The 72089-nt window shown below is 39.4% G+C and overlaps 1 protein-coding gene across 1 annotated transcript; it reads right to left on the bottom strand.

Moving 5' to 3' along the window:
* Positions 1-34999: 34999 nt before the first annotated feature.
* her6 (hairy-related 6) lies at positions 35000-36599 on the bottom strand. Its single transcript, XM_051706801.1, has 4 exons — positions 36250-36599; positions 36046-36141; positions 35859-35946; positions 35000-35615 (listed from the first exon to the last, which is right to left on the bottom strand). The coding sequence occupies exons 1-4, from the start codon at positions 36355-36357 to the stop codon at positions 35095-35097; spliced, it is 813 nt and encodes a 270-aa protein (XP_051562761.1). The 5' UTR covers positions 36358-36599; the 3' UTR covers positions 35000-35094.
* Between the last annotated feature and the right edge of the window lie 35490 nt (positions 36600-72089).

The following is a 72089-nucleotide window of genomic DNA, read 5'->3' as shown; positions in this document are numbered from 1 at the left end:
CCAGAAACAAAAAGCAACCAGTGAGCAGCAGTTCTGCAGACGAAAACACCTTGTTGATGAGAGAGGTCAAAGGAAAATGGCCAAACTGGTTCGAGTCAACAGAAAGGCTACAGTAACCCAGATAACTCCTCTGAACAATTATAGTGAGCAGAATAGCATATTAGAATGCACAACTTGTCCAACCTTGAGTCAGATGGGCAGCAAAAGCAGAAGACCACATCGGGTTCCACTTCTGTCAGCCAAGAACAGAAAGCTGAGGCTGCAGTGAGCCTACCATCTGTATACCTCAGCAGAAATTGAGATTCATCAGACCAGGCTATGTTTTCCAGTCTTTTACTGTCCAGTTTTGGGTGAGCTTGTGCCCACTGTGACCTAAGAAGCCCACGTTTACATGAGATTTTAAATCATCGGATAATTCTCTGCTTTTAATGTCAAACTGTAAACAGGCATGCGAACAACACTTGGATAAGCAGGTAAGAACGGTGGAAAAGGTGTTTATATGCAGAGCCAATCAGGGTAATGGGCAAAAATCTATGTGTGCTGAATTATTTTCATTTTTATGACCTTAAAGCCGTTTAAGGCATTTACATGACCACAATTGATGTTGGTTTATTAATCATTATCAGTGTGAAAATGTGGATGGAAATGCACTCACTGTCAAAAACAAATTTCACTGGTAAAAAATATATATTATAATATAATGGATCTTTGTGCATTCTGCACACATAATGGTGTAGTTATGGCATCTACCAGTAGGAGCTAATTGCCAAACCTGTCCCCAAGTGGGAATGGCACAAATATATACTATATATATATACACTATATATAGATAGATAGCTAGATAGATAGATAGATAGATAGATAGATAGATAGATAGATAAGATAAAAAGTGCAACGCTGATGTAGAATACTAACAAACCTTTTGTCAAAATTGTCTTTTTCTTTTGTGAAACTGTGAACACATCTTTTTGCATAGACAATACTTAACCTCAATGGTCCTATCTCTGGAAAACTAAGCATTGGCATTCATAGCATTGCATTATACCATCTATAATAAATGCTCTCATCTGTGGTTTTTCTACAGATTGATTATGTATTGTCTGCACAACAGGGACTCAAAGGCACCCCACTAGGGGTTCTGAGAGCTGACCATCTGCTGGTCTGTCCCTTTACCCCCTGGTCTGGACCTAGAGATGACATTTTACATGGGTGAGACTGATGCTGAGTTGGGTGTCTATTACCTATGGTCTCTCTGTTGGGAGAACTTGCTTTTAGACACAGTAACCATAAGGCCACACAGATGGCCATTCTATGGCATGGCAAAAATGAACAGAGATGTCCAATACTGTCACTTCCTTTGCACCCAGATTAATAATTGCTGTTTTTATGAAAAGGAGGTCTATAGAAGAGTATTAACATGTGAACATTTTATAGGTCTTCCATCTCACAAGTAACCTGTGCTGTCCTACAAAGCCAAAACACAGTAACTATTTCTACAATGAATTGAGAAACATTGCCTAAAAGTTTTTTTTTCTTCTTCTTTCTTGACTTTCTGACCAAATGTGGATTATAAAATAGTCTCACTCCTTTTTCTATTAATATGGATATAGTCAAGCTAAACCGGTCTATCACATGACAAATTATATTAAAAGAGGGACTGTTCACACCTAATGCATTCTTGCGCTAAAAAAAAGCTAAGACGTAGCACAACAAATATAACAGAATGCAGGTGTCTTGAGGTGTGCTTTTAAAGGTTGCCATTCTTTTTTACCTGACATGGCAGCTAAAAAACTGGAGACGCTAAAGAAATGGTTAAAGATATCCAACTAACACATTTTTAGAAAAGCAATGAGAAAAGAGCGCAAACAGACTCAAAAACCTGTTTGGTGTGAACGCTCCTTATTTTGTTCAAAACTCAGTGTTGACAAATTGTGTAGTTACTTTGTTTTACCTTAGCAGGGCAGTGTGCAGGGTAACGCAATAATAAGGTTTATTATGCTTTATTGTCTAAGCTATTTGGAAGGCCAGTATTGGTACTGAGTGTCACCTACTATACATGTGCAATAATTTTCAAAGCATGAATCTTAGTATGAGAGTGCTCAAATAAGCCCTAATACTCTAACGAAAGGTGATATTCTACTCCAAACCTCATGTGCACTTTTCATTTTGGTTTTGGTTAATGGTCCATTTTATCACTGTTTCTGATACCTGCCACAACCAATAAGACACAAAAACGAGGGGCCGTGGCAGAACTAACTTAATTCTTGTCATCCGCCCCTTTGCAAGGTATGGGAAAAATAGCGTGGTCTGAAGTTTTGGGGATGAGAGAAGCCCTCTGAATGGGGAAAAGGAGAAAGGAGTTGAAAGGAAGAGGAACTTGGTCAATGAAAGGGGCCAGAATGGATGAATAAACCAATACCCCCATCCACAGTGTTGATATTTCCCTCAATGGCTCCTTCTAAAGTGAGCATTTTAAGCCACCCCGACACACTAAATTTGTCCATTGTGGCTGAAGAGGCCCCTGCATCTCGAAAGACTAGGTGAGGAGGCACTGGGGGCAGATGGAACCTGCCTATCACCTCAATGGTGCCTTTCTACCCCTGAGCCTGCCCCTTATGCTTTGCTGCCATTCACTGGGCCCAGTGGGAATGTCCCTGGACCTAGCTCTTTAGTAGCTGCCCCATACAATGAGTCTCTCTAGCGAGGTTGAATGTGGCCCCATTGTTACACCCAGGGCCATTAAACCACCTCCTGGGCAAACAAGAGCGTCCCTCTTCCTTTATGAAGTCCAAAGAAGCAACAAAGAGAGGAGTCATTGAGACAGAGAGGGGCTGGCCTTTGTTTGGTGTCTTTTCTGAAAGTCTTCAGTAGCTGAACTGGGAAGGGGAGGCTTCTGTTTGGTCTTTAGCCTGCCCATATTGCTGGACACTGTTGTTTGGTAAAGAGGAGATGTGAAGTTAATTGACTGAATGGCCCCTAAACGCCATGCCACAAATAATTTGAGAGGGCAGGGGAAAAAACGTATTGTGTACCAATAAGTTCCCACTCTTCTCACATAGGAGAAATTCTAGCTGGACTCCCTAAGGGTCAAGAAACATTAATGGCTGTTGAGTGTTGAGTAAGCTTTGCTCAGTAGAGTTCAGGGGAAAATAATACTACTGAGGCAAAGAAAAGATCACTATATTACTAGAACTCTATTGCCACACTCTTGTATGCCAGAAGTACTTTATTGTATACAAGGACATAATAATTTAATGTTTTCAACTTGATGCTCCCAATGTGATATGACCTCTCTGTTCCCTATGTTAACTTGAGCAAAATCAATGGAATCAAGATGCTTCTTCTTCAGTAATTTCTGTATCCTCATTGAAACGAGCAATTCATTTTACAGGGATAGTTCACCCAAATTGTTTACTCACCCTTATGTTGTTCGAAATATGTATGAACTGATTTTCTTCTGTGGAACACAAAAGGAGACATTAGGCAGAATATCAGCCTTAGGTCACTTTTTTTCACACGAAAGTGAAAGGTGACTGATGCCAACATTTTTCCTAACATCTCGTTTTGCACCAGTATTGAGGGTGCAGCTATTGATTAGTGGAGATGCTACTCTCCAGAGGAGTTGGAGTCTCCCGGGCTAGCTCTTTGCCACCATGCCCTCAAGCCTGAGGCCTAATCGAGTTATCATATCAACAAATCTCTCATCAGGGGCCCACGCCTGACACCAGTAGAAAGAGAGGCCAGTAGACAACTAATTTCCAGCAGCAGGATGCTGGAGCTCGCCTGCCAGGCGGGATGAAAAGTACCTGTAGACCCCAGTCGAGCTGCCCTCACCATCCCGCTGGGAGAGTACTCACACTGGGCACCATGCTGGGGCTGTTATTCGATTAGCTGCAGTGCTATGTGGGAAGCTTCATTCTACATTCCGAGAGAGCAGCTAGCCTCCCACAGGGCTGACACTCCTCACAACTATGAGGGCTAAAGCAGAGACAAGGAAAATCAAAGGAGTGTGCAACTATATTCTGAATAAAAAGGCCGTCTGTGATTCTGTAATGTGCAGGTTCTTTACTCAGCAGGCAGCTACAATATGATGCATTTTTTTTTTTTTTTTCAATTACAACAATACAGTAACATCCAACCAAGATCAAGCCTGTCATTCAGGACTAGACTACCAATGGTGCACCACATTTTATCAATTTGGACTTAGAAACTACAGTGCATGAATGCTTAGAAAAAAAAAAAATCTACAAGAATTCATAAGAATGACTGAATAAGTGCAAAAAAATCATATACTATTGAAATGTAGAATTTGTAAATAAATACAAATAAATAAAATGCTCAGTTCCGAATGACCTTTCAAGGAGGTCTCTCCATTTTGCTTTCTTACAGCAATTAAGTACAGGTTGGTTTCTCTAAGAATGCATGTGCAGATAGGGGTGGAAAATGATGGCCCTTAAGTTGACCTGACACTTTTCTGCTACCTACTGTTTCGCACAAAGGGAGCCAATCCCAGGACTCTTCAGAAGAAAGCCAAGCAGATAATGAGAGCCCTACGGCTCTCGTCTCCATTCGCCCAATTACCATTTTGTGTGCCATGAATAAGATTTATACTCCAGGAGCTATTATTTGCCAGACAATTTTTCTTAGGCTCTCTCTGTTTCAGAGTATGCCTATTTCTCTCTCAAACTTTTTTTTTTAATTTTTTTTACAAGTTGCATCATGGAGATGCCCGTCAAGCATTTCAAATTGATTATAGCCTTAAACATTTATTAGATTACCACGGCCAGAGCAAACGATCAAGAGGGTGAGAGCTGTCAAATGGTCTGGAATGCCACTATAAGCTTGTCATTGGGGTCCTCGCAAGTCTCGGCACTCCTTCCTGGCTATTGAATTGTAGAAACACAGTCTATAAGGAATCTCAGATACTATACGTTTTTGAGTCAAAACTCTTATTACACAAATGTGTGTTTACTTTAGCAGTAGTTTGGGATGTTGGTTTCAAACACCTAGTTCAAACCGTCTTAAATAAGAATTATTTTCTGTGAAATTTATCCTCCAAACTAAATTTTAGCATCATAATATTTTTGTAATATCTGTTGGGTAAACAAAATTGGTATACATTCAGGCAAGGGTCAACTATATAACGAAGGTAGATTTAAACCAAAAGTTTGAAATGTGTTCTTAGTACAAGGTCATTTTTCATAAATGTCAGGTCAGGGGGATGTTAACACATTATTATCAGCGCAGGTTGTCACATGTGTTTCAAATGTCATAAATGTATACAATTTAATAATAATAATAATAATATTTAAAAAAAAAAAAAAAAATTATATTTGTTACCTTGTCCATTTTTGCTGCTTCATGAATTGTTTTGGGTTTCATAATAGTAGCCGGAAAGCCTATAATGGGCTGTTAAGTGCAGGTGCAGATTTAGAGGGATAGTTCACCCAAAAATGAAAATTCTCTTATCATTTACTCACTTTGAGGCCATCCCAGATGTGTATGACTTTCTTCTGCTGAACATAAACAAAGTTTTTTTAGAATATGCTTTCAATGCAATTGAATCGTTGCCAGAACTTTAAAGCTCCAAAATTACATAAAGGCAGCATAAAAGTAATCCATATGACTCCAGTGGTTGAATATATGTCTTCTGAAGCAATATGATAGGTGTGGGTGAGAAGGAGAGTGATATTTCAACCCCCCCTTTTTTTTACTATAAATCTCTACTTTCAGAATGTGAAAGAAAGTGAAAGTGGAGATGTATAGTAAAAAAAAAAAAAAAGTACTTCAATATTTATCTGTTTCTCATCAACACCTATTATATCACTTCTGACGATATGGATTTATCCATATGGCTATACAGAAATTTACTTTTAAAATGAAACTTACCCTAGAAATATTCAGTGGTGTAACAAGTGTGACAACTAGCCCCAGTCTTCCCTATAGCAAAAAACAAATGAATAAATGTGACCTAAATGGCTCACTTGAAAGCACATGTACAATCATGCTCTTTTTCGCTCACACTTTCTATGGTATGCCAGTGCAGCTATAGCTCTCAGTGGCTTGCAGAGTGAAATAGATTTTTCTCCCTCTATTATCCACCATTTTAATCCCATTTTCATCTCTCCTGTCACACAAAGGGAGCTGGCATGGCAGGAGCCAACAGAGTTCTCCTCAGAGCAAGCATGCCATCAAGGTTATGATTAGAATGTCAGAGTGGCTGGGAGCCAACCTGCTGTTCAGGGATGGGCTCTCTAAAATTCTCACAAACCTGCCATAAGGCAAGTACTCTAAAAGAGGCAACCATGACAAATACCAAATAGGACCCCCACCTTTCACATTCAGCTAGATCCTAAGAAATTTGGGGGTGCTCAGATGTGCTCCTCTTTTCAAAAGTGACTCTCAATCACAGTCCAGGGATGCTGAGGCCTGCAAAACTACCACCTTGAAAAGGCCCAGGGAAATGGATGGAGGTCTGTTTGAAAAGACTGTTCAACAGAGCACATGGTGAACTGCTCCATCAAAAGGTGGCACTGCCAAGACCCAGGACAAGGCTCTTGGAGTTAATCCCTAATTAGCTGAATCAACAACAAAACAAAAGTGAGCCAACAATTATTAGTTTAGAGAGTTTGTGGGAATGAAAAGCAAAGTCCAAAAAGACTCATATTATACATTATACATTGACTCCGGGTCAAATCAGTCAGACATAGTTCAAAAGTTAAGAAATGGCAAGACCAATAATAATTAACCAAAACAAACTATTATTTTTGGAGTGAGACAAGTGGGCAGACACATGAATGAATGAATGAACCATGATCATGAATACTTTTGCAGCTGTTTGGCCAACAGAGAGAGTTTCCTTTCTTGGTAGATGCTTTCTCACCAATTACCTTATAATGTTGTGACAGTTATTCTTTAGCATGTCAAAAATACAAATAAAAATTACAGACAAAGCTTTTAATTTTGCATTTATTTCAAAATTACTATATTTCAAAGAGTCAAAGGATAAAAACATTTGAACTGTTTTGGAGGTCAAAGCTCTGTGTAAACAGGTAAGATGTAGGATCAAACCCTGCTGGCGATATACTTGAGAAAGACAACGCAACAGACAATGACGTCTGTCTATTATATGTTTACTTAGAAAATCAATTTAAAAACAGCGCAGACGCATGCACAAGCATGTTTGATGTTAACGGCCCCTAACTATGTGCTCAAGTTCTTCTAGCTGACTATTTACTATGATGAGAATAAATATTTGCAAAACAGAGTAAAGACTGGGTTCAATTAATGATGACATTAAATAACAATAAAGTCTTAACATGAAATGACTTGCTCAGCTTGCTTTACCTCTGTGAAGGCAGAGCAAATCTCCATTGTAACTGCTTGGCCTCCCAAAAAAAGGACATTTTACCCCTTATCTCTCTAATTTGCTGTTAACTTAAGGTTTTTCTTGCTTACTGCTTCATGAATATTGTGGATTTGGACAGACTACTCCACTGGCATACTGTTTTTGGCATACTATATATAGTAGAGAAGTGTGGCTATTCGGACGCAACATAAATGTTAAAATTAAGTGTTATATAATGTGTCTTTGTGCAAGATTAATGTAAAAAGGGAGACTTGTTAGTGTTTAATGTTTTGTTGTGTTATTAAGAAGAGTTTCTGTTATGTTGGAGGACAAGTACATGTTAAAAATGTTCTATATTGCTTTATTCATTGAGCAATTGCTATACTAATCAAAGCATAGTGTTACCATTCAGCATGCTAACATTCATTAGTGATGGGAAGATCGACAGGAAACAAAACTGATTAGTTCACAAGTATTCGGGCATGAGTCTTTCATTCATTTTTCACATGACATTCGCATAGGTAGGCTACCCATAGGATCTGAACAGGAAACCAAACTGATTAGTTCACCTCACGAATGGGTCTTTGGATCTGAGTCTTTTTTTTTTTTCCCCAATTTGGAATGCCCAATTCCCAATGCGCTCTAAGTCCTCGTGGTGGCGGAGTGACTCGCCTCAGTCCGGGTGGCAGAGGACGAATCTCAGTTGCCTCTGATCAATCCGCGCATCTTATCACGTGGCTTGTTGAGCACATTACCGTGGAGAATAGCATGAAACCTCCACATGCACTACGTCTCTGCGGTAACATGCTCAAAAAGCCACTAGATAAGATGAGTGGATTGATGGTCTCAGACGTGGGGGCATCCACGCACAACTCACCACGCACCCCACCGAGAGCGAGAACCACACATTATAGTGACCACGAAGAGGTTACCCCATGTGACTCTACCCTGTCAAGCAACCGGGCCAATTTGGTTGCTTAGGATACCTGGCTGGAGTCACTCAGCACGCCCTGGATTCAAACTCATGACTCCAAGGGTGGTAGTCAGCGTCTTTACTCACTGAGCTACCCAGAGTCTTTCGTTCATTTGTCAGGTGACCGCTACTAGGTTCCGCATATACAAACGATTCGTCCATGAGAGACAATTACTAGTCTTTCATTATTTATTTATTTTTCTCTTTACAGCTTACAGTTAATTTGCAGTTGTTTGTATCGGGATCAAAACATGTAGTGTGACAATAAGTTACATTTTGCAATAATAAGAATTGTCATGATGAATTATTTTCATGTATTTAATGCAGGAAGCATTTACAAGATATTGTCTGCCAAGTGTAAAATTAAGTAAAATGGTCTTAGATGACTATCAGTAAATTCAATTTAAGAAATTCTTTAAGGCATGCTTGATTTGGGTCTACAGTTCACAATAAGGACATAAGAAGGACATACAACAAGGGAATGCATTATGAAGGAAAAATATATTACAGTTTTAAAATTAAATAAATAGTCAAGTAAATAATATGGGGGTTTTGTAATAGCTTTTCTAGTTGTAAATCCATTATAAACAGTTTAGGACTGGGTTTAAATTTAAGGCATCTTGTTTATGAATGTGATTTGATATAGTTTAAATCTTTAACTAACACTTTATTACCAGATTCAGTGTTATGGAAAAGAACCATCATTACACAAATATTCACAAAGTTATAAATTGTGTGAAATAAAAATGCTAAAATTTGAGACCAGAAATGCTCTGTGTATCTGCAAGGACAAAAATAAAACCTAACTAACCGCTTGTATTAAAAGAAGGTTGGGAGTATGAAACAAATTCTTGTTAAATGAGCAAAAGACTCAGATCCGAAGACCCATTTGAGAAGTGAACAAATCAATTCTGTTTCCTGTACAGATCCTAGGGGTACTTATGAGACTGTCACATGGCAGATGGACAAAAGACTCATACCCGAAGACTTCGCAGTTGAACTAATAATTTCTGTTTACTGTACAGTGCCAATGCGACTGTCCTACGTCAAATGAACGAAACACGAACATGGATTTTGTGCCATGATAAAATTAAGGAATCACTCTCTGAGACTACTTGTTCGTCCGAATCATATAAAAGATTTGTTCAAAATGAACAAATCATTCATGAACGACCCATCACTAACATTCACTGTACTAGCTAATCCTAGCTAGATTTTCTATACTTTAAAAATGTACGTTGATATTACATATTAATTTTAATTTCAGTCAAAGAGCGAAATTTGAAGTTAAGTGCCATCAAAATGTATGAGTTATCTTACTCAATATTTCAAGTTAAGGGCAATTAACATGCATGTGTAGTACAAAATTAAAATCTGAAACTCCAACTTGGGAGTATATTAATTGACAAATTTGATCTAACTGATTGCCTATATATTTTTATTATATAAACTCTTATTAGGGTTTACAGTGAATAATAAATTATCCTAATGGTTGCTTTTATTTCTAACTAAATCATATTTACAATGAACACACAAAGAGTATACTATAAAGAGATGTCCAGAAAGACTAGCCTACTGCAGGGTCATATACAGTATAGTTAAAGCATATTTAATTGTTTAGCTGAAAGGATACAGCGCACAACTTCAATAGCACTGACTTGAAACCCTGTCAAATGAGACCACACTTGTCACTACAGAGCCTAGTGTTTAAAAAACCTGAGGGCCCTCAACTCAAATGGCTTGGAACACAAAGCCTTGGAATGTGCCCTTGCTGATCGAGAGTACATGGAAGGACTTCGCTCATCTCTGTCGCATTAGTGTATGGGGTAAACACACTTGTCTTCTGCTGGTGGGAAAGCTATGCCTAGCTTGGCGTGGGGAAGGAGGGGGTGTGTGGGGGCTCTTTGAGTGTTGTATGGGAATGTGCAGTTACTCAGTGAGACTACTTTGAATGTGAAAGAGCACCCACCTCAGAGAGACAGGCCAGGCGGCCGGCCCATGAAAGACGGGTTGGCAGCTGCACGGCACGAAACCAATGTGACTGTGAAGGGGCAGCATGGGGAGCATACGGTATGTGGCGGAACCCTCCTGGCACCTTACGCCAGCTCGACTTTCCACGGCACTCACTCTCCACCCCGGGACCTCCACCAACAAACCCCCAGACCCTGGCCCGCACCCTGAATAATCTCACAAGAAAAACAGGGCTATGCAGGTGGTCCCTTCTGACAGCCCTAACTCTAGCAGTGCTACGCGTCTTTACCTACCATCACTCTATCCATGTTCAACTAAAGGAAAGCAAAGGGATGTTTAGATGACAGATAAAACAGTTTTTCAGAAAAGTGGCTAGGGAAACATGATGCTCTACACCACAGGGATTTATCCTGCTCTTCAAGCTCCATTAGTACTTGATGCATAGCTCTTTCTAAATTTGATGGTTCTTTTGTCTCTCCCAGATCTTGTCTGAGCGGGCAAAAGGTTTAGATGTTGAGGTTAAATAGGCATTAATCTCTCTGTGCTCTCAAAGGCCTAATAAGGGTTCTGTCTTTCTGTGTAGGTCCCTGTGGTAGAAGTCTTGAGAGAATTTTAGAGCCATTGAGATCCTTTCAACAGCTACTATCAACAACTCACACATGATAACGGTTATGGTCATGTGTCTGGGGAATAATAATAAAAAAAAAAAAAAAAGAGACAATAGAAAGAAAAAAAATATCCCAGAAACCAAGCACATTTTATTTAGAAAATAATGTTGCTGATAAAGCAAAAAGGGTTTATTCTATTCCAAAATCATAACCAGCCTACACTGTTAAAAGTGGTTACCTGCAATTGTTACCTTAAGGAGCTTGTTCTATACTTGAATCTAACCTAATGTTTTCAGGTTGATTCAGTGATGTTAAATAATATTTTTTAGTTATAAAATCCAGTTAATTTAGAAGAAGCAAATTTTTTAGGTTTGTATTTTTAGTGTACACTCGTTTAGTGTAATTTAAAAATGTGCTTTGCATGGTAACGTCTAAATTAACTGGTTTTATTGAAGTCCAAAATATAGTTTAATATGACTAAATCAAACAAAATAAATTAATTACACCAATGTCAGTAACGTTTAAGGGTTAGATCATGTACAAATCACACCATAAGGTAGAAACTGCATGCAACCACTTATCACTTTAAAAAGTTATAACGTGCGATTTTTTTTTCATGGAAAGTTATGCATAAAATTATACTTCTCCTTAAAAGATATTAATGAAATAAGTGTTATGAGATATCTCACCTGTCTCTGTGACAGCACTAGACTGTGTAAACAGCAAACAAATATGTGTCTGTGGGCCACGGTCAATGACAATTTCTGACTGTCGATCATTTTGCGTGTTCTCATAGTATAGTAGTTGCAGCAAATTATTGAGGCTTGATGCCATTTTTATGCCATGTTGCTCAAAACAGTTGTCAACTGAGGGCGCTATTGTGCTGCTGTTGTTTTTGACAAACGTTTCTACTCAATGTCAGTCTCAATAAAGCTCATTTGGTATCTTTGAAGTGCAGGGTATTGGAAAGGGTGGCCTGGCAAATGCAACGGCTCAGCTTGTAGAAATTTCAGAATGGCTAAAATAGCTTACAGCGCCTTTAAGCAGCATATTAAAGCACTTGTTTTTAGGTTACCTCACAAAACATTTTTGTTTTCAGTGTAGTGACCTACCTATTTATTTATTTATTGGTTTTACAATTTTATAAAGGAAAAAAAATATAACCTCAATATTAATTTATATCAGGTCTATGAATATGTTCTCTTTTCTACAAAACAAATAAACAGAATTTCTTCTGCACAATTAACAAGACCTCAAAATCATGATGTAAAACAAGATAAAATGGAAAACATTAGGTGAAGTTACACAACCCTTATAGGCTCAAGAACCTGTTACAGGGGGAACATGCTGGGTGACCATTAGGGGTGTGCAGTGAAGCCATTATCTGTATCTGTATTTGGATATAACTAGATGTGGGTGGAGCTTAAACTGGAAGTGCTTCCAAACTAAATGAAAGGCCAATTTTTAAATGCACCTCTATTTACTGTTTCCATATATCAAATATGCCTTGAATAAATAAAAAAATTATTTCTTATTTTATTAGTCATTATTTATTTATTTATTTTTTGCACGCAGAACCACGCATTGTTCACCCTGAAGGGCACATATACTATGTAGGCTATTCATTTAATTTAATCACAGCCCTTTGCAGTTTAATAAATACATATGTCTATATCATGATTTTAATGTTATTTTAATTAATTGTGCAGCACTGAAGGATAGTGCAGTTAGTCTAATGATGTGCTCTTTAGCAAATCAAGCAGCCAAATAGTAAGCACATTGCAATTTTTATAATATTGCTTCCATATTGCCAACGAAATCTTTGCGATGATAGCCTTACACAGCCCTGATGTCCGTGCTTGTTCTTTGCGGCTTTGTTTTAGAAGGAAATCACTTTACCCCTCCCTCACCTCACACACTGCCTGCTCGCCTGCTTAAGGAGTGAGTGAGACACAGAGGTATGTTCTTTTATATTTTGTTGAAAGGTTTTTTTAAAAAAAAAATTGCATAGGCATTTCAAAAATGGGAAAATGTATATAATATAGTATCTAAAGTAATGTTAGTCTTGACAAGCTCAGATTTCTGAGACATGCACAATAAACTGCAATTTGCAATTTGATTTAAACTTGAGATCACACTGTGCACATTTTCATTCATAAATTTTACACTTTAGTGTCAGGAAGGATGAGGCAAAAGATCCAAGTGCAGAGACAATGATCAGATATTTAACAAAACAGCAATGCTGGTAAAGCTTTAAATGGGGGGAACCCTGGCACCGACTGCAATGTGGAGAAGGATGGTGTGTTCGTAGGCTTATGTGCGTAGTGGTTGTGTGCAGAGCAGTTCTGGTGCAGAGAGGTATCGCTGAGGAGAAACTCAGGAGAAGAGTCAAAGGAGGCAGGGCAACAGGCAGGATGGCTGTTAACCATAATCCCGGCGAACACAGCGCAGACTGGTAACCAATACACAGAACATGATACAGGGTATACTAGGGCAAAGGGAGAGATTGGTAAGCAACAGGACTCAAACAAATAATCGAGCAATGAACACAAAACAGAGTGAGGTAGATATAGCCAGGGAACTAATGGCGATCAGGTGCTGCTCGCCCGCAGCAAGCTGGAATGATCAGCGTTACCATGGAAAAAATCAAGGCTTCCATGGCAATGCTGATTACGTGAGCCAGAGACACCTGAACCCAAAAGAGAGAACTTGTAATCACAAACTAGAACAAAACCAGCAGATAGTAACCCTCCCACCCCCAACCCCCCACAGTTACTGAACCCCTCTGCCCCTGCATCTGTTGTTGATTAACCGTTTGACTGAATAAGCCGGGGCGCCCTCCACCAGTCGAGGAGGGAGCGGGACAGGAGCAGAAGGGTGAAGACTAGACCAGACGACGGGTTTGACATGAGAAACATGTAACACCAGGTGGACACGACTAAGGAAAGGGGGCAATTTGAGGTGGACTGCCATCGGGCTAATGACCTTAGTGATGGGAAAGGCCAGATGAATCTGGGCCCCATCTTATGAGAGGGGAGTCGGAGAGGAATGTCTTTAGTAGACAACCAGACCTTCTGCCCGCAGACGTAAGCTGGAGGTTTAGACTGGTGGCAATCTGCCGACTTCTTAATACGAGCGCCAGTCCAGAGGAGGGCTTCTCTGGCTATTCACCAGGTGCTATGGCATGTTGTATAAAGGCATGGTCAGACGGAACCTGAGTGTTGGGTTCTTGATCAGGAAACAGAGGGGGCTGGTAATCTAAGCAACAATGGAAAGGCGATAGCCCCATAGACAACGGAGAGGAATTGTGGGCATACACGACTCAGGCCAAATAAGAGCTCCAAGAAGATGGATTACGGGAAGTGACGCAACGCAGGGTCTTTTCAAGCTCTTGGTTCGCCCGCTCCAACTGCCCATTAGTCTGCGGATGGAACCCAGAAGACAGACTTACAGCAGCCCCCAGCTGTCGGCAGAATTCTGCCTAAAAGCATGACACAAACTGGGGTACCCTGTCAGAAACCACATCGACTGGGAGGCCATGAATGTGGAAGATGTGATTAGTGACTTCAACCATTGTCTCCCTCGCTGAAGGTAATTTGGGGAGGGGAATAAAATGAGCCACCTTTGAAAAACGGTCCACCACGGTCATGATGACTGTGTTGCCATGGGAAGGGGGGAGACTGGTAACAAAGTCCATGGTAATGTGAGACCTGGGTCTCGAAGGCACAGACAGCGGTTGGAGGAGCCCGGCCAGAGGCTGACAGGAAGTCTTGTCTTAGTGGCACAGACAGGGCAAGTGGAAACGTAATGGCGAATGTCCTGTGCTAACGATGGCCAACAGAATCGCTGTCTAATGAGTGCCTGAGTACGAGAAGCCCCTAGATGACAGGCGACATTGGATGAGTGGCCCCACTGGAGAACGTGCATCCGGATTGACCGAGGAATGAATAACAGACCCATTGGGCATTTGGCGGGCGAGGTGGTGTTACGCAGCGAGGAAAAGACCTTAAGACCTTAAGACCTTAAGAACCATGAATAAGAACCCCGCCCCTGCAGGGGAAGAGGAAGGGTGGATGAAACCGTCTGCCAGAGAATCAGTCATATATATATATATATATATATAAAAGGGCCTCCCTCACAGAAGCAGAGCGAGGCCCTTTATATATATATATATATATAAAGGGCCTCCCTCACAGAAGCAGAGCGTGAATACAAATGACCTCAATCACAATCCTGGCGCACACAGTGCAGACTGGTAACCAATACACAGAACATGATACAGGGTATACTAGGGCAAAGGGAGAGAGTGGTAAGCAACAGGACTCAAACAAACAATCGAGCAACGAACACAAAACAGAGTGAGGTAGATATAGCCAGGGAACTAATGGTGATCAGGTGCCGCTCGCCTGCAACTAGCTAGAATGATCAGCGTTACTATGGAAACAATCAAGGCTTCCATGGCAACACTGATTTCGTGAGCCAGCGACACCTGAACCCAACAGAGAGAACATGCAATCACAAACTAGAACAAAACCAGCGGACTCACCAAGACCATGACATTTAGTACCTTTACACTTTCTAACCTATACAGACTCATCATTGTGTTATAAATTTAGATATGGTCAAGGGCAGACTGGGACTAAAAAGTGGTCCCGGGCTTTCTGACCCAGAGCAGCCCACCAAACCCGACCCACAACACACCACATCATAACTCACTGCCTCATTGATTTAATTTTCTGGCTCAATTTCACATTTTTGTTTTGAAAAAAGACATTCATTTTGACTTCTAGTCGTTTCAACGGGCCCCACCCAGTGTTAATCTCATCAACGAAATCACTGATGAAAATGTTAGTTGATGAAGGGTTTTTTGATTTCGTCAGTGATAACGAAGATGAGACGAAAAAGGTACATCATGACGATAATTGAACGATTATATTAAAGCATACTATTGATGAAAATATGATGAGACAAAAATGATACTGCAAGAAATTAACAGTGCAAGATATGAAAAGGAGAAGAAACACCTATAGAATCTGCATGTAAAAGAAGATATTAGATATAGATTCATCTAACAGATTAATAATTAGGGATTTCTCCGCTTGAGCTGCGTGAGTTGAACCAAAGTCTTTCTAGCATGTCAGTCCACTGGCGGCCATCTTTGGAATGCTCCCGGGAAGCTATTTCCAGTCATGATAGTGCAGCTCATATCTACTTGAATGGAGAATGACCGAAATCTCCTAAACGGTTGGTCAAGAATACGATCAAAGAACACATTTCAAATCAGCACTAAAATCTGACAACGCTGGTAAGTGTGCTTCTTTACCTCAGATTACGCTAAAAACGCAATTTTCCCGGTTTGTATAGCTAATGCATATGCGCGTTCTCAAGATGATTGACATGTGATGTCTGTATCTTAAAGGTGATTGGCTCTTTTACCTGTAAGGCGGGACTTCCTTTCTACATCCATTGACCATTGGGTGCTAGAGTTTCTTGGTTGGGCGTTCCAATTTATCCCCTTAATATTAATAGAAGTGACACATCTCTGCTAAATAGTCTCTGGTTCAACACAGGCTAAGGATGTACTCACACTAGTTGATCTGTACCATGCCCGAGCACGTTTGACCCCCAAAGTCTTGGCTCGCTTGAAGAGGTGGGCTCGGGCACGGTTCAGTTGGCTCAGGCTCGGTACGCATCTAGTGTGATCGCTAACCGTGACCGAGCACGGAACTCAAAACTTGACGTCAATGATGTGACTGGGCAAAGAGATCACTTTGGTGTATGGCAGAGGTGCAGAGTTTACTGGAAATCTGGGCAGATGAGAGTATACAGGAACAACTGGATACAACATACAATAACACACAAGAACTCCAAGATATTTGGTAAAATGTGCGACTATCTTCGGGTTCAGTATCTGAAGGTACAGGATGCACTCCGGAAATCTGGCAGCTCATCGGATGAAAAGGTTAAATTCCAGTTGTACAATGCTGTCGACAATGTGAGAGGGCCGTGTGTCACTGCGCCCCAAATGACTCCAAATAAGCCACAAAGTAAGTAACGTTACAATGATGGACTCTGTTGTGCTGTGCATGAGCAATTTTCTTCCTGTTTTCTTCAAAACAAAAAAGTCGCATCGTAATGACGTAAGCGTGCTCAGGCCCGGAACGTTAAGTGCAATGTGAGTGCAGGCCAGCAGGGGAGTGGGGAGGGGGGACAATCATGCTTGGGCACGGTACAAGGCAAACGGGCCTAGTGTGAGTACGCCCTAAATGAACTGCTTCAAAATGGGGTAAATACCTCATTCAAACGCATCCTATTTGTACATAATTTTAATCACTATGGTAGCCTATTTTCACAACATATATTAAATATGAAAACTTACATCTGCATAGTGAAGTGAATTAACTAAATGACACATTAGTCAAAATATGTGTAATTTGCACTGCGCAACTTGCGTTGTGAATAAATTGTTTCCATAAGAAACATGCTACACGCAATGTAATATCCTTTCACAGAAAATAATAAGTCTCTAAAGCATGAAGAATTCAGAGTACAGTAGGCTAACTTCTAAAAAGTAGCTAATACTTCAGTCTATTCATTATTGTTTTAGGAGCTCACAACAAGGACAGTAGGCTATGTATAGTAATATGTTTGATATAATGTTATAAATGTTTTCCCTAAATGTTTGAATATTTTATTAAAGTTTGGTCCATTACAGTTTGACACACTTTTTTGTCCATTTTGCACATCGTCGTCAACTAAAAGATTTTATTCTCGTTGACTAAAATTATATGTAATTTTCGTCAGACTAAAACTGACTAAAACTAATGAATATGAGATAACAAAATGTTGATAACTAATTTTAAAGGAAATTTTTGTCAAAAACTATGACTAAAACAAAAAACTGTGAAAAATTAAAACTGGCCCCACCAACGCAAAAATTGTCATAACTTAAAAACATCTATAGAACCACTGTAAATGTAATGATTTGGAATCTTTCAACTTCTTTATTGAAGTGCAGATAAACTATTGTCTTACAGTAATATGAGGTCATGGAAACAACAAGTATAATAATATATTATTATTCATCTATAGATATACAAGAAAATGTTGTTTAAAATAGATTTAAAATGTGTCACACCACTGATGACAATGCTTAAAATTTCATGTCAATTACCCACATAACTATGTATAAATTTTATATAATATTAATATAATATATATGTAAAATATAAACATACCTTTTAAAGTGGAGATCTTTGCAGATATTTTGCAGATAAATTGCTCATAGTTAATTTGTTGCATCTTTATATTGGCAGTGTTTTTATTCCTTCCCCAGATTATTCTTAAAAAAAAAAATAAAAAAAAATAAAAAATAAAAAAGTGAAAAGCTTTTACAGGCACTTTTTTGCCATCCTTTAAACAAAGTAAGACTCAAAGACTGAAATAGACACAAAGTAATATTTTTCTGCATTTCTGTCAGGCGTGAGCATTATTCAGCAAGCATTATTTGTGATATGGAGCTCGTATTTGTCAGCCACATGCGTCACAGAGGTCTGTCTCGTTTCAGAAATGCGAGTAGGACATTCCGAATGCAGCCTTCGAATGTGACCTTCTTCAAAAGGAATTCAGAGGATGCAAGAGGTGTATCCTTCGTTGGCACTCACAAACCACAATTATTTGCTTCAACGGAAACTTACATAATTTATTTGAAAAAAAAATTAAGCAGATTTACCCAAAAATATGATGTTCAAATGCATAGTAATGTGAATTCCCAAGCTGTACTACCTCAGTAGACGGGAGTAAAATATATGTTATGTAAAATTATAATAATATATAACGTAAAATAAAGTATTATGAAGTAAAAAATAAAAGTACAGCGACAAAATCAACTTTCTTTTTTCCTCTACGTCATTATAACTCTCCTAAAGTTTACCTCAGAGATTCCCTTCTCACTCGTGAAGGTTGAGAGTGTTGCATACTGTCATAGCAACCATGATACGTTCTGTTTCCTTCTGTCTTACGAAGGCCGTCTCACTTAAACGAAGCTACTTCGAAGTGAGGATGCTTTGTATACCGCTTCCTACAAAGGACGCGTCCTACCTAGCACCAGCCTTCGAAACGTGACACAGCCAATGAAGCCAATGAAGAATTACTGAGTAAACCTCGCCACTGTTTAAACGATTTCAAAATAAAAGTCATTGCATGATTTCTAAATAAAAGCCATTGTATTGTTTTGACCTTACAAAGTTAATTGAATTCTCGCTCTCTTACGGGGTCCGCGCGGCCATGTTGGAGCCCAGGGTGGCAGCCTACGTGCATTTAGGACAGGCCAGCCCTCATCAATACTATCATTATTTTTTGTATACTTGAGCAGCAGCGGGCCACTGGGAAAATGCCAGGTCCTCCCGATGGCCAACCCACCCCTAGATATGGTTATTTAAAATATTGCTTTACCCTTTTTGAATAATCAGTATAACAAATTTCTTTTTTTTTTTTTTCTGAGCCACGCAAAAAAAATTAAGACTGCAACGTGGGTATTTAATTTAAACTTGAACTCACACCGTGCACATTTTTTTCTTAAAGTTTACCCTTAAGTCATACTGGCTTCACAGATTCACCATTGTGTTGTCATTTTAGATATTGTATGTTTATTTAAAACATTGCTCTATCCATGTGCTCGTTGTTGAATAATCAGTGTAATGAATAGTCTTTCTTTAGTAATCGGTAGAATTTGTTATGAAGTCGTTTTGAAGGCATTATTCATTCCTTTCTGGGTATTTGGCTTTGGGCACATCCTTATGGACCATGTGTCTGTGTGTGTGCATTTGTGTGCCTTCATTGTACAGAAAGGAGAGATTTGTGGGGGTGGATGAAGAGACAGTAAGCCTGCATCCAATCATTTTAAAGCTTCCTGTGTGAGAGAGAAACTGCACGCTAAAAGTGATGAAAGGGGCTCATTCTCCCAATTCAAGATCCACGCGGATTCTTCAGGCTCACTTAAGCAGAACCATACACACACATCCCTCAGTCCAGCCCATCACTATCAAATTCACAAAACTTCCACTTTATCTCACACCTGATGCTTCCACTCTAAGCACCTTACCATCTTATTTTAAGGTAGTCTGTCATTATGAATCTATGATTACACACCAATGGAATGTGTAGGTAAACACATAAACACGCATTCATTCAATGAATGAACCACAACCCACAAAAAATCTTTGCCGGAATAAATGAATAGGTACTTAATTAATCTAGTTATGTTTATATGCTTATAATATAGCTGCCTAATATCTGTAGCCCAATATTTGTAGCTTTGGTACTGCTGGGTTAAGTTTTCAGACGGTCCCTAACCCACCATAGGCACAATTTACAAAAAATATCAAGGTTAAATTAATGATCTTGAACGATTTTGCGGTGACGGCATTGGATCAGCTTAAATATGGGACAAATCACATCCCGTATTGATTCTATACAGGACGCATCATTTCATCTTTAAATACGATCCTGTATTTTACAGGACGGGTGGCAACCCTACTTGGGACTGCCGCTATGAAATGATGATGTACAGAGATTGGACTGCATTCAGACTAGAAGGTAATGCATGGAGCTAGCGCATACAATGCTACGTAAAGAGACCTTGTCTAAAAATAACGATTCATAGCACTGATGGATTATTGTAATTGGACAGCGTATAATAAACGTCAGAGAAACGCAGCCTCTTACTTAAGGTCGTTTACGTAAACCTGGAGATATTAACACGATTCGACAATAGAGGTCACTGTTACCCCAAACATTGCAAATGTACAGTAGTTCAATCCTTCTAATTGGTAACTTGTACTCATGACAGAAAAGATCTCGCGACCCAGCAGACAATGACTCCAGTGGTTGAGAAACACCTATATATATATATATATATATATATATATATATATATATATATATATATATATATATATATATATATTTTTTTTTTTTTTTTTTTTTTTTACTTAAAAGCTTTTATCGCTATCTGTTCACATTAGTTTTAACAGGATTTAAGCCCGCTTTTCGTTCACACAATTATTTTTTGGAACCCAGTCAAATTATGTTGTAATTTGTTATTATTATTATTATTATTATTATTATTATTATTATTAACTTTAAGAATTGTATTATACAATAGTAATATATATTCAGTCGTTCCATCTCAACAATAAACCCCACGGGCTTTTATTTTGGTTGAACATTCCAGGTGGTCCTTGTTATGTGGTGAGTGTGTGTATGTTGCCTAGCTCAAAGTAGTTTATTATGCTTCTTATTAAAGATCTGGTGAAATACTCCTCCGGTATCATTCTTGATGCATGTAATAAACAAACCGAGCTATTGTACATCTGAAATGTTGTTTGTGTGTAGCACTCACACATCACGCGTCACTCTGAGAGCTGAAAACAGTAGCGCATCATGATAGCGCCATGTGTGCTATGAATGTGTGTCAACAGAGCAGCACATATTCACTGAAACATGCTGCGCATGCAGACTATATATATATATATATATATATATATATATATATATATATATATATATATATATATATATATATATATATATATATATATATTTAATTATTAAAAAGAGCCTTTGGGATTTACAAAGCTATTTTTGTCCTCAAGAGACTTTATATAAAATGCAAGAGTCATATGGAATACTTTAATGGTGTTTTTAGTGTTTTTTATGTCATTTTTGGAGCTTGACAGTAACAACCATGACTAACACACAGTATCAAATTTACCGTCAGACTGATACCTGATCCGGTTAAAAACGTCAGTATCAGAGCTGATACCGATCAAGGTATCGGATCCGTGCATCCCTAAATTAAATGAACTGGTTTTATTCAAGTCAAGCTATTATTTAGCATTACTGAAAAAAACTGAATGCATTAGGCTACACCAACAAAACACATTTTGGGTGTTAGATCAGGTAATAATAGCTCCTTAAGGTAACAATTGCAGGTTACCAGTTTTCACAGAGTATTTAAATATTTTATTGATTTTCAAAAGGGAGAAGGATTACAAGCATGTCATCATCTATTTTTTTTTAATTACAAATTATTTGAATTATTACATTATTAACAATGATATTAAATTAAATATATATATATATATATATATATATATATATATATATATATATATATAATATATATATATATATATTCAAAACTTTCTTACAGGTTACACAGTAAAATAGTGCAGTTGTTACTTTAAGGAGCTATTTCTATTGGTTCTAAACCTTAACAATGTGTTTTGTTGGTGTAATCTAATGTATTTAAGTTGATTTAGTGATGTTAAATGATATTTTTGACTAGATAAAACCAGCTTATTTAGAGGTTACCACATCAAACATATTTTAGGTTAATATTTTTTCAGTATAAATTCAAAATGCATGTGTCTTGATAGCTTTCGAATGTCTGATATCTGTGAGCCATTCACTGGCAGTAACAGAGGATGTCATCATGTTGTCTGTCGGCAGCTATGTTCGGTTAAGTGGAGGCCTACAGAATGAGGTCTTCCACCTGGGGGAAATTTTTGTCATTGTTCCCCAGGACATTGAAATATGTTTGCGCTTCCTAAGGAACAAGGCAGCAAATAACCCCTCGGGCCCTATCAGTGAAATCTACACCACAGAATGATTTCACATTTTCTCTCTCTCTCTCTCTCTCTCTCTCTCTCTCTCTCTCTCTCTCTCTGTTGTCAATGACCACCTGTTCAGCTTTCTACCAAGGACTGATCTGTGTACGACTCTATTGTAGAACTCAAATATTCCTTATATCTATTACAGACCAAGAAACCAAAGCCTTTTCCAATTTCTCCCCCATCGTTTTGTGGAGCTTTACTATCATCTCTCCATGGTTACACGTCATTCTTCACTATCCAACCAGAGAAGCAGAGAGGGAAAAGTCTTGTTAGATTTCTATATGTCTGCCCGGCTGTCTCAAATAGCACGACATGCTGTCAAAGAAAATTCTGGGAACTACAGGAGTTTGCTGCTGCCATGAACAAAGGTTGTGATTTACGGGGATTGTTTTGGGGGGAGGGGGAGAGACTGCAAAATGAACTGTAGCACTGAAACTTTTATGGAAGGGGGCTTCAGTTTTAACAGTGTAGTTTGAAAGGAGGTCCATATAGCATGTAGATTCCTCTGAATGTCTATAAATAAAGCAAGAAGGGTCTTTATTGAACAGCAAATCTAAATTGTTACTGCTGGCTGCATTGATATGCAGGACACAAGACAGACAGTCCTCAGACAGTGTAGGTAAGAAAGCAACAAGGGATGCCAGAAGAGTGAATGTGGTGTGTTTTTTTGTTGTTGTTGTTGTTTTTTTAGGTGTTTTAAAGAGAGGAAGCACCAATAGACTGTAAAATAAAGTCTGCACCCAGAGTTTGCTTAACAATGTATAACACAATGCAAAAGAGCTCTAAAATACCCAGATGTTTCATGTGCAGTTGAGCATCACTTCTTTTGTTTAAAAGGGATAGTTCACCCAAAAATTAAATTCTGTCATCAATTACTCACACTTATGTTGTTCAAACCCATCTAACTTTATTTCTGTGGAATACAAAAGGAGATTTTAGTCAAAATGTTAGCTTTAATCACCATTACATTTGGCATAACATCTCCTTTTGTGCTCCACAGAAGAAAGAAAGTCATACAGGTTTGGAACAACAAGAGGGTGAGTAACAGAATTTACATTTTTGGGCAAACTGTCCCTTTAACCTCCCAGTGAGTATGAGGAAATGAATGTGTAGACACTGAATGAGTATGACCATATCATGACAAAGAAAGTGTTGAAATACAAGCATCAGTGTGCCAGTGATAGAGAAACAATTGTAACTCTCGCCATCTGAACCAAATTGCCGCTGCTTTTACTGTCCATCATGCAATCACACAGAGATGCTAACATAACTTGACAATTATTAATATTCTGCTAGGCCTCATACATTGAAAGCCCCCCGAAATTATGCTAATAAAGGCAGACCTAAAAGGGGAAGAATACAAACTGATGCCTTCTCAAGACAGGGCACTGCTCAAAAGAGGATTATAAAAACATTTGTCACAGAATCCACATTTCAATGATGCTGCATATTTCAAGTCACTGCTTATTACTCTGACACCGTTTGTAGAGGGTTCTGGCTTTCAGGGGTAAAAGCCACGTTGCATTGAAGCACATGGGAACAGGAGACACAGTCTCCCTCCTCCTAAACTTAAGTGAACTGGAAATGCTGATCCTTTGATCCGTTTTGATAACATATATTTTTATAATATATATTAAACTCAGTGTTTAATATATTTTGATCTACTAATGCACGTAGCTGAATCTAGTTCCATATTCACAAGTTAAGGAATAGTTCACCCAAAAATGAAAAATCTGACATTTACTCACCACCATCATGTTGTTCCAAGCACATATGACTTTCTTACTTATGCAGAATTAAAAAGGAGATGTTTGAATGAATGTCACTGCCCATCTTTTAAATGCAATGGCAGTTGATAGTACATAATTTTCATTTTTGGGTGAACTTTTCCTTGAAAATGTAGTGTGATTAAATATAAACTAAATATATTAAATAAAATAGTTTGTTATGGTGTAATTATTGTAAATGCAATTTCTTGCTAAAGTCTGTAATATAGTTTTTTGAATCTATATGTTACATAGAGTCAACATGTCAACAGTCTCATGACAATTTGTATGATATTGTACGACTTTTATTCCTACTGAAACCAAACAATCAGCAAAAAGAATTTCAAATCGATTCAATAACAGCATTACATTTTTGCTAGCCTTCTATCTGACACTTTATATTAGAAATAATTGTCACTCAAAAGGATTGTTGCAGGTTGTTCAGTTTACTTGTTAAAATTAAAGCAACACAATTCTAGAACATTTTGTCACAAATTGATTTCTTTGTGTTCTATCCAATTATACTTGTACAATTTAAGTTTACTTAATCCATTTGAATTGGGACTATATAAATACTTTTTGTAGCATTAATGAAACTGGGCAGGGGATTTCCATTTCCCAGCATGCTTTGCATGGGACTGGATGGGTTTAACAAATGTTGAAATGAAGTGTTATCTCATGCATTTTAGAGCAAAATGAGAATACAAGTAGATTTATTAATTTTTAATGTTCTGTTGGATTGGTATTTAAAAAGAGTTTCGGGGCTCTTCACTGTGGTGAAGACTGGCACTTGTGCTTAGGTTGAGTATGGACTTTCATGTTCAAGTGATATATGATTTGAGTGCTGCTTAGCTCTATAAGCATTTGCTGTCAAATTGACAGTGCAACAGTTTCACTTGCTCACCTGGCATCTACTATGATTAATATAGATATTTAAGTTGGATCATTATAAGAAAATTAATTAAATTAAATTGAGTTTGAGAGAACCCCAGCTACTGGGGGTTGCATCAGGAAGGGTATCCGGTGTAAAACCTGTGCCAAGTCAAATATGTGGATCACGGCTGGTCCTCTGTGGTGACCCCTAATGGGAGCAGCTGAAAGAAGAAGAAGAATTAAATTAAATTGAGTTTGACTAATCTAATAAAGCTGAGTTAAAACTACTATGGTACATTGATTTGACCTAATTTAACTTAATGATGTTGGCTCGTTCAGATTAAAAATGAATTAATCAGTATGAACAAAATTAAATTGCTTGTAAAAACTTTCTCAAATGTAATTAAGAAAGGGTAATGACTTCATTTGTGAACAAATTTGGTTACTCATTCCATATCAATTTATGTGAATCAAATGACTAATGTATGCCAATACAAAATGATCACACAGGAAGTCAGCATGTTGTTTACAAGGGTTCCAATACCCTAGGACCAGCCACATTATGCCGATTCACTGACAAACGGCATCTCCCTTTGGACATTTTTGCAATGGCTCATGCATGTTTACCTACCCTTGTGGCGTCAGCAGTATGGGAGATCCGGGTTCTGATACTGCGTTGAAACCAGGGGGTCAGGAATTGGCTGGTTAGCAGGTTCCTATTAGCCCCTGCTGGTAGATGCTGGAACTGCACCACTCCACTGGCAGCCATTCAAATGTAGCCGTGATTTATGACGAAATATATTTTTTCCAAGAACAATTCAAATCAATTTATATTCAAAATTGATTTATATTTTTTCTTATCCATTCCCATTGATGAGTGATCAGTCACGTGACACCCCATCCTGGAACTAAGCACCCACGAGCAAAGATGACAGCCTCCATTTCGCAAGCTTCCTGGGAACCCAGCGCTAGCTGAGCACAGCCATAGAGATGAATGGGGATGCTAACGGATAGCTCTCTGCAATATATTATAGCTCCATGGCTGAAACCAGGAAGTAACCCTAACCTATAAGGTTTGGGTTTGGGGTTTGAATTGGGGGATACAGTTTATAAAATATGCATTCATCTTCACAGTATAACGTCCTGTACTGCTGAAAAAAACTCATTTCACAACTCGCTTTTGGTTCCCCTCCGTGGACATTACATTTTGAAAATGGAACACACACGTGCATGCCCATATGCCCAACAATACTTAGCGATTTGGCCACTGGGGGCAGTGTTTTGAATTTCGTTAAGCACAATCTGATTTTAGCTAAAGAAAAGTCAACCTACTGTTTGCGGTTTCACTGTGAGATTGGTCTGGTCAATAACCTGAAATTCTCTATGGTAGTAAAAACCGTACATTTTTGTATGAGCCAACTTGTACGATTTCTTACAATTTCAAAATCTCGTACTGTTATTATGACTTATAATGAAACCTGGTTGGATGGAGTCGGGCATTTTGGGACACATCAGCAAAGTTGAACTTTTCTCTGATCTGTATTACAGTAATATAGCTTTAATTTTGTTTAACTTGACCCAGATTAAATTCAGACCTGTGCCTATTACTGAAGGTGATCTGGAGGCCATCAAATAGCTGGAGTTTCATCTGTTACCCTCACACTGCTGAAACATGAACACATTTCATTGAAGGCCAGGTGGGTCAGTCTGCAGTTAGAATTAACATTTTGCACAAAGAATATACTGTAAAATAGTTGAACCAGAGGGTTGGGAAAAAAACACATATGCATGAACAGCCTTGTGTCAAGTTTTTTCCCCTTTAATGAGGACCATGCACAGTTTCTTTAGGCAGTATGTCTTTCACACCACAAGGAGGCATTAGTAGGTTCTGAGACAGGAATCTATTACCTTTCCAACAAATTCTACTCAAACACAGGCTACCCAGCAACTCTGCATTTTATGATGCTTGCTAAACCCTGATCTTGTGCCATTTAAAAGAAGAAAGAAAGAAAGAAAGAAAGAAAGAAAGAAAGAAAGAAAAGTGATGTTTAAAAGATGTGACAACACTAGTATGCCCACCCCCATCAAAATACACTATCCCTGCCCCTACCCATCTCATTATGTCTGATGCAAAAGAGCATCGGCAGAACAGCAGCCTGTGGGTGTCAGATCAGAACACCTTCCCAGAGTGATAGCTGGCAATAATGAGAGCTCTGTGGTAGATCTGAAAGAAAGAACGTAAATAAACAAACAGACACTCTCACACACACAAAGGTGCCATGCATGGCACTTTAACAGCTTGTCACACTAGTGCACTATCGCACTGCCCAGCAATGTGGCGGCCCCACTACTGGTTTTATACAAGAAAAGGGATTAGCTAGTGGCCCACAGAAGCATCACTGCAGCTTAAACCATTTTGCGTGGACGGAGTGAGAGGCGGTGGGATAATGTCATTTCACATCCCTGTGTTTCAGAGACTCAACGAACCTTTAGCGTGATTGAAGCCTCTTTATCTGGTACTGCGAAGTCCATAAAAATAACAATGAGAGTAAAAACATCAACTATAGATGAGAATTCTGAATAAAAGTACCACTTAATATGAAGTCAGGAATGTATTTTGGATATACAGAAAAGTGGGACTAAACCTGTGTGTGTTCTATATGATTGCAGTGTACAAGTTAAAGCATTCTGAAAAAAATCTAAGGTTTTACATTTTCTTGAGATGATATTGTACAAGTTAATGTTTGAAGTCGGAATATAACAATGACCACACAATTGCAGTTAACAGGCCATGTCTTTGTGCGTGTCTCTATGTGTAAACATACATCCTAGGAGCTTCCCAAGGGTCCTATGACTGACCTCACTGTGACCTATCAGAGGAAGCACGTGTCCTCACACCTGCCTGAATTCGTTTTATCTCTTGAAATTCATATCCGTCTATCCTTGACAGAAAACCTTACACACTGTTTATGAAGGATTCAGATTAAAGAGAAATGTGATGGAAAATGTGGTCAGTATTCACCCAAATACAAACCACGAGAGACATTAGAAATCAGCAAAGGAAATTATCTATAAAATGAATAGGATTTGATTTACAGGAGAAGAACTACACAAGCATACAAGATGATACACTTACAAAGCATATTAATTCATGAGAGCATGCAAAGATGGGTGAAATAGTGTGCACAAGAGTATGAAATAGCTGCAAATCAAGTTCATGCACTGTAAATGTTTTACTGCCCTGCTATTTACATTTTTTTTCTTTGCAAGCAAGTATTCAGTTCAAGCGAACAGTTTGAGCATGCAAGTATGAAACTGTCTTATATTGTGTCTTATACTTAGACAATGCTAAGCAGTTAGACAACATGTAAAACATTACCATTTATATCTTTATTATTATTATTATAATTATTCCTGGTTTGTTACATATATTTTGAGAACAGATGCACACAGCCACATGTAAATGAAATCAATTGCTTTTCTTCTGTTTTCAGAATGTTTTGACATTTAGGTTTGCCAAAACAATACAAGTAATAACTAATGGTTACTCAAAGCTTATCTGTACTGGCAACTAAGAAAAGTTATTTATGAATTTGCTTGATGAATTTAGAATTCAGTTAGAATTCTTCAACATTAAGAGCATTGTCTTCCCTAATGACTCAAAATAACTTTTGAGTATGTTTTTTCCAATGATATATATATATATATATATATATATATATATATATATATATATATATATATATATATATATATATAATTACAAAGCATATTAATTCATGAGAGCATGCAAAGATGAGTGAAATGGTGTGTACAAGAGTATGAAAGAGCTGCAAATCGAGTTCACACACTGTAAATGTTTTACTTATATATATATATATATATATATATATATATATATATATATATATATATATATATATATATATACACACACTACCGGTCAAAAGTTTATTAAAAAATTTTTTCTTCACATTTTAGAACAATAGTAAAGTCATCAAAACTATGGAATAACATAAATGGAACTATGGGAATTATGTTGTAACTAAATAAAATCCAAAATAAATCAAAACTGTGTTATATTTTAGCATCTTCAAAGTAGTCACCCTTTGCCTAGAATTTGCAGACATGTACTCTCGACATTTTCTCAACCAACTTCTTGAGGTATCACCCTGGGATGATTTTTAAACAGTATTGAAGGAGTTCCCATCTATGTTGGGCACTTATTGGCTGCTTTTCTTTATTATTTGGTCCAAGTCATCAATTTCAAAAACTTTTTTTTTATTTTTATTTTTTTATTAAATTTTAGTTTTATAATGAAATAAATTAATATGGTGGCACAATTATATTTTTGTCTACAAAACTAATTTCAAACATTTAAGCATACGCCTTCAGATCAAAAGATTTTTAAGATCATGAGAAACATTTCAGTCAAGTGTTTCAAAACTTTTGACCGGTAGCGTATATACACACACACACACACACGCTTACTTAGCACTTTATTAGGAACACCTGTACAGCTACTTATTCTTATCTAATCAGCCAATCGTGTGGCAGCAGTGCAATGCATAAAATCATTCAGATATGGGTCAGGAGCTTCAGTTAATGTTCACATCAGCCATCAGAATGGGTAAAATATTAGATCTCAGTGATTTCAACCGTGGCATGATTGTTGGTGCCAGACGGGCTGGTTTGAGTGTCTCTGTAACTGCTGATCTCTTGGGATACACACAACAGTCTCTAGAGTTTACTCAGGATGGTGCCAAAAACAAAAAACATCCAAAAATCTTCCAGTAAGCAGCAGTTCTATAGAATTCAATGAAGCTGTCAGCTGAGGACATGTGAGGCATCTACTTCTCAAACTAGAGATTCTGATGTACTTATCCTCTTGTTTAGTTGTATCTGGGCCTTCCACATCTCTTTCTGTCCTTGTTAGAGAAAGTTGTCCTTTGTCTTTGAAGATTGTAGTGTACAACTTTGTATGAAATCTTCAGTTTTTTGACAGTTTCAAGCATTGTATAGACATTCCTCAAAACAATGATTGACTGACGAGTTTCTAGAGAAAGCTGTTTGTTTTTTTTGCCATTTTTGACCTAATATTGACCTTAAGACATGCCAGTCTATTGCATACTGTGGCAACTCAAAAACAAGCACAAAGACAATGTTAAGCTTTTAACGAACAAAATAGCTTTCAACTGTGTTTGATATAATGGCAAGTGATTTTCTAGTACCAAATTAACAATTTAGCATGATTATTCAAGGATAAGGTGTTGGAGTGATGGCTGCTGGAAATAGGGCCTGTCTAGATTTGATCAAAAATGATAGTGATGATAGTGATGGTGCTATTTTTTACATCAGTAATGTCCTGACTATACTTTGTGATCAGTTGAATGCCACTTTGGTGAATTAAAGCACCAATTTCCTTCCGAAACAGCTAAATCTGTACACTATTCCAAACTTTATCTTTTTTACAATGTAACTGAATAAGAATATGACATAAGACAGTTTCATTACTTGCATGCTCAAACTGTTCAATATATATTCTAATCATCCTTAAAACAATATACATTTACTTGACAAGCAAAATGACATTAGATATTGAGTCTTGTTTTCAGGGAAATCTAGTGAGCTTTATTCATAAAACAAGAAAAACAACTGTTTATGAACTATTATTTTATGTAATTTTGCTTCTAAAGTAAATGTCACTTGTTTTAAGAATGTTTAGAATTTTTAACTGGAAAACAAGACAAAATATTGAGTAAGAAAATGATTTTTTGCTGTGTAGACTATTTACAGTAGCTCCTACTTCCCTTTTATAAATAGCAACTAACAGGTATGCTTAAAACTTGTACAGGTATGTTAAAAATAGTTGGACATAGTTGTATGTCTTCTGTAACTGTATATTTTGTGTGTGTGTGTGCTCCACTGAGTATTTGCTCTGTGTTTTGCTTCTTCTTGTCATGGCATCTATCATTCTATCATTATTTTATCTCTCTTCCCATCCCATCCCCTGCCCTCATCTTCATATATGTCTGTGCTGTCTAACTACCCACATACTGCCCCAATCATCCCTGCTCTACCCCCTCAGATGGGCCCTGTGTGTCAGTGCTTGCTGGCAGGCAGGCGGTGGGGTGTTTGGGCAAGCAGCAGGAGAGCTGATGCGTGTGTCAGAGAGACGCTCTCCCACATTCCCCCGGCGGCTGGCAGTGCGCCGGCTGTGGGAAGGGGGTTCGCCTCTTTCTCACGACCTCTCAGGTTCCTTAGCTCATCTGGGAGCTATTCATTTCCTGCCAGAAAACAGCCTTTCCCCTGGAACTGCAGGAGAGGGCGAGAGAGGGAAAATGCATGAGAGAGAGAGAGAGACAGAAAAGGTTGGAGGTGAGAAGAGGTCTGGCTGCATAGTTAGTCCAGAGCTTGGTACAGCAATCCTTGTGCTTAAATCATAAATCTCATGCTTGTCAGGGCTACAATCAAAGACAAGGCAGTAATGATGACGAGTTAAGAGAGAGAAAGAAGGAGGGAGAGAGATAGAAAGAGAAAAAAGAGAGAGAGAAAGAGATCACGCCATCTGGTAACACTTAAGAGCCAAGGAGGAAGCAGAGAGGGGGCTTTCGTTTAGTCCTTTTTATTTTTTCCCCTTTCTCCTCTCAAACCTCTTGGCTTTGCACATAGTGTGGGAAAAGTTAATTGACATGCATGGTGGCTAACCCCTGGTCATGTTGTGACATGTGCACGGGCGCCCCGGCACAGTGGTCAGTATGCCGGTAACCTGAGATGCTTGTAAAGCTGTCCTCCAGGGGTGGGTTGTATTGAGGTGGGGAGGGGTGTATACCTATACTCCGTTGTAGGCAAACCAGAAGGGTTTGGATGTTTCCTGGGTTGTGCCGCTTGCCTCTCGATCCAGCTGTGACCTTGAAATAAACAGGAAATTAATGCTTGGACCACCACAACATTGTAGATATTTTGAGATGGTGGTGTGCTTGCAGTCAGGGTGAGGAAAGCAGTGTTTTTCACACAGTCACTGTACACTTTGCCTGCATTTAAGATGAGCATGTCCTCACAGGCTTTCCTAACATATGGTTTTAATCTCTCTACTCTCGGTACCACTAAAGGTGTGATGGAAATTCAAAATGATTGCACTTATCCACACTTTGTGCCTCATAGCAGGTAATTGCGAACACCTGGAACACCCCCTTCAAAGAATAGCCACACTGAAGTAGCTTAAGGCAACAAACACATGGAAAACACAGGGGTGCATCGAGAAGGAAACGTTTCATCATGTCAAGTGTTTTACCATATTACGTGATAAAGCCATTAGAGTTGTATATAAATATTTCTGCAGTATGTCATAGATAGCTAGATGTGTTGAGCCAAAAAAAAAAAAAAAAAAGACCTGTAGTATAAAATCTAAGCAAAATTAAAAGAATGGTTCATCCAAAAATTAAAATGATATCTTCGTACACAATGGAAGTGAATGGTGACTGAGACTAACCTTCTGCTTAAGATCTCCCTTTGTGTTCCACAAAAATAAATAAATAAATAAATCACACAGGTTTGGAAAAACATGAGGGTGAGTAATTGATGACTGAAAATGTATCATTTTTGGGTGAACTATCCCTTTGACGTGTATTCAAGCTTGGCTGATAACGATGTGATTTGTGGAGTTTTTTTTTTTTTTTTTTTTTTGTGTGTGTGTGTGTGTGTGTGTGTGTGTGTGTGTGTGTGTGTTTTTAAAGATGCACATGTAAGAATTGTGTAAATATATACAACTGTAATAAGTATGCAGTAAACTGCCATCAATTAATAAAGAGATCAACATGGAATTAATACAAGGAACATGAATATGTATTACTAAACAAGTCTTAAAGCAATAGTTCAACCAAAATTAAAAATTCTCTAATCATTTACTCACCCTCATGCCATCCCAGTTGTGTTTCTTTCTTCTGTTGAACACAACTGAAGATTTTTTTTAAAATATCACAGCTCCGTAGGTCCTCATAATGCAAGTGAATGGGTATCAAAATGTTGAAGGTCCAAAAAGCATATAAAAGATTTTAAAAGTAATCCATAAAACTCCATTGGTTAAATCCCTATCTTTAGAAGCGATATGATAAGTGTGGGTGAGAAACAGATCAATATTTAAGTCCTTTTTTTACAATCAATACCCACTTTCACATTCTTCTTTTGTTATTGGCAATTTGCATTCTTTGTGCATTTTGCCACCTACTGGGCAGGGAGGAGAATTGTATTGTAAAAAGGACTTAAATATTGATCTCACCCACAACTATCATATTACTTCTGAAGACATGGAGTATTGTGGATTACTTTTACACTGCCTTTATGTAATTTTTTGAGCTTCAGAATGTTGGTTCCCATTCACTTGCATTGTGAAGACCTACAGAGCTGAGATATTCTTTTTAAAATCTTTGCTTGTGTTCATCAGAAGAAAGTCATACACATGAAATGGCATGAGGGTGAGTAAATAATGAGATAATTTCCATTTTTGAGTGAACTATCCCTTTAAGCACTCTTAGACTCTGTAACGTCTTTGTTCACAAACAAACAAATAAATAACAAAAATATTAAACAGACGTAGCCAGAAATTGCCAAACAAGCACTGACTTTCAAACGTGACCAGCCCATCGCTCTGTGGCTCAACAGGTGTAGTTCACGCTTGGATTGCTAGATGGCGCTAAATGGTCGTGAAATGAATTCTTATGCAGCCGTCCCTCCTGCGCCTATAGTTAACTTTGTAGCTGTAGCACAACTCTTTACATTCTGCTTCAGGTTCTTGCTGGCCGTCTCTCTCACACATAAAGCACCTACAGACTCTCGAACCACATAATAATGATGTTCTACTATTTATTTGAAACTCAATGTGATAAAAAAAAGCTTTATTTACATCTCGCAGTTGGCCTGTATTCTAACCTTCCACTACTTTGCATTCTGCATTACTAGGCCAATTCGTCATAAATAATAACGAAATGTTTATTGAAAAAGGTAAAGCTTTTTTTACTAAAGTGCTCATTTTAAATACAACCCATTGTCCTTTATCAGATGTTTCAGAGAAAATATGCTTAGCCTATAATAATTAGTAGCCAACAAATATTAGTTAACTCTTGAATTCTAAAGTGTCAGCAAATGCACCCTTAAAAACATACGGGAGCTTTCCCCATCCATCTAAAAGCTGTATCACAAAGTTGTACTATGACTATGATTGTAGGCTAAACATGCGTGATTTAACATCAGTCTTATTGCAATATCCCTTCGTCTTCCTCAATTCATGCTTTAAAATATCTGAAAAAAAAAAAAAAAAAAAAAAAAAAACAAGTTCCTTTCCAGACTACTAATTTGGCTTGCAATACGGCCCGAGTGAGTTCTTATTTCAAGGTTCGAAACGATGACTTTGTTAAACTTTCAACTTAAAAAAAAAATAATAATAATATATATTTTTTAGAATAACCACTGAAGCAAACTTTGATTTATATATATATATATTTATTCATCTTCCAAAAAGAAGACACTGGAAAGCGCATTCAACATATCTTTGGCATCACAACGTAGAAAAGACACCGCAAATATAAAAATGCAATGAACGGAATCCAACAATACAAAACTTATTTCAATATGAACTTCTCTCCATTTTGAGCTATACAAATATAGTGCATCATCTCTTAAAACACATTTTATACAAAAAAAAAAAAAAAAAGGAAAACAAAAAGGTAAAATGTAACGCTGAACAAAGAAAACAAGTGTAGTTAGTCTTTAAGAGTCTTTACGAGTTTGTATTTTTTTTTTTTTTTTTTTTATTATTATTTATTTATTTATTTATTTTTTATTTTTTTTATTTTTTTATTTTTTTTTCTGCCATTAAAGTCTACCAAGGCCGCCAAACGGAATCTGATGTGATGGACTGTGCGCCTGGAGACACGGCCACTGGAACCGGTGTGCTGGAATTGTTGGCGTACACTGGAATAACAGGGCCGTTCGGAGCAAAGGCAGCGTTGGGGATCAAAAAGGCGAACTGTCCGTCTGTTGCTGGCACAAGCTGGAAACCTCCGTATACTTTAGTTGCCTCAGAAGTCAGGTTGGAGGAAGACCCACTTTTGCAGGGGACTCCGCTTAGGGGCACCACGTTGGCTTGCTGAGCCGCGCTTGGGATCTGAACCATGGGCTGGTTGAAGGTTGGATGAGGATGCCCGGCAGGTATCTGGTGCTGTGTTGGATAGTTCATTGCGTTGATTTGTGTCATGCAGCTGGCCAAGTGACCCAGCAGCCGGGTCCTGACCTCGGTGTTAACCCCTTCGCAGGTGGAGAGGAACCGTGTCACCTCGTTCATGCACTCGCTGAATCCAGCTCTGTATTTCCCAAGAACGGTGGGATCCGAGTTAAGGGCAGCTGTTGAGAAAATGAAGAAAGACATTAGTTCCGATACTCTAGAATCCCTGAACATGCATGGTACTACCTTCAATGGGATTCATACTACTTAAATTGCAGCACCAATTAAACATGCATTTATTCATGATTAAACTGTCTTTTAACAGAGAAACACGATGTGAAACCCCGCGAAACCCGCACACATCTGGAAGTTCTCATTAAACTATTTATTCCGAGATTATCCATTAGAGTAGGGGGATTTACCAGTCATTTGGGCACGCTGCATGTTTCTAAGATGTTTCACTGTCATCTCCAGGATGTCCGCCTTCTCAAGTTTTGAGTGTCTAGAGCTCTGTGTGCAAAATAGTTTGAATTAGATAGGAGACAATGTGAGGAAATGCACCAATATTTAACCCAGATGTTATGTGAGGACTCTAAATTCAGTACTTACATCTTTTTTGAGAGCATCCAAGATTAACGTTTTCAGCTGCCCCAAGCTTTCGTTGATTCTGGCTCTTCTTCTTTTCTCCATAATGGGTTTAGAAGACTAAAAAGCAAATGAAACATGCATTAATTTGCATTCCGCGACCAATTAGTTAAAAGGAAATATGCCTTGCAGTATTAATGGCAGGTTCAGTTTAATGTCAATACAAACCTTTCTGTGTTCTGAAGCCGTTTTGGGTTTATCAGGTGTAGTATTCATGCTTGCCGGAGTCGCGGCCACCGGAGAAGAGGAGTTTTTTTCCATGATATCGGCAGGCATCTTCTCTTGGAATTATCCTCAAAAATGTTGAAAAAAAAAAAAAAAAAAAGAAAGAAATCCTCCACTATAGTATCTTCTACTGGAGTAAACGCTGTTAAGTGTACGCAGATACAGTTCCAGATATGAATGGATATCCGCACGAAGTGTCCCGAGTTCAAATGTTGCGGCAATGATGTCACAGTCTCTGGTTTCACTGTTTGCCAGTGGTCGTAGCAACTGCCTGCCTCGGCGTCGTGTTGGTCTTATTTATATCTCAGACTGCACGCGAACGGCTCGTGTGAAACTTCCCAAACTTTCTTTCCCACAGTAACTTTCTACCAATCAGCGTGAGGGACACGCGGCCCGAGGGGAGGATGGCTCGTGGTCGGCGCCCCTCCATTGGTTGTTTAGCGTTTGAGCGGGTGGCCAATAGCGCACGCCCGGTTTAAGGCACAACCGGGACTGCCTTCAATCATTCCGTTTACTTATTAACACTTAAGAGCCAGTCTCCGGATAGCAACAGCAAACTTTGTAGCCTAATTATTATTAAATACACATCTTAGATCCACTGAAACCAAATAAGTAAACTAAAAATATGTTAATTTTCCCTCATTACAGAAATTAGCCTATATGCTGTATACAGAAAGTGTTGTTTATTATTACATTATTTGAGAAAAACAAAACAAAGGTAGCTAAAATATAATTTAATTCAGTTTGGTACTTTCTACAATCGAAATAAACTGCTTGGAGTACAGAACGCAAGATATCAATTTCATTATGTTTAATGATAAGTAAAACCAACATAAGTTTTGAGTGTGGTGAATGTTTTATAAAATCTGAATGAACAGTGAATAAACATTTAATATAGAAGAGGAATGTGCATATGTTACACTTGAGGTCCAACATGTTTTGTTTATTCTCCCAAGTTAAAAGCGGTGTATTTCTTTAAGCGCGTAGCTGCTGTTGGCATTTTGACATCTGTCGACTCGCAATCGCTATTGTGAATGTGGAGCACGTGCCAGGATGTTTTATTACCGCAGTGGTTGAGGTTTGGCTGGCGGGCTAGGGATGGCGGTGGTGGTTTACATTAGAGGGAAGGTAAATAGCAGCTGCTGTTCTAAAAGCCTGGGAAAACCACGCCCACTGAGAGCTCGATCGGGCTTATCGGAATGCGAGCCAGTGTGAAGATATTTCAGACTGAGCGCGCGCATGGCACGGATAGTGTCCTTGACTGTGTCTGTGACAGACTTGGCTCTTATTTAGGTCATGATTTTATGATCCAAAGATGAGTTCGTAAACAAACGCCACACAAAATTAATTAGTGTATCTATTTGTTTTTCTCATCTGCCTTCACTGCTTCTTACCTTTATTTATGTTACAAAAAGTCCGATACTTAAACACATTTTGACCGAAACCTTGAACAGTTCACATAGTTTTAGTTGAGTGGTGATGAGAAGGTAAAGTAAACAAGGAAATATAGAATGTGCAGATGTAGTTTAGAACACTGCCATAAACTAACAGATTGTCGGTTGTTAACGGTCTGTCATAATCCACTAACAGTTCAGACTCTGGTTGGAGTGAGTGCTGTGGGTTGCCAGCCATCTGATATGCACATTTACAGAGGTGAGAGTCTCCAGCTGCTGCAGACCCCGCGACACGTGGCGCGCAAGCGGCGGGGGAAGGCGCAGCTCCTGACGGCTTTAGCGCGCGTCTGCGGGACAGAGCGCCGGGGGTTCGCCAGCAGTTCACGAGCGTGATACATCATAATGGCAGGCTGCTGAACAGTCTGGGTTGTTATATTAGTGTGTGTTTACTAATCAGATTTCCTTCGTTTTTGCTATAAGAATGTAATTATTGATAACACTTTATATACAATGTTCGTGTTAAACACATTGCAAGGTATTTGCTATAGCCTACGTCTTAATATATGATGCCCAAACGACTCAATGTCCGATGTGTTTACACTGCGACACGGATTCATCGCTCTTTCTCACACTTGTAAAGGACTCGCAAAACAAATGTATTGATGTCGGGCAGACAAAGACCGGTAGATTTTGAAACCTTTCGTATCCGCATGACTAACTTTCTCATGCTCGTGTTGCATTAGGGATCTAGAGGGTGCATTGAATTACGGGCAGGTTACTTTGTCCCTCCCTTTACCCCCCTGAGCACCTGTGTGTTTTCCTGCAGTGTTACCTTTAGTGAGATCATGCTTTTATTATGGGAAAAATAGGCTCATAGTTTGTGTGTGTAAAAATCACTGATTTATTGAATTAATTGATGCTTGTATCAATAAAAACAGCATACTTTCAATTGCAAGTTAATTATGACTATGTGAATAGTCCTTAAGTATTTAGTTTTATTGGCAATTTTATTAGCATCACTAATTATAGTCAATACAACACTTTCATTTACTTAGTTTCAATTGCATATAGCTCTCTGTGGTTGGCTCAGATCACTTGCCTTTTTGTCACCGCTTCACCTCTCTATCTCGCTCTATCTTGCTTACTCACGTAACCACATACACACACTCACACTTCCCACTGCAACCCCCTTCTTGCCCAACTCCACCCCACTCCTACGAATCATATCTTTATCGAGGTCTCTCAACCATGGCTGTCCACACACAGCAATAATGCAATCAGGGCCAAAGTACGTGAGAAAGTGGGAGATAGCATGCTCCCAAACAAGCTGGGCTGCAATCACAGAGCCAGTGTAAAGTTCATGTGTAAGCCACTGTTGAATGCCAGCTGACAAAAGCAAGCTGCTGTTGACAGCTTATAGGACTCTCTTTAAAAATGGTCAGCAGCCGGCAATTATGGTGTCAGAGTGTCAACCTCACTTAAAGAGCAGTCATTCATTTTTGATGGCTTATTGAAATACATTATTGGACATAAATTGACAGATATGAACAAAAAGTTGTTGAATTCTGGACTAAAAGTAAGTGTCTTTAGTCTGTTCGTATATTCACTTGATGTGCAAAAATGTGAGAGGGTGTCAAAGTTTCCTCCAGTACCAAGACCGTACAAGTACAGAGAGAGGGAGAAAGAAAAAGAAACAAGAGGTGGGAGAGATGAGAGAGGGGAGTATGAGTTGCTTTGGAGACCCTCCAGCAGTCTTCCCACGGAGCAGACGTAGCAGCGCCCTCCTCCCCTCATCAGAGCGAGTGGAGGAACATTGCCACCACATACTCACACACAGCAGCAGAGCTCTGAACAGCACAGCCTGGAAGGCCTGAGGGGATCCAAGGCAGGGGCGTGATAAAGCGTTGATTCATAGTGTACTTCACACACATGCACACACCTACATGTAAATTCCCTTAGACAAAAACACACCTTCATACACACACACACACACACACGGATCATTCGGGTCACCATCAGCCTTGCAGATATTAGCGTTCTGTGTTTTGTATTTTACAGGAGCTGGGGAGTTTTTCAAACTGATGCCTAGCGCAGTGGTGATTCAAGCCTTTCTGGGCTCGCTTTGGATGCTGCTGCTGTTTTTGTGGCAAGGGAGAAGCGTGTGCCTTGGGGGGGATCTTTAGTAAAGCATAGCCAAGTTCTCTCTAGTGCTCTCCCATGGAGCAGTGTACCAGGGGCTGTGTGTTGTGTGGAGGAGGCAGTAGAGACTGGGTCATGGGTCACTACGTGAGTATGAGTATCTGGCTGCCAGGCTCAACTGGTTTGGGCGGTGAGTGAATTAACAAGCCTGGGGCACTCTTGCTAATGACAAGCCTTCCAATAGAGACAGTACACTTTCTGGCTCAGATATATGCATGAATACTCTTTTCAAAATGCTTTATTGTGCATTAATGCACCATTTAGCGCTCAGTATATGTCGTTTAATTTAATTAAATCTTTCATTTGGGACTGTCTCAGTTAGACCGCAAACATATTTTGTATTTTTACAGTTTGAAAGCATTCTTTTCAAGTTTAAGATAAGCTGATAGTTGTCTTTCACTCACTGGTGATAGTATCTACTAAACCCTGGAGATAAAGAAATATTCTCCACACAATGGCCAGGGCAATTGGTTTTTGTTTACGAAAAAGATCTTGATCTTGCTGCAATTGAATTAAAGGTGAAGGAACATGCCTGTTTTCTTTTCAGGAAATCCTATTGTTTACTGTAGATAAACTATAGAAGACATGGGCCTACTTCAATTGTCAGCAATGCCTTGAATAAATGATCTTTAACAGGCATTTGAAAAGTGTAAATAAACAGCAGGATTGATGAAAACTCATCTTTACCTTCACCTGAGACTGGCTGATTTTACATATCAAAACCTTAGTAATAATTTTGAAACAAGGCCTTATTTTAATATCTGGGAGTTTTTTTTTATTTATTATTATTTATTTATTTATTTTTAATTCACATATCTATATCACTGTAAAATCAATTAGTTGACCTTAATTTTTTTAAGGCAATCAGTTTGCATGCTTTTTTAAATGCAATTTAAAAAATACAATTATTTTTTCTAAATGCAATTATTATTTAATTACTTATTTTTATACAGACTTCATAATTGTATTTAATCAAACTACACAATGATGACTCTAAGACTTTATAGATATTGCAGTTTCATTTTCTGTTAATGCATGATTTTAAAACAATGTTTTAAAACAATGTGTGTTGTGAAAGACGCTATACAAATAAAAATGACTCAAGCTCAAGGCTCAAGTAAACTAACCTTTTTTTTTTAATTAATTAAATTGATTTATAGCACATCTAAAAGAGCAAAAGGGAAATTATGACATAAATCTCGTTTAGTCATAAGGCACATCAGTACATCCCCTCAGTACATCTTAGTGCACAAAAATCTGTACTTTTGTTACAATTAAGAAAAGAAGAATGGTTTAAATTTCACCAGAGGTAACACTAATCACCCTAATGGTGACTTCACACAAATCACAACTATCAACCAGCTATAACAAAACAAAAAATATAGTCATAAGAATTAAAACTGTATACATTTTTAAATAATCATTATTTTCTACAAACATTCCTCTTGCTTTGACCAAGCAAACAAATCTTAATCAAGTGCAAGTGTATTCCACACAGATGTTATTTTGTACTTGATAATTCTGAATAAGTAGTATTCAAAGCCAAAGTTTAAAGAATGTATATATTTGAGTTATGATTTAAAAATGTGACATTTCAAGTACTGTTTAATTAGGACCACTTAAATGTTTTATTTTGTATTTTTATTAATGACAACTTTTGGGTTTCAAGAGAAACGGTAGCTTAATTAAAATTAGTAAGAATAGTAAAAAATAAATAAATAAATAAATAAAAAAATACGCTTATTTGGAGTAAACAATATATATATATATATATATATATATATATATATATATATATATATATATATATATATATATATATATATTTTTTTTTTTTTTTTTTTTTTTTTTTTTAAACAACTATTAGTGTATACTGTATAGAATAGTGTCATATCACCTGACTGGAGATTTTATGTGTGTGTGTGTGTGTGTGTGTGTGTATATATATATATATATATATATATATATATATATATATATATATATATATATATATATATATATACACACACTATATATATTTGGAATTTTTTTTATCTCAATGTAGTACTGAATGAATTTTAAGAGTAATAAAACAGTATTCACCCATATAGTGAATCTTTTCTCTTATTCTATAAAATTCAGTTATAGCTAGCATTATGTCATTAAAAGAAATAGAAGCTTTTCAAGACTTCTGTAATATCTACATTGCTCTAATAAGGTAAAAGTTTTTTTCAGGATCTTTGCTTTCTCAATGTACAATTTGGCTTTTACCCTATAGATTGCAACAATGCTTCTAGGCAATTGTATTGTGTGCATTGATTGAATCTGCATAATTTAATTATTCCTGTTTAAGTCTTACTTGGCCTCTGTGTTTAAACCTCCTGTCCATATATCATTTGTGAAGCAGATGTTGAAAATTTGCAAGGGACACAGTTGCACCTCCACCTCAAGCAAGGCCAGGTCCCTAGATTGCAAACCCCTGGTTCATGAGCTTTGCTCTTGCAGAAGATTGTAGTTTGACCCACCTTCCCTCCACCTCCATCCAGCCCAGCCACCTCCTCTCACTTCACCACCTTTCCCGTGGGAGTTTGCAAAGCCAGGATAACCTTGAGACCTCCGCTGGTTCTCTGCCAGGAACATTAAAGAGCTCTACCCCCCTCCGATATTGCCCACCCAGTGCACTTCTACCCCATTTCCAACATTATATGCTTTTTGTCTAGTTTTACCTTGTCTTGCCCACTTTTTTTTAAACGTTTCCTTTTGTAACGTGACTGAAACATCTCTCTCTTTCTCCCTTCATGCACATGCACATACTCGCACACAAACACACACTCTCACACAAAATGCAGCCACACGCTCTCTTTCTCTCTCTATCAAGTCTTGGACAAAAAAGGGGGTAAAAAAAGCACTATTCACATGATCTCCTGTGCAGTGCACTATTATCTGTAAATTGTCGAGCTGCCAATTTCAATTTTGCCGCCCTATTATCAGGCCTTGAAATAAACGCCTCATTTGAAAAGTAGAAATCAAACTGTCTCTACAGGAGGGATGACTGACGTTGATTGCAAACTAACTATTTGGTGCCAGACTGCACTTTGTGTGGCTTTTGTCTCTCTCTGCTTTTTTCCTCCAGCTTCTCGGCTGTCATATTCTTTTAGTACTGGAGAAGGTCAAGTGTCACTGTCTGAAAGTTCTGAAGAACTGAAAATGACTCTGCCTCCCGCGCAACAGCAACAATTCTCCGTCCCATTCTTGTCACCGCAAGTTTACATATTTGTCAATTTCTTTACGTTTTTCTTTAAAAGGTGTTACATTTTTACTAAATGCACTTAGTGAACAACAATTTAAAGCTGACATGCATTATTTTGTGCCACTAGCATTATCAAATGGAATTGCAAAAATTATGTTTTTTGAGGTTTCAAAAACATTCCATTTTTTTTTCAGCTCTCAAAATAGATTTTTAAAATGACATTTAAAAATAAATAAATAAATAAAAAAGGTTCTGCAATCATAATTGATTCAGCATTGATCCATGTTTATACACTGGCAAGGACACAAAGTCTTTCAAAACATCGCCCTTTTCTCTCTAGCCAGCAGCCACTCACAAGTTCTCATGACATCATATGCCGCCTTTGAGTTCCTGGCCTGTTGCTCATTGTAGCCTAGACTATTCATTGTGACCTGTACAGAAGCACTCACACACACATGACCTCATCGCTGGCACATTCTCCCCAGGTTTCACCTTGCACCTCCCAATCACATTCCCCTTTCCCTCTGGCCGTATTAACACTGAATCTGGCCTCTTAGTCTCACTCCCATTCAAGATCCATTGTCTCCCCTTGGACAAAGTGGCTAGCTTAGCCCTGTTGGAGCATCAACTTTCACCCTCAGAATTTACAGTCTCATTGCCAGTATAGACAGATGCCTGTGATCGAGAATTGGTTTCAGTTGTAGTTTCACTCATAAAAGGGATTAGCCCTAGACTGATCTGATTTACAAGCCTACAGATGATCAAAAGTTACTGTACTGTATAAATTCTGATTTTAAATGTGTGAATAAATGTATGTAATAGTTGAAATTATTCATTATCACGATATGTTTTGAAAACATGTTTTGTATTTTTTTTTTTTTTTAAATTTTATCCCCTTTTCTCCCCAATTTGGAATGCCCAATTCCCACTACTAAGTAGGTCCTCGTGGTGTCTTGGTTACTCACCTCAATCCAGGAGGCGTAGGACAAGTCTCAGTTGCCTCCGCTTCTGAGACAGTCAATCCACGCATCTTATCACGTGGCTCTTTGTGCATGACATCACGGAGACTCCACATGTGGAGGCTCATGCTACTCTCCGCGATCCATGCACAACTTATCACGTCCCCCATTGGGAGTGAGAACCACTAATTGCGACCATGAGGAGGTTACCCCATGTGACTCTACCCTCCCTAGCAACCGGGCCAATTTGATTGCTTAGGAGACCTGACTGGAGTCACTCAGCACACCCTTGATTCGAACTTTGTGACTCCAGGGGTGGTAGTCAGCATCAATACTCGCTGAGCTACCCAAACCCCCCAAAACATAATTTTAATGAATATACAAGGCATCAGACTTCCCTACATCACTGGCAGTTTACTAGTTTACACTTAACCCAGTCTCATGACAAGAGTACGAAATGGCAAAATCATATAAAATCATACGATTCTTGTACAAAATGGTATGACTTTTACACATATAGAGAAAATAAACAAACCAACGAACGTTGTTGTAATGATTCTTCCTAAATTTAACTCCCAACCCAAACCCTAAACCTAAACATGATTTTGAAAGGAAAATAAGTAGCCCACCACAGAAGAGAACAATAAGTTTCGAATGAGACGAGGAAAGCATATTGCAGGTTATTGACATATATCAGTCATTTGCATTGCATTAATAAATATGGAATGAGTAACCAAATTTGTTCACAGATGTTTATTTCATAACCTTGTGCGATCCTGCATCCTACTGCGTGGACATTGTGTTTTGGCTTCGTTATATGCAACGCATAATTTAAATTCATTTAAACCAACTGATCTCAGTTCAGAAAACTCTGGGCTGTCAGTAAAGGGTTAAACATTTGACATAATGAGTCATGTGACAAAACAACATGGTGCCGATCACAGAGGAGTTTGTCTTTGGGAGAAATGCCAAAAAAAATACATCTGGAAAGAAACCTAAATAAGCTTTTTCACTGAAACATTTTTGAGTCAAAAGATTAGAGTCTCTAGTTTCATCCGATATGCAATTTTAAAGATGTATCGCGAAATGGCACACTGTTAAACACAATGTACATTGTAGTGTACAATAGCGCTAGGTTTTAGTAGAAATCCTACTGTATATTTTCTGTTCAGTCACATTGAGAAAAAAAAAAACATTTGCTTTCAGGGTCTTTATACGGAGTTAGGATAAATATAAGGTGCATTTCAAACTATTCTGAGACCAGTGCAGACAGACAGCACACTGGAGGTTAAGTCATTCACTAAATAGGAAGCAAGGGAGCATGCTATTGATTTCCTATGCAGCATTCACTCCTAAAATCTGACCAAAAGTTCAGTTTCAGGCTGCAGATGATGTTTGGACCACTCAACATGTTTAGCAGACATTGGACAATGGGCATCAGTACATACAGTAGATTCAGAATTTATAATGTATAATTTTATGTTAACATGATTGGCAGTGATTGGAGGATGCTGGCAATCACTTTGAATCAGAATTAATTATACTAATTTCTGATTGGTAAAATGCTTTTAATATATATATATATATATATATATATATATATATATATATATATATATATATATATATATATATATATATATATATATCAGACTTTCTATAGCTTGGTATTATTTAAAATTTCACAACTTAGTTCCACTGTCCAAATATGTGGACATCAATTATTAGGAAAACTATTTGCTCTAGATTTCTTTTTTTTTCTTTCTTTTTTTTTTTTTTTTTTTTTGTTTTTTTATTAGGTTCTACTATTTACAAATCAAAAGGGGAAATGAAAACTGCACACAGCAGTCACGCTCGGGTCTCAGGAGGTTGAAATAAATGATGGATAGGAGGCTAGCTAAAATTTGATGCCTTCATTGTATCATTTTAAATTCTGTTTGTTGATCGCTTGGTCTCTATGGGAATAAAAGTCCTACTTTTTTGTGCAAACCAAGTCTTAAAGTTTCTCACAATTATGCCATCTTGTACAAATTATTACAAGTTGTTATGAGACTATGTTGTTAACATTACATTATTTGACACTAATGGACTTAATCCCCAAGGCGAGATACCTGTCACTTGTACTTTTCATTAAAACAAGCACACTGCCGGTGTTATGCATTACATTCCCTGTCTCATCATTGTCTGTTGTAGCCTAATGATTTGCCCTTAAGAACCCAGTTGTTATTTTCCTGTTGTGTTTACCAGTGATTCTTTAAATGATCAATTATTCATAATACTGTCTTTCATCATTAGTAAGGTGCATGCTATTAAGCTAAGCTCTTAATGTAATTTGAAACAAATTCACCTGCATGTGTTGACTAAAACAGCCTCATTATGTGATTCACAAAAGTAGATCCACACTTTCAGTGGAGTAAGAGTAGCTACATTTTATTTTTATTTTTATCAATGACACAGAATCACAGACAGCTAAAACATGTAGGGTCAGCATTAGGTCAAAGGTTCAGTGGGTTGCTTGATGTAACCTCTGCATCCTATGTCCTGGAGCAAGACCTATAACTAGATTAAAGAGCATCTCTGACATTTTCAGTCCAGATAACAACATCTGTCAAACTGGGTCCTTCTGTAGATAAGGAGTGTTCCCTATCTCAAAGACCATCACAAACCCTCCTCCCAGTCATATACAGAACACACCCCTTTCCATTCAGGTTGCTACTGGCCAGATTCCCATTTTCCTTAAAATTTCTCAATTATTTATTTTGGGACACTTGAAGTTGAGCCTAATTCATGCTTTGCAGGAAGCAAGGAGCCAACTGGACAGTATTTAGTGGCTTATCAAAAAGAAGGCACCACCAAAGCTTTGCATAAATTATACAGAGAAGTTACTGTTCATCAGGGTTTGATTTTTTTCCCACACATCGGCCAATTACTCCAGTAATCCAGGTCCAATGCAGTCCGACTGTCTCTGGCCAGATTTTGAAGGATCTCTTCATCCCTCCCCCTCTGTTGCTCTCTCTTTCTTCACTTCCTTCATTTTACTCTGCAGCGAACCCCATTTTTTCTCCTCCTAAGTAACTTTAATTGTCCTGGGAAAGTCATGGTTGGCCCCCAGGGCACAAAGCTCTGATTTCTAATGAATGTTCCAGTCAGGGGATTATGAGCAGCCATGGGCAGCCATGATGTAAGGGAATGTGACAGAAAGGGCGCAATCCTCCTCTCTGATTTTTGTGTGAGGGTAGAGAACAATATGAAAGTATCAAACAAATGTTTATATGTGGCACAATGTATTAATACCCAACATTTAAATAGTATTTGCATATTTATTTGAGTATTTAAGGGATAGTTCAACCCAAAATTATTATTTTGTTTTATTTTATTTTTTTTTAGGTTTTCTCATCATTTACTCATCCATTTCAAACTTGTATGACTTTGGCATGTTTACGAGAGGAGCTTGTTTACATACTTCCATGTGCTTGACGCATGCACAGAACGCTGTACAAACCAGACACAGTATTACCAGTTTGCGGTTTTCACGCACAGGTGGGCAATTTTGAAAATGCAGCCAGTAGTTAAAATAATAGTCATGGGTTGAGATTTTTGGTATACTTTTAAAATCCACCGTGGTCATTAAAAGGTTGATGATAAAGATTAAAAAATAAAAATGCAATGTCTTATTGATCAATAATGACACCAGGAATGAGCAGGCCTGCACTGTGTTCCATTTGGGCTCACCCAAAATGATCATATATCTTCAGAAGACATGGATTAAACCACTCAAATTGTATGGATTACTTTTATGCTGCCTTTATGTCCTTTTTGGTGCTTAAAAATTTTGTACCACCTTTGATTTTGGACAAATATTAAACTATTGTGAAACATCTTACCTAGCTGCACCTTATATCCCATTGCATTCAAATAAAAATTCATTTGAATGTTTTTAGGTATTCCAGTGGTTTATAATAATCAGCAGTCAGTCCAAGAACATGTAATCAAATAATGCTTTCTAAACAATCAAATTAGCTGAGCTGCACAGCTTGTCTCAGCTGAACAAAAGTGTCCTTGTGAAGATGCATCTGGATTGCAACTTGTTTTCCAAACTAAATACTTTCAATAGTTTTAATGAATTGTTAGTTAACTCTGTCCTACTTTAGTAACTTTACGTCGTAGATCTAGAGATGTCTGTGTAATTCAGTGCATCAATCAATTTCAACTTGACATCCATATAAAGGAGGCATGTTTGCAACTGATCGTGATCAGAAGTGCCTAGTCGTTTGCTTCAAGTCACACTTTCAAAATATACAATTTGTGTGGTGTGTCAGAAATCTGTGCATTAGCAATGTACTGTAAGTGTCTCATGTTCAATTCCTTTAAGGGTATTTGAGAAATCAGATGAGGCCTGGGTTCAGATCGGCTCATGTCTGGGAGAAAGTGGGAGAAATGAAAAGTAAGACAGAGAGAAGTAGTGTATAAGAGAAAGAGAGAGCAAAAGGAAAAGTGTTATCTTTCTTCTGCTGCAAGTCAGATCAGAGATCAGCCATGAGCAAACGCTCTCTTATTCCATCCTTCTTTCTCTATCATGTTGTGCACGAGGCTCCAGACAGCCCGCAGAGCCCCCTTCATAGACAAACAGGAGCACAGCTCTGTGCATGTGTGTGTGTGTGTGTGTGTGTGAGAGAGAGAGAGAGAGAGAGAGAGAGAGAGAGAGGAGGCAGAGAGAAAGAGTGGGAAAGGAAGAAATAAGGGGCACAGCCAAGCAGTATGTAACTATGTGTGGGTAGCCATGTAAGCATGGGTGTGCATTAAGGACAATGTGTGTGTGTGTGTGTGATGTAGTGAAATTGACTTCAAGTTGCCAGTGTAAGTGCCTGCAACATCTGTGATGTGTGTGCAGGCCTGTACTTCCATGCCTCTGTTGGTTTGTATGTCAGACAACCTGTTCATCTCTCGAAGGTCCAAAATGAACATTCGCCAAACACCAAATTCAAGTAAAATTGTCTTTGGCAAGTAAATGCACTCGCCAGTTGGCTGGTAACTATATTAGGCACTGAAACAGAATATATGGTTTAAACTGAACTGTAAGAATGCTAGTCGCAACTTGTGCATCTTCTAACTTTTACCCCAGTTGAAAAGTTCCAATCCTAAAGGTAGTTCACACAAAAATTTGAATTCTGTCATCATTTACAGAAAAAGCAAGGTATAGAATATTAGTTTCAGTCACCATTCACTTTCACTGCATCTTTTTGCCATACAATGAAAGTGAATGGTGACTAAGGCCAAACATCTTTTAAGTTCCTTGGAGAAAATATTATAAGACATCATGTTTTTTGAATGTGTAGGTGCAGTTTCATAGAGAGATGGAAACCGGCTTGTCTAGAACAGTATATGATGCTGCAAGTAGCGCAATTCGCTCACAAATATGCAAGATAAAAAAGTAAAATATGGCAATTTCATAGTCAATATAATATAGTATATGCACATATTTTGTAATACAAAATAATGCAAAATACAATTTGGCAAATACAGTATACAAATATAAAATACAGGTGTGACAGAAAGTTTATTTTGGATCTATCTTTTACTTTCTTTCTTTCTTTCTTTCTTTCTTTCTTTCTTTCTTTCTTTCAGTTTAGCAGGATTTAAGAGAAGTAGGAGAGTATTGATCCTCCCCAGCTGCAGAAGCAACTGTAGCCTGAGGAGACTGAAGGGCAGTGATATGTTGACCCTGAGTCTCCTCAGCTATCCCTATGCTCACCTTCGCTCCACTGCAGTCCTCAGCACTCTGTAGAAGACAACCTGTCATGTTACCACATGTCCTCCCCTTTACTCTCTCCTGATTTCTCATTACAGTATAATGGAATATAGAGCACAAAGCAAAATAACACAGATCCTTAATGCTCAATACTTGTTAATGCATGACATTTTGCCTTCACTAGCTCATTTTCAATGGTCCTGCAGTGTCACAAATAAATATAAGCCAATAAAAGCTGCATGCATAATAATTATAAAAGAATTAAAAAATGCTGTTTAAAATAGTTTTAGATGGATAGCATGTCACAGCACAGGAAATGTCAATGCCAAGGAAATGTCAAGTAAATTGTCACATATACAACTTAGATAGCATTCTTTTAACTGTTTGACATAGCCAAACATAGTCATTTTGGGGGAGTTCGGAGTCTCCATGAGCTGTTTCATCAGCTTGGTTCTCCTGCAGTGTCCCGTCATTATGCCACAATACTATAAACCCTCTATTCACTCATAAGATAGACCTTTTGATCTCTCAAATATGTCAGAAATGTTTCCATACTCCCAGTGATGGCAGCGGCAGACTGGGTGACCTAATCCTATAAGATATTGAATTAAATTGAAAAGCACAAGATGGTGAAAAGCTGCTTTCTGTGAACGGGGAGCGCAAACAGATTGATTGGAGGGGAGCTCTCCTGTGGAGAGCAGGGTACACCACATTGTGAAGAAGTGCCTCGCAACAGAGATGCTGTTTTGGGGAGAAAGTGTATTGATGATTGAAGAGGTTTGGGTGTAGGGGGTTATGTCACGGCTGTCAAGTCCATGTAATGTTGACAAGCTGGGGCCTTTTGCCTCTTTTTCCCCCTCTTCCCCACCACCCCACCCCATGCTTGACAGCACAGCGTGCAGAGTGTGGGAAAGGGCGGCCCAGGCACGCGCCAGATAAGATCACACAACAAACTGCCGGGGCCTCTCCAGTGAGTGCTTCAGAGGGAAATAGGCTCCCGCTGGCATGCAGAGAGGGCCCCCCAGGCCCTGGACACACACACATTGCGCTGTTGTAGGGACTCTTGAGAAGAGGGACGAGTATATGTTTTCTCTCATTTCCCGTCCACTCTCCCTCCATTTTCCCCCCTTCTCAGTGTGAGTCATTTCGGTTAGCAAGTCCAAGCATTTTTCATTCAGTGTTTATCTTTGAATGGTTCTTTTCAACTGTGTTGTTCCGTTTGTTGCCATTCACGGACCTCTCATCCAACTTCTTCACATCCTAAACTTTTTGAATTGGTTTCTTCTTTATCTTACTCTGTTGGTCTTCTTTTTATACTTTTTAGAATGGTTCTACTGCAAAACACATCTTGATCACACCTGTGGTAAATGAAGACTTTTTATTGCTTACCTTGATTTGGAGAAAAAAAAAATATTAGAAAATCAGATAAAAAGACAAAGGTACATGACTGTGTACTTATTGTCTTTTGTAATGCTTGGTTTATTGGGGAGCTATGAGCGTAACATCACAACGAACACTTCACGGTTCTTACCAAGTGCTTTTTGCATGGGTTCTTGATTTATTCTGTCAATCTGTCACCACAGTTCAGTGGAGGACACAGATGAGAAGTTCTTGTGAACACATCACTTGTGTAATTGAATGATCAGAGGTGAACCTCATAAATTATCCCGCCGGATTAAAGTGTACGTCTCATGCTTCTCTCTCTCCAGCAAAGACTACTCCACACACACTGTTCTCCCTGCAATCTAAATCGAGGGGCACTATTAGCCCCAAATCCCATTCAATGTCTTAGAACTTTAAAACTTTATACCCTTAAGTTTTGCTCCCTACACTTTCATGAGGGAAGGAACTACAATCCCTTAAAGCATTGCGAATGACTTGGTCGAATAAAAAACTATAGAAAAATTAACAAGGAAAAACTTAAAGTCATAGGAATTCAAATGAGTTCAGTCGCACGATATCATACGAATTAGCCAAGTCGTACAAATCCTGACGATTCTGCCTTGAGAGTGTGTTGAAGTGGACAGTTGCTGCTAGCTTGTTGTGCATCAGTTTGTTTGCTGCGATTTTCTGATTTGTGGATTTTCACCCTCAGGCGCATGGGTAATGAAGTTCACCAGACAAACCTCTGAGCTCACGGTACATCTTTTTTTTTTAAAGGTCATTATTAACCAGTTCCCCTATGGAAAACAAATAATGGGATTTATACTTATGGAACCAGACTGTTGTGCTCTATTATTATTATTTAGGGAGTTTCTTGTCTTGTGCGCACTTCTTCCTTAATTCACAAATGCACCATGACGCGTTACTGTATGATGAGTGGTGAACTTGACAGGGGGAGAAATCAATTCATCTGCCTATCCTATTCTTCCATCTCTTGACATGCTCCATCTCACAGGCTCACAACTCATATATTTTCACCCTCCAAATACTCACACACATACAAACGCCTTCTGTAGCTATGTGTTGTGTTACGCTGCCTTGCCATCCTCCTCAAAACACAGGCAACACTGTTACTGCTATTTTGCAAAGCCATTTGTCATATTTACGCAGTTCATAAATGCTATTGAGCATTGTTTAGCCATCTGTGTAAGAGGCAGCCATAAAATGTGCATGTTGGTGAATGTCTCCCTCATGCCTTCTTTGTGAATGTCTAAATACTTCTCCAAAACAGAATTAGGAGGCAGAGGTCAAGAGAGATACTCTTATCCCAGAGCTATGCTCTCTCTTACTCACTTTTCCTCTTTCTCCTTTTTTACAAAGACAAGGAGCTCACTCATACAAAGGGAGTTTGAGAAGCTATTCTCCCAGGTATCTTCTCCTTATGGCAAACACTGCACACCCACACACACGCCTACTTGCAAAGATACACACAGGCCAAAATAAAGACCAACATACACACATATACAATACAAGGATTTATGTATAATAAAATATGAAAACATATTCAGGGCACACGCAATTTGATTTATATATATATATATATATATATATATATATATATATATATATATATATATATATATATATATGTTTATCCAGCTCTTTCCTTGTAAGATAGCTGCCCACATATCCTGATTTTTAATCCTTAAGTTTATACCTGATATAGACAGATGGACAGACGGACAGACAGACAGACAGACAGACAGTCAGATAGATAGGTAGGTAGGTAGGTAGATAGATAGATAGATAGATAGATCTGAGATTTCTTATGTTGCTGAAACAGAGTATTAAAAACTGATTTAAAGATTAAGTTAGTTCTTCTTCACTAGCATCACCAAACAGAAGTGAGAAAATAATTACTCTCTACCACTGGTCAACAAAACAGATACACTTACGGACGTGGACTTCTGCTGTTGTTGCCAATCCACCTTAAGGTTTGACGTGTTATGCATTTTGAGATGCTATTCTGCTTACTAAAATTGTACAGATAAATTGGTTATCTGAGTTACCATAGCCTTTCTGTCAGCTCAAACCAGCCTGGCCATTCTCTGTTGACCTCTTTCATCGACAAGGCGTTTCCATCCACAGAACTGCCGCTCACTGGGTTTTTTTTTTTGTTTTGTTTTTTGGCACCATTCTGAGTAAACTCTAGAGACTGTTATGAGTGAAATTCCCAGGAGATCAGCAGTTACAGAAATACTCAAACCAGCCCATTTGGCAGTAACAATCATACCATGCTCGAAATAACTTAGATCACATTTTTTCCCCATTCTGATGGTTGATTTGAACTAATTGAAGTTCCTGACGATCTGAATTATTTTATGCATTGTACTGCTGCCACACAACTGGCTGATTAGATAATCGCACAAATAAGTAGGTGTACAGGTGTTCCTAATAAAGTGCTCAGTGAGTGTAGTTCAAATCCAAACTCACCCCATTGGGTAAAGTATTTTAAAAGTACTGAACATCGAAAAAATGACACACTTGACCAATAACAAATACCAATAAAAATTAGTTTAAAAAAATGTCACAGTCAGGCTGGGTTTGAGAAACGTGGGGTCAGTGGAAGGTCTACTCAAATGGGTGATCCTGTGCAGGGTAATTGGGGCCCTGCAGATCAAACGAGAACTTTCATTAGCAGAACTGAAGGAGCCTCTAATCCACCATGTTCACACACACAGGGAGAACAGAACTGATGGGGTTGATGGGGTGTGTGTGTGTGTGTGTGTGTGTGTGTGTGCGCGCGCGCACATGTGTATAAGAGAGTGTGCGTTTGGTGGGGGGTGTACCGCCTGGCGCCCACTTCACTGAACAACACATCTCACCCATAGATCAAAGACCTTCAACATCTCATAGCCATTCTGGGAGAAGGAAGAGCAGAAAAGCAGGGAGAGGGAGATGGAGAGGTAGAGCTTCTTGTGACTGGCACAGGGTAATCCAGCTTGTGCTTAGACAAAGCTGGGCAGGGCTGGGCTATGATTGGTAAATTCATACAAGCTTTTACGAGGATTTTACATATGATACATTACATTAATCACATACATTGCCGTTTCTATTATTGGCCATTTTTTGCATAGTCCCACCAATTTGAGAGTTCTATCAATCATCACATAGAGAATCTGGCATTCCAGGAGATGCAAAAATATATTGATTGAAAACCCAATTTCCAGTAGGCAATCAGATGCAGATCCAATGGAAATAATGCAAATAGATATAAAAATGTGTCTTTACTGCATTACTTGTGAAATTTTAGGGGAAGCCATGCTTCCTGTGTAGTCTTAACGCCACTGGTCCTTTGGTCACGAGTTGAGGGAGATACAAAAGTCATAGTGGAGAGGAGAAGATCTCCTAAAGAACTAGAGGACTGTGATGACAAGAGGTCTGACTCCAAAAGTGCCTCCTAATTATCCCAGAAGTTACTGTGCCAGTGTTACATTTGCCCTAGCGGCCACTAGAGGTCGCTAAGTGAATTTAAGGGTGCTTTCACACTGGCAGTTTAGTTCGAAACAGAGCACAGTTCTCATGAAAAATTGGTAATGTGAAAGCTGTCATGCGGACCGGCATTCGCGTGAATGTGAAAGCAACTCGGACTCGGGTGCACACTCGTTCAGGAAGTAAAGTAACCTGCGTGTACGTTTTTCATTCCTGAAAGTCCCAAAAAAGTAATGACACCACAATGACATACAAGTACAATCAACACTATAAATACTGTCTGTTTGTCTGTCTGTCTGTCTGTCTATCTATCTTATAAATACTATATATAAAATACTATTATAGGTTATAAATATAGGGTATAATAGGAGATGACAGAGGCCATAACTTCACCTTGAACACGAGCATAAGTAAGCGTGCAGTGTAAACAAAGATGCAAATTAATTCCTTGCAATCAGCTGTCTCTTCAAAAACGCCGTTTGGGAGCAGCAGCAAGTCGCCTTCCCCTGGACATCTGATGAGTTGCGCCATGAAGCGCACATATACGCAGTTGTCGTTCACTCTGCTGTGCATAATGGCACCAAAATAACAAAAAAACAAAAAGTATGATGAGTCGCGTTGTGTTCTCCATGCGTGTTTGTGATGACGTAAGATGAACGCAAATGGAACGGGGTTCGATAGAATCAAGTGAGTGTGAAACCAGACCAACGCTGCGAGGGGCACCGGGAACAATCGCACTCGGAATCGGACCACAGCAAACGTGCCCAGTGTGAAAGCCCCCCTAAGGCTCTTGGTTTGAAGTTCTGTGTTTTCCTTGTCTAGTCATGTGATATCCTGTTTCCCTCATGTTCGTGTGTCTTGTTCTCATTGGTTTATTGTCTTGTTAACTTGTTATCAGTCTTGTCTTTTCATTGGTTCACGTTTTAGTAGTCTTGTTATCTTGTTATTAGTTTAGTCTTCTCATTGGTTGTCTTTGTCATGTGTTTCCCTTCTCAGTGTATTTAAGCCCTCTTGTGTGCTGTAGTACCTCATCGAGTATTATTGGTTGTAAATCTGTTTCCAAGTCAAGTCAAGTGAAGTCAAGTCAAGTCAAGTCAGTTTTGGTTTCATGTTCCATTAACAGCACTGTAAATAAATTGCACTTGGGTTCACACTTTAGCTACTTCGACTCCGTCTGTTCCTGTCTTCAGCCTACCAGAATGTTACCATCAGAGGTAAGAAAGAGCTACAGACCCTTCCTACATTTCCTGCCTTTGTTGCTGTTTTGGGGCACACAAAATTAGCACCAAGCTAATTTCCAGCCCTCTTTTCCATTTTTCTCCCTGGCTGCCCAGTCATCTGGAGATGTTTTCATCTTGACCCTGAGCAGGGGGGAAGAAAAGAGAGTTCAGGAGCATTGCTTAATTGCCAATTTGTGATTCAGTTGAGCCCCATTGCAGAAGAGCACTCAAGTAAGAAATGATTTGGCCCCCTTTCATCAGCCGCCCCACCCTGGTCCCCCCTTGCTGACCCACCCTACTTTCCTCTCTTCCTGCTTTGGTGTCACTTTCCAGTTTTTATTTTTCCCTTTTTGTTCTCCTGAGTTGTTTCCGAACCCATGTTTTAAATCAAAGCATATGGGTGGTCTGTCATCTGCGAAGGCAGTTTGGATTTCCCAAGCCCTGCTTTTTTCCGTGCTGAGATTCTAATTGCCAAGAGGGTGACCTCTTCGTTCCTTTAAAATCACACCATGCAGAATGTTTATTTAGGAGGCACAGGGGAGAGGAAGAGGCAGTGCCATGTGGCCTTGGCCACCACTTCAAAGCCTGGTCACACAGAGAAGGGGAGGAAAGAGATGATGTACAAATATTGCTAGGGAGAAACAACAACCAAAAAAGGACAACAGTGCAATGACAAGATCAGCTCTCATACTTTGTGGATGCTAACACAGATGCCACTCTAAGCATGTTTTGACCTTGACAAAAAACTGAGCAAGTGTTCTTAATGAAAGTGACAGACAGCCACATGTTTGATACACATTCACAGTCACAGAGTGGAAAGAAGACCTCCTTGATGCTCATCTCAGATGAGCTCAACAGATGGGGAGGAGGAAACGGTGCAGGATGTTTTACTCACTGATCAATTGTCAAAAGTGGGCGTTGCATGACTCATTTTTGTCTGATATGAATGTTTTTGTCTGTATAGAAATTAAATGTTAATAGTGGGGGGAAATAGCTGAATATCTGGAAGCCAAACTATGAAATTCTAAAAAATAAAAATGACAAGTATATACGTTCACTTGGCACTTTATTAGAAACATTATGGTCCTAATAAAGTGCCAGATGTGGTCTTCTGCTGTTGAAGCTCATCCGCCTCAAGGTTCGACATGTTGTGCATTCTGAGATGCTATTCTGTACTGTAATGTACTGTAGCCTTTCTATCAGCTCTAACCAGTCTGGCCATTCTCCGTCAACCCTTCTCATCAACAAGGCATTTCCATCCACAGAACTGACGCTCACTGGATGTTTTTTGTTTTTGGCACCATTCTGAGTAAACTCTAGAAACTGTTGTGTGTGGAAAATCCCAGGAGATCAGCAGCTACAGAAATATTCAAACCAGCCCATCTGTCACCTACAGTCATGCATGGTCAAAATCACTGAGATCACATTTTGTCCCCATTCTGATGGTTGATGTGAAAATTAACTTTAGCTCCTGAACCATATCTGCATGATTTTTTGCATTGCACTGCTGCCACACGATTAGATATTCGGATGAATAAGTAGGTGTAAAGGTGTTCCTAATAAAGTGCTTTTGTGAGTGTATTTCAGAGAAAAGATTAGTGATTCTATATAGTTTTGATTTTATAAAAAAACAAAAAAAACAGTCCTGAAGCAGTCAACTGCCTTTTATACAACTTTACTTTAGAAAGTGGACACAGTATGTGCAGATGTTGCCATGACCTGATCCTTAAAAAGGATGATTGTTTCGATTTTGATGTTACCACATTAAGCAAATTTGTTACTTGACAAAACATATTTTATTGTCTATATCCAACCCAGACCCATAACAAGTCATTTTAATAATAGTAGAAGATGCCGAAATTTTAAAATTACAACTTTTACTCTGTAAAAGATGAGGCGAGAAGCAGTTTTCCTTCTTAAGGTGAGGCTTTATTTTTCCTCTTCGCCACACCACTTTACAGTTTTCCTTTTAAACACTAAGCTAAACACTATCACACACTGCTTTCACAAATAAACTTTCACTACTAAAAATCCTTGCTCTGGCTCGGCTCTGTCGTGTCCAGTCTCTCTTCCCGACTAAGTGCTGTGTCGCTCTATTTATGCCGCTCTCCCCATGCTCACTGAAATTAGAGAGAGGTGTTAGACATAATTTAGCTCAGGTGTAGCACCCTTACCGCTTTCTCTCTCTCCGGAGAGATGCTTGACCACGCCCCCGCTGCCACATATCCCCACCGCCCGACTCAGGCCAGGGCGGCATCCGGCCTGCCTACCACTCCCCCCCCATTCCTGGAAAGGAAGTCGGTGACAGCCATCTGCGCCCCCGGTCTGTGGACCACCTTGAACTTAAACGGCTGAAGAGCCAGATACCAACGGGTGATCCGGGCGTTAGTATCTTTCATGCGGCGGAGCCACTGGAGTGGGGCGTGATCCGAGCAGAGGGTGAAGGCCCGCCCCAGCAGGTAGTATCGGAGAGTGAGGACCGCCCACTTGATGGCGAGACACTCCTTTTCCACGGTGCTGTACTTAGTTTCCCTTAATGAGAGCTTACGGCTAATGTACAGCACCGGGCACTCCTCCCCCTCCACCACCTGCAATAGTACGGCCCCCAGCCCCCTGTCTGAAGCATCTGTCTGTAAAATAAAAGGGAGAGAGAAGTCAGGTGAATGTAAAAGCGGCCCCCGCAAAGTGCAGCTTTAACTTGCGTGAACGCCTGTTGACACTGCTCCGTCCACTGGACCGGATCTGGAGCTCCCTTTTTAGTGAGATCAGTCAGTGGGCTGGTGACGTCTGAATAATTGGGTACGAACCTTCTATAATAGCCAGCCAGCCCCAGAAACTGTCTCACCCCCTTTTTGGTCTTGGGTCTCGGGCAGGTCGCAATCGCCGCTGTCTTGTCAATTTGGGGACGCACCTGCCCGTGGCCCAAGTGGAACCCCAGATACCGTACCTCCACCCGTCCAATCACGCACTTCTTCGGTTCGCTGTGAGTCCCGCTCAGTGCAGCGATCTCAGAACCGCCCTCAGATGTTGCATATGCCGCTGCCAATCATTGCTATAAATGATGATGTCATCTAAATAGGCAGCGGTGTAAGCTGAATGCGGTCTGAGGATTCGGTCCATGAGACGCTGAAACATAGCCGGGGCTCCAAACAAACCGAACGGAAGTGTCACAAATTGGTGTAATCCAAACGGTGTGGAGAAGGCGGTTTTCTCACGGGAAATTGGTGTCAAGGGGATCTGCCAATAACCCTTTGTCAAATCCAATGTCGAATAAAAACAAGCAGTGCCCAACCGATCGAGCAACTCTCAATGCGAGGCATTGGATATGCATCACATTTAGACACTGCGTTGACTTTCCTATAATCCACACAGAATCGCACAGACCCGTCGCTCTTAGACACTAGAACAACTGGGCTGGACCAATCACTGTGGGATCCTCCTATTACCCCCTGATCAAGCATCACATCCAATTCTTCCCGAACAATTTTCTTTTTGTGTTCGGGTAATCGATAGGGGTGGCAAAGTACCACCACCCCCGGCTCGGTCTCGATGTGGTGATGGATGAGGTTTGTGCGTCCCGGTAGAGGGGAGAACACATCTGCAAACTCCTGTTGCAACTTAGCAACCTCCGCGAGTTGGCCCAGTGAGAGGTGGTCTCCGCAAATGACTGGGGTGAACTGTTTATGTTTTGAACTCACCTCCGGTCCGAGCTCCACCTTCTCGGGAACTACCGTAGCCAACGTCACGGGAACCGCCTCTCTCCACAATTTCAGGAGATTGAGGTGGTATATTTGACGAGCGTCCCCTCTATCGGTTCGTTTAACTTCATAATCGAGATCTCCCACTCGTCATGTGACCTCAAAAGCTCCTTGCTACTTGGTGAGTAATTTAGAGCTCGATGTGGGAAGCAATACAAGTACTTTATCTCCCGGTGCAAATTCCCTTAGCTGAGTTCCCCTGTCAAACAGTCGGCGCTGTCGTTCTTGAGCTTGGAGCAAATTCTCCTGTGTTAGTTGCCCCAAATGTGGAGTTTTGCCCGAAGATCAAGAATGTACTGAATTTCATTTTTGCTGTTTGAAGGTCCCTCCTCCCAGGCTTCTCGCAATACATCAAGCACACTGCATGGGTGTCGCCCATACAGCAGCTCGAATGGGGAGAAGCCAGTGGAGGCTTGCGGGACCTCTCATACTGCAAATAACAGGGGGTCGAGCCATTTATCCCAATTTCTAGAATCATCGTGTACGAACTTACGAATCATGTTTTTGAGGGTTTTATTAAATCGTTCCACCAGGCCATCCGTTTGAGGATGGTATACACTGGTGCGAATCGATTTAATATTTAACAGCTCGTACAGTTCGTGTAGTGTTCGTGACATAAATGTTGTGCCCTGATCGGTGAGGATTTCTTTCGGAATCCCCACCCGGAAGATTATTTTGAAGAGTGCCTCTGCAACACTGTGTGCTGAGATGTTGCGAAGAGGCACTGCTTCTGGATATCGCATTGCATATTCCACTAGGACCAATACAAAGCGATGTCCGCGTGCTGACCGTTCTAATGGCCCGACGAGGTCCAATCCAATTCTCTCAAAGGGGACCTCGATCAGAGGGAGAGGGCGCAATGGTGCTTTTGGGGTGGCCGGTGGGTTAACCAGCTGGCATTCGCGGCATGCCGCACACCACCTGCGGACATCGCCACCAATGCCCGGCCAATAGAAAAGGGCTATTAGACGGTTCAGTGTTTTCCTTTCTCCTAGGTGACCCGCCATGGGATTATAATGAGCCGCCTGGAATACCATTTCCCGACGGCTCCTTGGAATCAAAAGTTGGGTTGTATCCTCTTTGGTCCGAGTGTCCTGTGTCACTCGATACAACCGCTCATTTATAATTGCAAAATAGGGGTATGAAAGGGCGATGTCAGGCTGGAGTCGTTGACCATCGATGACTCTCACTTGGTCAAAGGCGTGTTTGAGGGTTTCGTCTCGCGACTGCTCCAAAGGGAAATCCCCATCAGGGAATTCCCTGAGAAGGGGAGGGGCTGCAGCCTCTCCCCCTCTCTTGTCATCATGACGTGGAGCTGTCGAGGACGGCCCCGGCTCCGCCTCCCCTGCCAGAGCATCGCACATCACACATCTCCCTATTTTCATACAGGACCCATCCGCGCAAATTCCCTTTAATAAAACTCTAAAATCAGGCCAATCAGTCCCCAGAATCAGCGGATGGGTGATGCGGGAACTAACCGCGGCCTCCACTCTATGCTTTTTCCCCCGAAACTTACTTGTCAGGGTCACCACCGGATACTTGTGAATATCCCCGTGTGCACATTTCACCTTCACCGTTTTAGTTGTGACCAATGCCTCAGGTTGAACAAGGCGTTGGTGGATAGTGGTTTGATTACAACCGGTATCCACCAACGCTTGGTGAGTACCCCCCTTGACACTTACCGGTATCGGTACGCTCCGGCCCGGTCGGGGGCAGCCTGTGGGAGGTCAGAGACCCGCACCACCATCTCCAGCTCCATCAGAGGGCACTGATCTCGGAAGTGGCTCGGGTCTCCGCACCTCGAGCAGGCCGGCCCAGGCGCCACGCCCGCACTTGCGTCGGCGGGCGCCCCCCCCCCGAGGGGGAGAGCGGCGGGGCATTGGAGTAGGAGAAGGTGTCGCCTCCCACACCCGGGGAACTGGTCTCAGGGGCTGAGGTCCTCCTCGTCTGTGTGGGGCAGGAACGGGACCTGGAGAGAGAGCAGAATGAGAGGAGAGAGGGGAGGGGGAAGAAACAGAGGGAGGAGAGAAAATGTAGGAGGGCTCTTCCGCCCTCGGGATCGCCGTCATGTGGTCCTCCGCAAGTCAGATAGCTTCCTCCAACGATGCCGGGCGGTGGCACTGGACCCACTCCGCCGTCTCTTTTGGCAATCGATCTGTGAACTGTTCCAGTACCACCGGGTCGATAATTCCCTGGACATCGCGATCCCCCACTAGCAGCCATCTTCGGCAGGCGTCACGGAGCCGCTGGGCAAAGGCAAACGGGCGGTCGGAACTCTCCAACTTCAAGCTCCGGAAGAGTTGACGACTTTCCTCCGGAGTGCGACCAACCCGTTGCAAGATGGCTCTTTTCAAATCTCCGTAGGCCAGGAGGCTCGACGCTGACAGTTGTTGAGCTGCGAGCTGGGCTTCCCCGGACAATAGTGGGATCAGTCGGGCTGCCCATTGGCCAAGCAGCCAGCCCCAGATCTCGGCGGTCCGCTCAAACAAATCCAGGAAGGCCTCAGGGTCGTCCGCCGCCCCCATTTTCTGTAATGCTGGCGGGGGTAACGGCGTGGGAGTGTCCGGGGTCGCGGCTGAGGACGCCTCCTGGCTGAGGAGGCTCCGGATCGCCTGCTGGTCCTCGGCTTGAGCATGCAGGAGCTCGACAAACCGGCGGTCTTGATCTTGTCGGAGCTCAAGCAGCGTCTGTTGGTGGCTCTGATGTAGGCTGGCGAGGGCTTGGAGGATCTCCGCCAACTGGGAGGACTCTACGGGACGACCTCCATCCATCTTCGACCCAAACTTCAATCCCGGGTTACCAGTGTAAAAGATGAGGCGAGAAGCAGTTTTCCTTCTTAAGGTGAGGCTTTATTATTCCTCTTCGCCACACCACTTTACAGTTTTCCTTTAAACACTAAGCTAAACACTATCACACACTGCTTTCACAAATAAACTTTCACTACTAAAAATCCTTGCTCTGGCTCGGCTCTGTCGTGTCCAGTCTCTCTTCCCGACTAAGTGCTGTGTCGCTCTATTTATGCCGCTCTCCCCGTGCTCACTGAAATTAGAGAGAGGTGTTAGACATAATTTAGCTCAGGTGTAGCACCCTTACCGCTTTCTCTCTCTCCGGAGAGATGCTTGACCACGCCCCCGCTGCCACATACTCCCATAGAGATAAATAAATGACCTAAACGAACGATATTACAACTTTTTGTAATTTAAGTGTAACCCCTAACCCAAACCTACCTTACCAAGAGGTCTAATCTCTTACCTAAACCTATCCATGATTGTAATAGGTAAATCACTGTTATGAACCACATACTGTAAGAAAGAGAAATGTTGTTTATAGTGTTCTTACGATTTTTACTAAGTTCAATCCCAGAACCAGAATGTCTAGCCCCTTACCCTAACCATGATTTTAATAGGAAAATAACTTAAGTGTACCACAGAAGAAAGAAAACATCAGGAATTGGAACAAGATGAGGGAGCATTAAAGGTAATTGCCATAAATCAGTAATGTGTATTGCATATGGAATGAGTTAGCAAAATTTTTCAGTGACGATTCCTTTCTTAAAATTAAGTGTTGGATAGAAGGTAAGCTAACATTTGATGCCTGCATTGTATCGATTTGAAATTCTGTTTGTTGATTGGTTGGTCTCAAAGGGAATAAATGTCTTACTTTGTATGTCAGTTTGGATAAAATGTCCAGTAAATGAATAAATGTAAATAAAAGTCATACGTGCAAAGTCGTATGATATCTTAAGATTTCGCCAACTCGTACAAATTATTATGAGTTGTCATTAGACTATGTACAGGCTCCAGCACTACCCACAACCCTACATATAGGATAAGCAGCTATACAAAATTGATGGATGAGACTATGTTGTCTATATCTCATGTACAATCTTATATTTGCTGTGATTTAACAAGACAAATTCATGACATTTGGTGGATCAATTAGAAATGTGTGTACCACGTTTAAACACACTTACTCGCAAATAAACAAGACAGTTATGGTTACCCTCCTACACACCAGACAGGCTTTATCCACTTCAGCCGGGCTAAAAATATGCACAGACACCACCCGCACACGCTTGCACACTCACCCTGGTCGAAAGAGGGTTAAGAGAACAACGTGGGTTACACACACACCCCTCCCTCCATATCTCCACACCGGTGCGAGTGCCAAGGGCGGAACACCACCCTTCCAAACACACACATATACAGTACAAACACACACACACATATCTTTGCCACCCCCCTCCCTCTCTCCTCTCCTCCACCAGGCTGTGCTTCTGACGCTCAGTACTGGCTCAGGCCCCACCGGCCACAGGCAGTGGAATGTGTGAGAGCCATGTGTCAAATCCCCAGACTGTGGGAAAGTGCTGCTCTCTGCTGAACTCTCCCCTCTCCTCCCTCCCTTGCTCTCTCACTTTCTCCCTTGCTCTCTCCTCAGGCACTCTCCTGGCGACCGCCCTGCCCCACGTCGGCCGCACACAGGAAATGGAGAGGGCTGCCAAAAGCGCGTCGCCTGGAACTATGACTTCCGAAGAACGTTTTCACGCCAATAACCCCCCTCCTTCCCTCCTCTCTACTTCTCTCCCTCCCTCCTACTCAGTCTTCATGGTGGGGACATGAACTGTGCATAAGGAGTAGAGCTGGGTTTCTTTATCACTTTCTGCTACATACAATGAAATGTACATGTATGCTGCTCACAAAAAAAGTAAAAAAAAAACCTTATTAGCACCAGGAACCTGAGCAAAATTATGGTGTGTGTGTGTGTGATTTGACAAACTGCATGCTCTTGAAAAAGGGTGAGAGTAAGACTGAAGCAAAGACAGCAAACAGAGGAATATTTTTAAGTCAGCATAATATCAAAATTGACCCTTATTACTTTCTTAAAGCATTCCTCACTTATTGTGCTGGTTTCAAAGTCTCTTTCAGGGAGGTCCGGTCACTAGGCGGCCATGTTCGTAATGCTTCTGTGGGTTGTTATTTTCTATGGATACAAGTACAACTCCTATCTACTTGAATGGGGAAAGACCGAAATCTCCAAAATGGTTGGCCATGATTATGAGTAAATAACATATTTCAAATCAGCAATAAAATCTGTCAACAATCGTTTCATAAATTGTGCTTGTTTAGTTCAGATCACACAAAGAAAAAACACTTTTTTTTTTCATTGAAAACGAAAAAGGTGATTGTCTCTTCCATTCCTACCGCTGCCATATTCAGCATTACGATCTTTCCAATTTATAAGTATACCAGTGACAAATCTCATTCTATTTCAAATTTAAAAATTGCTTTGCCTTTAAAGGGATAGTTCACCCCAAATTGAAAATGTTCCCATCATTTTCTCAACCTCATGCCATTCCAGACTTTATATCTTCTCCTGAACACAAACAAAGATTTTAAAAAGAATATTCAGCTCTATAGGTCCATACAATGCAAGTGAATTTTGATGGTCTAAAAAGCATATAAAGTCAGGATAAAAGTTATTCATATGACTCCAGTGGTTAAATCCATGTCTTCAGAAGTGATATGTTAGGTGTGAGTGAGAAAAAATCAATATTTAAGTCTTTTTTTTTACTATAAAACTCTGCTTTCACGTCCACCTTCTTCTTTTGTTTTTGGTGATTCACATTCTTCGTGAACCTACTGGGCTGGAGGAGAAGTTATAGTAAAAAAGGACTTCAATATTGATGTGTTTCTCACCCACACCTATCATATCACTTCTGAACATGTGGGTGTTACCACTGGAGTCTTATGGCTTACTTTTATGCTGCCTTTATATGCTTTTTGGACCTTCAAATTTCTGGCCACAGAGAAAGTCACATCCATCTGGGATGGCATGAGTGTGAGTAAATTATGAGAAAATTTTACATTTTGGATGATCTATCCCTTTAACAAATTTTTTTTTTTTTTAATCTTTAACGGAATGAAATCATTTTCTCTGCATATGAAACAACTGTCCTTTTCGGCTGACATCACAAATCTCATTACTTTTCTACGTCTACCCCCACCTTTCAACACTCCTCCAATCACCCTACTCTATCTGTTATGTAACACTCCCTTTTCATGATTTCTTTCGATTCCTGATGGACAAAATAAAGTCCCGCCCTACATTTTCCATCTGTTTCACTAAGAAATATGCCAGATTAAAGAAGTCAAATGAGGTACAAATGGAATTTCATATTGACCCTACAGATGAAGCATTTAATTTCTGCGCCATAAGCATCACCAAAAGCGATTGCAAAAATAATCAAACAGATTCCAGAAAACTCGTCCCATCTTCCTTTGGTTGTACAAACACATAGCTCTGCCCCAAACTCACACCATTGGTTGAGCTAATGTTGATTTGTTGGGCTGTACAGACCACTCAAACAAACAGAGGTATGTTTTGATAGCGCCACAGAGCCGCAGTGTTACACTTTTTGGTAAAATCAACATACAAATGGCTTACTTATAGTCAAGGCCATAACCATGTCTTGAACTTTGGGTGGACCAAAACATTTTGAAGGGTGGGGGGTCACGGGTGTTGAAGTTATAAAAACATTGGTACTCTTTGGTCCTGACAAAAAATGTTAAATGCAATAAAGGCCCAAAATTTGATCATTTCTGGTTTTAAAAGATATGTTTTTTTTTGTTTTTTTTTAAGTTCACACAGTACAAACACTGTGTCTGCATGGCTAGCAATTCACCTGTTTCAGTCATCTTTTCTTTCTTTGTATGCTTTCTCAAAGAAAAGACTAATATAATTTGAATTTATTTTCATCACTGATGTATCTGTAAAATGACATGACTGTGTCAGCATGGCTAGCGAAAAGACAATTCCCCCGCCATGAGAATCTTAAAACAATCTTCAAGAATCCTAACGCTGCTCTTTTCCATATAAAAACATATTATATGGAAGTATTGAAAAAGTCCATATTGAAAAATTAACAGCATATGGTTATGAATAACATAAGGGTGAGTAAATGAGTGAGTAAAAGTAAATTTTCCAATTTTAGGTGAACTACACATTTAACTGGTGGCTCATTTTTTGAGCACAGGCCTGATAAGGACATACTAAATATAAAAATGGTCTATTTTAAAAGAAGACTCTTAGGAGATGTACAACATTTTGAATTAATTAAAGACAAAGAAATTATTTAGAAAATCTTAAATTGATTGTAAATTATTACCTAATAATATTTGCATTACAAATATATGACACTGTCTCTGCCACAACCTAAAAACTAAATGGAAGCCAGAAGTCACAGGTCTTATGTTCTAGTAGATAACACTCTACTTTGTGTTTTATAGATCATTATCTTAGACTATGTCAAGGGAATTTTCTAAAAAGCTACTTCAAAATCTGCCGGATTACCACATTCATTCAATTCCTTTACAATATACATACATTCACTCTTTGTCTTAAGCTTGATATGCTGAAAACGGCTTTGTTAGTGTTTTCACATTCACAATTATGAATGACATATGAATCACGTACTGTAATGACATATTTTCAATTCAAAACAGCAAATTTAGCCAAATGGTGGAAATAGTTGGTTGATACAATATTTTAGTCATAAGACAGTGGGAAAACATTGCATGTTTAGTTAGATACTTACATGACACCAACTCTCTTAACCTGAACTGCTGGCTGATGCATGGCGCTGGAATATAAATAATCCACGAGGTTCCCACTTAGCTTCTTAAACTTGAGTCCCGCCTTCATCGATTTGATTGGATATTTCAAATGACATTGACGAGCGTTGTTAGACTGCAGAGCATTATTGGAGGGGACTTGTCCCCCTCAATGTATATTGTGGTTATATGTTATAAGCATTGTGACTTCCTGAAATACACAAAGTTTTTGTCATATGACAGACATGTGAGATTGAGTCTTGTCCATAGAAATGCTGACAAACATAGCAAATGAACAAGCAGAAAGAGTGTTTGCTTTTTCCACATTCAGAAAGCTCTGAAACTCTTCTTAAAATACAAATGCACACCTGCCACGGCCAGCCAGACACCCCTGTAAACTATGCCTTGGAAAATGCAAATACACATGCATATTACGCTAATGATATCAGCAGCTGCTGTTCAAGCAGAAGGACTTGTAATGATTCTTCCAGCATGTGTGTGAAGAGCAGAGCTCAAAAGTAGTGGGACCAACTAATCCCGCTCACTCAGTGACAAACAAAACAAGTGCAAGTGGCAGCAATCACTCAAAAACTCATTATTGAAACTCATTATAAGTGCTCATTATTTAAGTGTTGCTTGGAAATATCCAAAAGGCGCGAAGGGATAGTACACCCAAAAATGAAAATGATCTCATCCTTTACTCACCCTCATGTTGTTCCAAACCAAAAGAAGATGGTATCTGATAATGCCAACATTCTGCCTATACACCTCATTTTGTGTTCCATGGAAGAAAGACATACAGGTTTGGAACAACATGAAGGTGAGTAAAAGATAACAATTTTCATTTGGGTGAACTATTCCATTAAGTGTTATTTGAGAATAAACAGAAGTGCATCAGTCTTGTCAATTTGGGGGGGGGGGCAGGCGTGACACTGAAGTGTTTTGGATAGCATCCACCTTCCTGTTAGGCAGTGTGGCATTTCAAAGGCTGCTGAACTGGCACAATAAGAATAAACGCTCTGTGTGATGTTTGAACACATTCACAGCAGTCTAATGTCAGTCAATGGACCCAGAGTTCTCACTGGTAACTTCAACACCACTCCTTACCGTGGGAAAAACTCTGAGACTACTATCTATCTGTTTATTTCATGGACCAGTGCCACTAGAACACCTGCTACAGTAACTTAAATGGGCTTTTACAAAACTAGACATTCAATCTATGAGCTTTATTTATTTGATCAGATTGTGATAAATTTGTCAAGACAAGCTTAGTCTCATCTGAATAGTTCAGAGGATAATAAATCAGAACTTATCACATAAATGGTGACCCCAAACTCCAGTTCTAATTATGTAAAAATAGACCTATGTTCTTAACTTCACATTGAGCCCAATATAACAGTGTGCTTTAGAAAATCATGTTTAAGATTAATAGACCACACTTGAATGGGCAAGGAGTCTAACTGAAGATGATGTAGAGGTCTTTCTCCACGGTGGTAGTATTTGCAGAGGAATTCAAAATCCAACAGGAAGCAGCTGTCCCTACCTCAAGAACATACAATACAAATGTTCCTAATAGTTCCTGCCTTCATGTGGCGTGACCACTAAATGCAGACCTTCTGTGCTATGTGGAAATCAAGTTTCTTCTATAAAAACAACTGACAGACCGCGTGGGGTGGCACCAAGATGTTCTGAATATTCTGTAAAACTTTTGGACATTTTTGTTTTGTTTTTGCTTACATATATGTAGTTATGGCCACAATAATATAATTTTTTATTGTACCTCTGATTCTTTCAATGTAATACTTATTACAAAAAGAAAAACAACAAAAAGGCCTTAGGTTGGGATTTTTCTTAACCCTTACATTGTGTTCCGGTCAAAACTGACCGATTCACTTTTTTTTTTTTTTTTTTTTTTGAAAATTGTAATTTATTTCATCCTGTTGGAATAATAATTCCATGACTTTGTTCACACTGGGCATCTGAACACAATTTGTTTTAGATCATTTTCATACAATTTTATTGGTTTTATTTCACTTTGTTACACCTGTGGTGTTCCCAGTCTGAAGTGACCGGCCATTGGAAATTAACGGATAAAAATACAAAATACAGAAATATTAAGATCCTTTAGATGAGCACATATGTGGATGTGTGTTTGCACAAACAAAGTCCTCGGACACACACACACACACACACACACACACACACACACACACACACACACACACAATGTGTGTTGAGTGCCCTTTTGTGCATCATCTTTCCATGTCCACTCTTTGAGGAATATTTCAAGATCTTCTTATTATATTAAGTTGTTTGAATTGGGATAATCTGCTGTAAGTTACAATATATCATTGTATATATGTATGTTTCAGGAAGCAATAAGTAAAAACATGACAAAAAGACACTGTTTATTATATGTATGTGTGTCAGTGGGAATTTCATACACTAATACTCTGCAGTTTGGCCTCTGAGTGGAATTTATTATTTTTATTTTTTTTTTTCTGTTATAATTACTAAAAATAAGTTGACAAAAAGTTATAATGCAATATCTTGGGATAATATATGCAATATGAGAGATTTATTAATCTTGTGGGCCAGTCATTTTTGACAGAGAACACAAAAGGTGCACAAACTAAAGAGTGTTAAAGAGATAGTCCACCCAAAAATGTGACCATAATTTACTCCCTACCCTCATGTTGTCCCAAACCCATTTTATTTTCTTCCTGGGAACACAAATGGAGATGTTTAGCAGAATGTTAGCCTCAGTCGCCATTCGCTTTCAATTTATGAAAAAAAAAAAAAAAAAGAAATGCAATAAAAGTGAATCTTGACTGGCTAACATTCTGCCAAATATTTTCTTTGAAGTTCCATGAAGGAAAAAAGTGATAGGTGTTTGTAACAATATGAAAGTGAGTAAATGATGACAAAAAAATCATTTTTGAAAAATTTTGTTAATTATTTTTAGAACTTGATTTCAACTTGAAATCGAGAAATCTTAAACTGGTGAAATAGAAAATACAATACAATGATAAACATTGTAACTGCCCAAATTTTAACATTCTTGGTCATGCTCACCTATAGCTAGTTTCCAGTCTAAACTTCTATCTACTGTGCTGGGCTAGTGCCAGTGAGAGGAGGGGCATTGAAAGGGTAAATCTGGGGCAGGCCGAGACACAGCACGAACCCTCTCCTTGCGCCCGGGAAGTTGAATAACCACCATATGCCCCACATTGGTCTGGCATTCTCCCATCAGCTCTGGCCTCAGAGCTGTGTGCCAGCATTCAGCCACTTTTCCCACACTCTCCCCCAGGAGAAAGGCCAGCGGGCTTTCCCATAGGTCGTCCGCCTGGTCTGCCACCAGCCACCTCCTCACCCCCAGCCTCCTGGTGTAATCCTCCTTGGCACCCACGACCGGGATCAATTCAGCCCCAATGACTGGCTCACAAAAAGAGCCGGGCTGGGCCGGAGACATGGGACCAGGCGCCTGTGTATTGAACTCTCTCTGGCCCAAATGCTTGCAGGCGTCATACAATGGGTGAAAAAGGAGGCATGAAACGCTTGTCTGTCGCTGTCAGCCTTCACTTGGTGAGACCAGCTGAGGATACAATATGAGAGTGAGTGTGTATATGTGTGTGTGCGTGTGTGCATGCGTGCATGTGTGTGTGTAAGCACGTTGACAGCTAATCTGAAGCAGTGTGTCATCCGTGAGGAGACATGCTGGCGCAGCATGAGCTTGCCCCCTCTCACGCACCCACCTTCCCTCAGGATGGTAGTTGTAAAAGTGCCACCTTTAACTGCACAGTAATATAAAGTCATTTATAACTAATGAGTAAACGGAACTTTAAAATGGAACTGATTTTGTATGTGTGTAATAGTGTGAACATAATATAGAGTATATATATATAAAATACCTGTATATCAGCTTTGCCTTAACAATTAGATATTCCTAAAACAAAACATTACAATATCCCAGTAAAATGCTCAGAATGCTTCAATGTGGTACTGAATCAGCCCTCAAAAGAGAGGAATGTGTAGCCTGGTATTGTTGTCATGGGTGGTTTACAGCCAATTAGACAATCAAGTCACAGTGATTATTGTCTGTAATTACAAGTTCATTAAAACATCCTGCCTTAAATGCAGGGTTGGGGAGTAACAGAATACATGTAACGGGATTACGTATTTAAAATACAAAATATTAGTAACTGTATTCCGCTACAGTTACAATTTAAATCATTGGTATTTAGAATACAGTTACATTCAAAATGTATTTTGATTACTGAAGAGATAACTTTGTATTTTATTGTCATTTGTTTCATTTAATATTTAGTCCTTTCAGATGGAAAACATTTATTCATATAAATGATGCAATCCAAAGTGCATTTGAACAGCGGTGAAACACTTTCTTACAATGTGTTACATTCATATCAACAGACAGAGAAGTAAGTTTGAAGTAAGTTTGGAGCAGAAGAAATAGAAATAAACCTTGTGTAAATTGTCGGCTTTATGCTAAGCTAAAATGCTATTTCTAGCCATTTTACATGCACATGTCACCAGGCACGATCATATTTTTTATCAAGAAAATTCACGTTGGATCATAATTTCTTTTTTCTAGTAAGACCTTTGATATTAGGGCAAAAATCATATTCTTGATAATAATTTTTGTATTGTTTTCCTGTAAAAATATCTAAGAATCCTTAAAACAAGATCAGTTTGATTTATCTTGTTTTAGAAACAACACTGCATAAGATATTTAGGTTTTTCAGAGAATGTATTTTTAACATGTGTAT

Source organism: Myxocyprinus asiaticus, chromosome 9 (genome assembly GCF_019703515.2).
Source record: "Myxocyprinus asiaticus isolate MX2 ecotype Aquarium Trade chromosome 9, UBuf_Myxa_2, whole genome shotgun sequence".
Lineage (NCBI taxonomy): Eukaryota > Metazoa > Chordata > Actinopteri > Cypriniformes > Catostomidae > Myxocyprinus > Myxocyprinus asiaticus.
Note: the sequence above shows the minus strand (reverse complement) of the source record. Positions and strands in the feature narration are given on the sequence as shown.

Excerpts from the sequence above, each read along its gene's own strand:
- her6 (XM_051706801.1), bottom strand. The coding sequence starts at position 36,357 with ATGCCTGCCGATATCATGGAAAAAAACTCCTCTTCTCCGGTGGCCGCG. Across the intron at positions 36,142-36,249 it reads CGGCTTCAGAACACAGAAAG|TCTTCTAAACCCATTATGGA; the intron begins GTTTGTATTGAC and ends TTTGCTTTTTAG. Across the intron at positions 35,947-36,045 it reads TGGATGCTCTCAAAAAAGAT|AGCTCTAGACACTCAAAACT; the intron begins GTAAGTACTGAA and ends TTTTGCACACAG.